This window comes from Haliotis rufescens, unplaced genomic scaffold (assembly GCF_023055435.1).
Source record: "Haliotis rufescens isolate VD_foot unplaced genomic scaffold, xgHalRufe1.0.p SCAF_9, whole genome shotgun sequence".
Lineage (NCBI taxonomy): Eukaryota > Metazoa > Mollusca > Gastropoda > Lepetellida > Haliotidae > Haliotis > Haliotis rufescens.
The window spans coordinates 30,308,854-30,369,801 of NW_025964383.1; the positions used below are offsets into that span (position 1 = coordinate 30,308,854).

The 60,948-nt window shown below is 41.6% G+C and overlaps 1 protein-coding gene across 1 annotated transcript; it reads right to left on the reverse strand.

Annotated features, from left to right (window-relative positions):
- Positions 1-20,246: 20,246 nt before the first annotated feature.
- Positions 20,247-60,284, reverse strand: LOC124118565 (myosin essential light chain, striated adductor muscle-like). Its single transcript, XM_046480745.2, has 5 exons — positions 60,099-60,284; positions 29,092-29,238; positions 26,107-26,274; positions 24,911-24,997; positions 20,247-22,588 (listed from the first exon to the last, which is right to left on the reverse strand). Exons 1-5 carry the CDS (start codon positions 60,133-60,135, stop codon positions 22,536-22,538), a joined length of 492 nt encoding a protein of 163 aa, XP_046336701.1. The 5' UTR covers positions 60,136-60,284; the 3' UTR covers positions 20,247-22,535.
- Between the last annotated feature and the right edge of the window lie 664 nt (positions 60,285-60,948).

The window sequence follows — 60,948 nt, forward strand, 5'->3', positions numbered from 1 at the left end:
ACAAGGCGAGTGGCAATGTCATGGCTTAATTGATCACAAGGGCCAGGAACGGCAATAAATTTAGTAACTGTAGCAGGGTCGCACTGGACGCCCAAAGACAGTTACGACATGGTGGAGTATGCGGGTTTTCTCTTGAACAAAATGTTTAAGACGATCCCATTCTTTGTTTTTCGTATTGTCGTTCCCATCCTTCAAATTCCGTCGTCCCACCCAGACTTACGTTTGAAGGTACGTTTTCATTTTGACGCATGGATAGGGTATTCTGGACTTACATGGTGTAGTTGGGCTGGTAATGTCTCATACACCAAATTCTGATCCATCTCCGTCAGGTGACCGTCTTGCCCCAGCTCGCCTCCTTACTGGTACGATTTTCTCGAATTCCCCCAGAGTTGTCATAACTCAACCGCCCTTCCAACCACCCCCACAGCCCCCTCCTCCCCAGGAACCCTCGCCCCCTATTTCTGAACAGAGTTTGGACTTATCACCCTCTACCGACGAGCTTTTACATCAGTACGCTTGTGTTCTCCCTGACGTTTCCTCATTAAGTTCGTCCTCAGGCCCCGACGCACAAAATCCACCCCCTGACTTCAATATGGGAGATTCCACCTTGATGCCAGAACATTTCACTGGCAGAGACACGACTCATGCTGCGGAATGGCTTGACCGTTTCCTTCATTTTGGAAACTTTAAAAAGGGACTGACGCACAGAAAGTAGAAGTTTTTCCACTATTTTTGAAGGACTCTGCGTACCTCTGGTACAAAGATCTTATACAATCGCTAGGGGAAGATATCATCATTTTCGATGAGGTAGAGAAATTATTCAGGGACAGGTACGTCCACCCAACTGACCGGTGGGCCCTTCTAGAATCTTTCGTGAGTCGTAGGTTATCCCCAACTGAACCTATAGACACGTATTTAGCGGATTTGACCCAAACAGCTAGCCTATTAGGTAAGACTGACATGGAGTTGATGGATGCATTTGTTCGGGGACTGTATGACGGTACAAGGCAACACGTGCTAATGAAACAGCCGACAGCTCTGAACGAAGCTGTTTCGTTTGCACGTTTGGCTCGATCCATAATCCCTCAAATTGCAGAAAATACAGGTGTCAAGTTGGCAATTGATACTCTGATAGACCAGATTGCTACACTCGCGGGAAAGCTCGCACCATCGTCGTACCCAGATTAATACCTTCCAATCACGACAGAATCGATATTCCCAACCCCCCAGACAGTCCTCTAGGTATACAACTCGGCCGTGGCAGCCTCCCCGACAGCAGTTCCAGCCACTCTCGTATCCGGACGGACCACACCAGCAGAGAAGCCAGCCCCCTCCTCAACGCACACAGTACAACACTGGACGGACCATGGCTCGGGCACGCCCCTGTTACAGATGCGGTGGTGAGTATGATTTCTCTCACCCTGATAGATGTCCCGCCCGTAATATAAGGTGTCATTATTGTCAGAGAGTGGGACATTTGCAACGTGTTTGTAATTCCCGGTTGCAGTCAGGAGCTCCTCAAAGCAGATAGCAATTAAATTCACGACCACGCAGGCCACCTTGCCACTGTGCTGAGCATGTTTTTGACCCCACTAACTTGCACTCGCGTGAGTCGCCGGTTACTATTTCACCAAGTTACAGTCGTCCTCAATCGCCTGTTTTGCAAGTCACTTCAAAAAATGACAACAAGCATAGGATTCATGTTATTTTGGGAGAACAATTAGTTTCTACAATTGTGGATTCAGGCGCTTCTATTAGTATTTTAAGTCGGGAAGTTTTTTATGACTCGGGTCTGTGGAAAGAAATCCCCATTCAAAAGTCTGATGTGACCTCTCTTCAGGGAATAGGTCAAAATATTGTACCAGTATTAGGACAAGTTTTACTTCCCATCACTATTGGTGATTTCCAAATGGAACAACGCTTTCAAGTAGTTGCAGAGTTAGCGTCACCAATGTTTTTAGGATTAGATTTTCTGATTCAGAAAAATGCTGTCTTAAATTTCCAATCTTGCACTTTAACGCTTCAAAATGGCTCAACAGTTGTTTCCATTTGAGCAAACAATGATATCCCACCCCTAGTATCGGACCCCTATCCACAGACGGTAGAGCAGGAAACCATCCCGGTTCGAGCACTGCAGGCATTCACAATTCCCTCTCAGTCTGAAATCATATTCCCAGTTTACATGGGTTGCTCCCCGTCTGATCAGGTAGGCATATGTGAACCTAACCCAGTCTTATCGGAAACACATCAGGTTTTTGGTGCTCGTTGTCTTGTTTCGGCAAGTTCAGGAAAAAGCGTGTACCAAGTCATTAACACTAACGATTTTGCTGTGGACATTCCAAAAGGTCATGAAGTTGCGCATTTCACTTTGGTACACTCCGATGAAATTACACCCCTACAGTCACATTACCCCTCCGAATCAGAACCCTCCCTCTCTCAGTCAGAAATAAACGCGAGATTAAGTGAGTTGAATATTGATTTTTCTTCATCCCACTTGTCACAGGAGCAACAAGCACAAATAGGTCAGTTGATAGCCAGGTATCGCGACTGTTTTGCAATTAATCTCTCAGAAATTGGGTTAAATGATTCAGTGCAACATGATATTGCTACAGGAGATGATGCCCCACCCGTTAGGCAACGATTTTACCGTACAGTTCCTGCTATGCGTGCAGAGATAGATCGTCAAGTTCAGGAGTTAGTAGATTTAGGCATATGTGAACCAGATCATGATAGCCCCTGGGCTTCTCCAGTTGTTATGGTGCCTAAGAAACAGGCTAAGGGTTCTACTCCATCATGGCGTCTAGCCATCGACTACAGAGTTGTGAATTCGTGCTCATTGCCGATAGTATTCCCAATGCCGAGATTAGAAGATGTTCTTGATGTTTTGGGCACAGCACATGCAAAATATTACACAACTATAGATCTGGCAGCGGGATATTGGCAAATAGCGCTGAATGAAGAAAGTAAACCTAAAAGTGCATTTGTGACAGCTAGTGGTACCTATCACTTCAATCGTATGACCTTTGGTCTGGCCTCTGCCCCAGCAACATTTCAAAGACTGATCAATGACGTTTTCCGCAATCTCAATTGGCGTAAAACAATGTGCTATTTAGATGATGTTTTGTGCTTCTCCTCGGATTTTGAAACACATTTAGCAGATTTAGAAGAAGTAGTTTTGTGCCTACGCAACGCAAATTTGAAAGCGAAGCCATCAAAATGCCAATTTGCTAAACTGACAGTTGCTTACTTGGGACATATTTTTTCAAATAGTGGAGTACAAGAAGACCCTGAAAAAACTAGCGTGATAGCTTCGTTTCCGACGCCAACAACGCCTAAAGACGTTAAAAGTTTCCTCGGAATGGTAGGATTTATCGTCGCTTCATTCAAGTTTCTCCAAAGTAGCAGCTCCTTTACATTCATTGTTGCAAAAGGATTCAAAATTTGTTTGGACGGAAGCACAAGAACAGGCATTTCAAACCCTCAAATCTGCTTTGCTAAAACCACCCATTTTAGCATTCCCAGATTTTGAAAAACCATTTATCCTACAAACAGATGCTAGTGATGACGCTCTAGGGTATTTGCTCGGTCAAAAAGATGCCAGTAACAGAGACGTGGTAATAGCCTACAGTGGTCGTGCTCTGTCAAAAACAGAGAAAAACTATGGAATTACAGAAAAAGAATGTTTAGCAGTAGTTTCAGGTATCAAACATTTCAAGGTATATTTGACACATGCCCCATTTACTGTAGTGACAGATCACAGAGCTTTACAGTATTTGAAAGACAATAAGGACCGCTCAACCAGACTGAGCCGCTGGTCACTCTTATTTAGTGATTACACTTTCACAGTTCAGTATCGGCCAGGCAAAAACTTGGGTAACGCAGATTTCTTGTCCAGATTGCCTTACCCAGAATGCCAACCAGGGTTAGATGACCCACTTTCAGATATCCCCTATTTGTTTGCTACTGATACGAACAGTACAGACAATGTTCTCGCCAAGTCCGATGACCACGGCGACCAAATATCGATTGTGACTGCAACAGATGTAACATCAGAGATGTATGATACCTCCACAATTAACGACCCTCTCAGTGTAACGTCCGACCCCCTAGGAGATTACTCCATAGAACAGAGGCAATATGACGACCATAAACTACGGGCGCTGATTGATTGCATTAAGTCTCAAACCTTTTCTACTGATGACAAGGCCACACGTACATTATTGTTACAAAGCCAGGATTTTATCCTTGACAATGACATATTGTACCACTTGTATGCGCCGCCCGGCCGGGGCCACAGGAAAGACAGAATCATTCGTCAACTGGTGATACCTCAGTCGTTGGTAAAACATGTTTTACAAGCATACCATGACAGCTTGTTGGCTGGACATGTTGGTATTGACAGAACATTCAATGCTATTAGACAGAAGTACTATTGGCATCATATGCTGGAGGACATTTTGTCATGTACTGCCTGTCAAACAAATATACGTGACTTTCACAAGAGACCTGCCCCATTACAACCATTACCAGTCCCTGGTAAATTGTTTGATCGTGTTGAAGCTGACTTCCTAGGGCCGTTACCACCCACAAAAGCAGGTCATAGGTATGTTTTTTTGTTAACTTGCGCATTTTCCCGATGGAGCGTGGTTATTCCGATTTCCTCGTTGGAGGCTGTGGAAGTAGCCAAGACATTCTACTCAAAATACATTTGTGTTTATGGGATCCCCCAGAGTGTTATTGACTGATAATGGCACTTCCTTTACCAGCAAACTCTTTACAGCGGTGTGTTCAATATTGGGGATCAAACCATTGAAAACTAGTAGTTATCACCAACAAACCAACGGAGCTTGTGAAAGACTAAATTCGTTTATCGTGCAAACGCTCCGCATGTTTATCAATGATAACCAGGACAATTCTCCCTAGTGTTATGTTTGCCTATAACACTAGCCCGGCAACGCAGAGTACTGGGTTTTCACCCTACTTTCTCCTGTTTGGTCAAGAATGCTCAGTACCCGTTGATGTTGAATTACAATCATTTGAACCCCTACCACAAACAATTAAGCAACGGCTTGATGTAATTTTACATCATATAGACGTTACTAGAAAATTGGCGCGTACCAATTTACAAGAGGCCCACAACAAAGCGAAATATTACTATGACAGGAAGACAAGGTTTTACATTTGACAACTTCCTTTGCTTGTCATGAAATTATGGTCTCACAGTTCTATCTTTGTCCCCGAGACCTCACGTTAACGGCTGGAAATCCTTTAACTAATTTTCGTATTCAGCGGGTATCCCTCACTTATTATTTACTGTTTGATTGTCACAATTTGCAAATTCAAACCCCGACACAATCTGTATATATTTCGGGAAAAAATTATGTAAGTTGGCTAATGGCGTTTCGTTTAAAACGATTCCTTCCTTCCACGACAGGTGTTTTTATGGTACTTCAACATTGTGGAGTCGCTTTTCCGTTACCTCTGACATGATTCACATCGAGGGCAGTATCCTCTGAGGTTTTTTAAAAAGCTATGTTGACCTCTCCATTTTTGCCAGCTGCCTTGAAATAATGATGATGGTTTTCTTTGCCCAAATAGGATATTTTGGCACGTATTACTTTATAATTTAATGTCTTTGTTTAAAAAAAACTTCTAACGACAGGCCACTTGTTACCCTCAGCATCATAGTCGGTAGGGTATACTACAGTAGGTATTTAAGGCCCCTACAACCCTACAATCGACCCCACTCTCGTCACTTCTTTCATTGGTATCGGTGAGACGTTGTTTTTTCACTTTTGTCTATCACATTGTACAGGGTGTCTTTGTGCTATTTGGCTCATACCCTTGTAAAGGATTTTATTGTTGAGACACAGTTAAGCTCCGTCGTTGAGATTTTTGCTATTTATCCTCTTGCTCCTTTCTCAGTCAGTTAAACTTTTGATCATGGATGCCCTCAACAACAATGCTTATTTCCAATGGTTAGCTTATGATAGGGTCCTGGTAGTTGACCCGACACTAGCGGACACCATACGAGGATATTCGGCTCGTATAGCTGAAGGTCCGCGCACCTGCACGACTATCAGCTGTCCGGTATTTTTCCGCGCGCTACCATTTTGGAGGGTGGTTTTGTACTTGGCAGGTTTATTACCCTGCCTAATTGAACTTAGTAAAAAGGACGATGCGGCGTTTGAACAGGTATTGGAACAGATATTGGCGGAGTATTTCCGATCACAATACCTGTTCCTTGCCTGTGCGCAGACTGCATTATCCAGAACAGCCCCCTTTCGCGCCATGGAATTATGGATAACGCGGGCCAGCCATATCTTGCCATTACATCTCACAGCGTCTGTCCTAGTCTGTCTTACAGACCCTGATACAAATATATATCAAATACAGCCCATGCAAGTCTATAATGTTTGGCAAGTCTAGATCACTGCAGTATCTGAAAATGAAGAGAGTCACTGGGCTCCTTTTTATTATATTTTTATTAAGATAACTGAACAACTGTTTTTTTTATGTACGATATGTTCATTTCAGAGACTAGATTTTAGTCTACGTCTGTCCAATTTTTGGACTTTCTGGAGATAGAGTATGGGCTGCCGTCGTGTCGAATTGTGCGCCATACGCCTATTTCATCCACTTTTAATGCCCCATTAGTGGCCACTGTGGTATCCCAGAAACGGAGCAGATACCAAAGGTGGTTACGGCAATGAGCCGCTGTGTGTCTACTGCAAGACTCCAGTTGCTTTTGAACTCGGGTTGGCTGTACGGATCGTCCTGTTGCCACGTTGCTTTGCAACAATCCATAGATCGTGCTCTCTCCGTTTTAGGTCGTTACCTAGATTCCCGCTAAACATCCCCGAGGTCTTTTGTCCGGCGTGCGGTGCCCCTTACCTGATAGCGACTTGCCCTTCAGGAGACCGATACGGCGTCGCTTCCTCTGCTGGAAGACTGTCTTCGACGCCATCAAATTTCACGACGGTCTTCTAGTGCTCCGTTACTTACCTTACAGCGTTCACCAGAAGAGAGGCGTTTCTCTCCTCCGCTAGTTTCCCCACGGCCCCTATCACCAAGCCGCATCGACTCGCCCAGCAGTGGGTCGTCATCTTTCGATCCCGACATGCCTCGGTTAGAAATAGCGTGGTCGGATGTCGATTAAGGTTAATTTAACCGCTACTTCGACTTCACTACTTTTCAACTATACGTTTCTCTTCTTCTGTCCGTCTCACCTTCATCTATTTTTACCTCCCTCTTATAAGTGTACGACGAGAGTGTTTATAGGAACCATATGGCGACATTGTTTTATTGTTACCAAGTAGGATTGTTAGTGATTAATGAAACTTAGTTAAGGTTGGTAACGGATAAGCATCCTAACGACATATAGTCGCCGATTATCTTGCTAGTGCAAGGATATATTTATACGCATACGTGTTCATGGTTATCTAATAATTGCTTCATGTAAACGTAATTCTAGGTCTTTGATCGTCCATTATCTGTGTATCAATGTGTACTCTCAGTCCATCCCTTGATAATTTTATATGTTGTTCCTTTTGTTATTGATAACTACAAAGCATTTGCTGAATGTTGTTGATTAGAATTTTATGATAGTTAGTCCGTTCAAGCAGTCCATGGGTTTTGCGATTTGATCGTGCTTATTAATGTCTTTTATGATAATATTTGGCTACGCAATTGGACCTGTAACAATTAATCCAAAAATTCGATTCCTGCCGTTATCATCCTTATATGCAGATATGCATATGCCAGAAGACTATTATTGTTTATATAGTCTTATTTTTAAAGGCAGAAGTCTGAGCTGTTGCTGTCACATCTTTATATGTATTAAGATTTCTATAGTTGGTATGGTAGTATTCACTTGTTCTTCGTGAATTACCAGTATTTTTAAGTGTTGTAGATGATGGCCTTACACCATTCTATAGGGCGGAGAGTCAAGCACTTCCCCCGCTGTCGTCTGGTCCACGCCAAATAATTAATCTGGCTTCTGGCTACACGCTTTCTGTCGAGGATGAACGCTGTCCTATCACCTCTGCCGCTAAACACTGACCGCAAGCCACAGAGGGTTATCCATATCTGTCAGCACCCCCGCCGTCTACATCTACAGGTGCTCGCGACTCCCTAGACTAAAATCTAGTCTCTGAAATGAACATATCGTACATAAAAAAAACAGTTGTTCAGTTATCTTAATAAAAATATAATAAAAAGGAGCCCAGTGACTCTCTTCATTTTCAGATACTGCAGTGATCTAGACTTGCCAAACATTATAGACTTGCATGGGCTGTATTTGATATATATTTGTATCAGGGTCTGTAAGACAGACTAGCGACTCCCGCATACACGCTGTGACTCTATCGGCATACAACATCTTTAGACAGCGACTGGTCAACACTCAAGCAGTGTCAAGAAAAATCTACCTCTCGCTTTGCCACCCCAGCCGAGGACCTGACTGTGTGCATAGGCCGTGTGTTTTCAAGGATTCAAGAACGTTGGACAGCGTTCCGCCAGTTGACTTTTCGAAACAAGAAAGGAGCCAGTGAATTCGATTGGGACCAGCGACAAATGAACTTTCGTGAATGGTGGTGCCATATTGTGGCCATGTGCAGTGACATTTGACTTTTATACATCGCTATTAATTAATTCTACATTGTATGTGAATAATATTTCGTGGTGATTATGCTTTGTGGTTATACGAAGTAACATAGGATCATTTCTCTTATTCTTTACCAGGTAAATACATTTTGACTGTAAAAGTATTCGCTGCTTTCCGGATCTTTCTAAAAAAAATTGAAATTGATTACAATTTAATATATGGAATGATCGATCCTGTTTTACTTCTATTGTGTTTATTTTGATTGTATTTTACATCTCAGACCGGAACTCATGCTTAGAATTTCCGAGCTGTGGGCAGCTCTTGTCCACAGGCGGAGGATGTTATAAGGTTAAAAATGCATCTCAGAAATATTAGAAAATGATAACAAATAAAACCATTATAGCTGCAATGAGGAGTTGCATTAGATATAGTTTGTGACAGAACTTTTAGTTTGAAAGGAATCAATAGATAAAAGACATTTCACATTTATCACAAGTGTATTCTGAACATTTCATAATTATCATTGGATTGGTTCCTGGCTATCGTCCATTAGTTAATGAAACAAATAGAGAGTTTCAACGTATATTTCATTTGGAGCTTCCGAATGCGTGTCACAAAATCAATAGAGAGATGAGCAATAGGACACGTCGGCTTCTGTATTTTTCCGATTACGACACTCATGAGTTCATGGTCAGATCTAACTTTTAACGAATTAAAATGAGGTATTGTGACATGTGACAAGGACAGGCCAGGCTCGAACACTATAAAATGATACCTTCAACATTAGGAGAGGAGAGCGCGGTTTGCAATCGATCGAGTCAAATCCCGATCGTTCTAAGTTTCCCCAAGCTAGTGACGAGCCTGGCCAGTCTGATCCTGTCCTGTATTGATAGATTGGCTGAGAGTAAGTAAAACTATGTGAGTATAAACTGGTGTTGCGTTTCTTTATTATGCGTGTTCGAATGCTGATAGAGACAACTTGGAGTAAGGGTCGTTAGACCAATCACACCTTGACGGAGCCGAGCCGCGGTGGCGAGTGGCAATGTCCTGGCTTAATTGACCACAAGGACCAGGAACGGCAATACATTTAGTAACTGTAGCAGGGTGGCACTGGACGCCCAAAGGCAGTTACGACAGAAGAAAGAATCCAAGGTTAAGACCGCGTTCACAACCAGGTATGGACTATATGAGTTTAACAGATTACCTTTTGGCATATATACAGCGCCGTCTATATTTCAAAATTTGATGGACAAAATCATGGCTGGAGCCTTGAACAAATATGTGAAGGTCTTCATTGACGACATTTTGATATATTCAAGGACGTTTGAGGAGCATCTGAAACACCTAGAAGACGTGTTTGCTAGACTGAAAGAAGCAGGGTTAAAATTGAAAACCTCAAAATGTGAGTTACTTAAGAAAGAAATTAAATATCTGGAACACCACATTTCCACGGATGGTATAAAACCAGATCCTGTGGGGTAGAAGGTAGAAGTGATACAAAGGTTGGAACGGCCACAGACGGTGAAACAAATCAGGTCATTCATAGGATGCTTCTCATTTTACCGAAAATTCCTACCAAACTTTTCGGAGTTAGCTCAACCACTGACGGCCATGACAAGAAAACACGCTAAATTTGATTGGACAGAACAAGCGGATACAGCGTTTGAGGAGTTAAAACATAAACTAACGGTAGCTCCGATATTAGCCTACGCGGACCCCACCAGACCATACAAACTGTACAGTGATGAGACTGATAGGCCTATGGTAAAGGTCCCAGATGGCAAACTCACGACTTAATTCAGTAAGTTGAATTGTCGGAGTAGGTACCTGATGAACTTGAACGCAAGTAATCACGGTTCAAGGCGACGTCAGGAATGTACTGTCACGCCAAGATACAGACCCTGATACAAATATATATCAAATACAGCCCATGCAAGTCTATAATGTTTGGCAAGTCTAGATCACTTCAGTATCTGAAAATGAAGAGAGTCACTGGGCTCCTTTTTATTATATTTTTATTAAGATAACTGAACAACTGTTTTTTTTATGTACGATATGTTCATTTCAGAGACTAGATTTTAGTCTACGCCAAGATAAGTAAAACTACTGGTATAGGGATAATTGTATTGATGCAGTCTGTGCAACCAGGGAAAGCTTTAGCGGGAGTAAAATTTGTACACTTGAACGATGTGTACGCTTCCTATAGTACCTGGCTAATATCTTTCACAGTGGATCTTAGACCTTATGACCGACAATTAAATAAGATTAAAGACAATATTCATATTTTTCGGAATACGGTGAACGAATTAGAAATACCGACGAGTAAATACGAGGACGTGACTCAATATATGCATAACAACATTCAGGCTTTGCTACAAAAGGAGAGCCAACAGATATTGGACAAATATAAGAAGTTTAGAGTTTTGTATGGAAAAATACAAACTGTTACACGGACGCAGGGCAAACGAAAAAGACAGAAGAGAGCGCTACTGAATGTAGGCGGATTCCTGTCCCAACTATTCGGTACAGCAAGTCAGGACGAGATGGATAGAGTTAGGCAGAACATAAATTATTTAAGAAATAGTCAGGAAAAGGTTATTCCTGTACCAGAACGTAGCCTTACTATATTAAACGTTACGAATACAGACATTCAGGTAAACCGAGCAAGTATAAATAGGCTGGGAAATCTCACGGTTACTATGGCTACCAAAATTTATGATTTATACGACACAATGAAGCCAGTAATATCCTATACGGAAACAGTAGGTCAAATTCACGCTATGTTTCATTTGTTAAACAATGCAATTGACTCTCTGGGTGCGACTTTACAAGATATGTTTAATCAAGTGATAAGATGTATACAAGGACAGATCTCTAGGACATTAATTCCTGAACATGTGCTACGTAAGGCCTTGTATACCCTGAAACGGAGGTTACCACCTACACTAAGACTACCTTACGTAGTAAGCAAGGATACCTTAAAATTGTACTATCAAAACTTCCATACTACACTTTTACCTGATCGAAATTCCTTCCATGTAATAATGGCGATACCGCTACTACAAATTTCAGCGTACTTTGAGTTATACAAAATGGTAATGGTACCTACTCCGAATGTAGTCGGAAATACAACCTATACCTTCCAAACCGAGACCGACTTTTTGGCGATATCACCTGATAAAGGAAAATACACACTATTAGGTGAGGTGAAATTGGGTTTAACGTCGCGTCCAAGATTATTGCACTTATATAGCGACGTGCATGCACGTGTATGTGTGTGTGTGGCTGCTTGTACTAGTCCGGACTGATGCCGATTTATAGTGCTAGCTCACTGAGATACCATGCCGCAGTTCAACATGAATACCCCACTCAGACACAGTATACTGACTCCGAGCCGACCAGTCCTTGTTTTAGCCCCTTAATGCCGAGCGCCAGACAGGGTAACAACAAGTACAATCTTTTAACGTCTTTTTGTATGACGCGGCCCGGGATCGAACCCTGGACCTTCCGCTCTCCGGGCGGACGCTCTACCACTAGACCACGGAGGCGGTCCACACTATTAGACAAAACTGAAGTTTCATCTTGTGCGAGACGGGATATATCGTATTGTCCCCTGATTGCGGCTACTTATGTTACCACGATGGTACCAGACTGTATAACCTCGCTGTTTTTACAAAAAAAATCAGATTAGATAAAGGAAAATTGTGAAATCAAAAATTAAACCTCCGTCAGACATTCCTATTATTAAATCATTAGCGAGAGGCAAATAGTTAGTGTATACTATGGAAAGATTAGATATTGAGTTAGCTTGTCTTCCTCCAGACTCCGATTTACCCACTACTATTTCAGTAGAGGCGGGGGCAAGTGTGATATCTATACCCATCTGATGCTCCGCACACTCGACTCACTTTTGCTTGCCAGTTTATTTGAGGCCTGAGTCGCAATATAAAATTAGACCTAGTTTCCATAAGGAACTAAGTCTGGAAATGTATACGACGCCATCGTCCAAACCCACGGCTAAATTGGGAACGTCCACTGAGGGAACTACCCAGTTTAAAATTCCACCGATAGAACCAGTCGATAACATTGATGAATTACTGGATGATCTAGATGTTGCAGATGAAGATATCAATTTTAATAATGGTATTCAGTCTAATCCATCAAGTACCTTAGCCATTTCTTATGCTATTATTGGAGTATGTGGAGTCGTTATAGTTATATTTATACTTAGTATTGCATATTTAAGGAGTAAGTGTAGAAGTAGGGATATTGCTAGCAGACAAAATGATCATGACCGGGTAGGACTGAGAGAGAGAAACCCTAGAACCCACCGATCAGCCCAGGCAGAGTTGATCTCTATGACCGAAAAAACCACCAACACACGATCCAAAGAAGCTTTTCCTAGACCAGCTCCACGACTAGCGGGTCAGAAGAGAAAACATTCACCGGTTTATCTGGAGAAGATAAGCGAAGGACGAACATCCCACGATGAGAACTCTGATGAAGAGAACATGCCTCTTACATCGGCACCCCTTGACGTACTTTAGGGATCATGATTATTTATGTGTGTGTGGGGGGGGGGGGGGGGGGGGGGGGGGATTTTATTGTAGTGAAGACTGAGAACACAATTTCATTAATAAAGTGTACATGATCCCTAACTATTTTTGTTCAGTATATGTGAAAGCAACCACTCATTACAATGACATTTAAATATCATTAGTGTGATGAAAAGGTACTTGTAATACTAGAACAGCCGTGTCACCTTACTATTGGAGGGGAGCCAATTGTAACGCGATACAGAAACCAAGCGTTTTAGCTCCTGTCACCGTATTGAGTCAATTCCCGCGCAAATCTATATCTCCGACTGGTTACAACTAACAAAATAGTGTAAAAACCTACCAATCCCCATTCTCTATATGAGGCGGTCGGGTAGCCTAGTGGTTAAAGCGTTCGCTCGTCACGCCGAAGACCCGGGTTCGATTCCCAACGTGGGTTCAATGTGTGAAGCCCATTTCTGGTGTCCCCCGCCGTGATATTGCTGGAATATTGCTAAAAGCGGCGTAAAACCATACTCACTCACTCACTCATTCTCTATATTTCCAGGGCTCGCATTTCGATAAACCTGCACTTACCCCTTGATCCATTCCCGTGGTTTTTGGGATCCCTTGATTTTCATAATCATTTTACGGACAAATCAAACGTCGAAATATGGAAAAGTGAAATGGGTAAGGGACTTGCCACCACAAGTTTTAATGGACATGAAGACATAATGGAAACATCAAAAAGATTTTTGAAGGCAGTCAGGCATTTTTGAGTCAGTCAGTTTTCAAAGTTGAATTTCTCGTGAACGCCATGTTGTTGATAACGCCAACCCCACATCGAGGCTGGTTTGTAAAGGGGCTCTCACACTTTGCCGTTGCGTATCGAGTATGGATCCGAGCTGGACCCGAGCAGACTCGGGGGTACTCGTATGGAGCTCGTAGCGAGGTCGTACTAAACTCGGGGTAACTCGGGATACCTCGTACTGATCTACGAGAGTTTTGGAACTGCTCAAAACAGTTAGGCCGCCAGCCAACTCCTAAGAAACTCGTAACACACTCGTAACACACTCGTCCTACTCGTAGTACCCTCGTGGAGACCTCGTTGTGCTCGTACAGAACTCGTATGAGGATCGTCTGCAAAATTTATTGCCGACTTCACCGAGTCTAATATGAGCTAATTCCCGCCGAATTATTTAGCAGCTCGTAGCCACCTCGTACCAAAGTCGTACCAAACTCGTACAGCTCGTATCGAGATCGTTGTGTTCGTATGCAACCCTTAATAGACTCCCATGAGACTCCTATTGGACTCGTAACACACTCGTAGCGTACTCGTATGATACTCGTATATATGTAGCCTCTTCCCGAGTCCTAACCGAGTTAGGCTAGGGAGAGCTCGGCAACCACCTCGGCAAAGTGTGAGAGCTGCTTAAGTCGCATTCTGATTGGTCCGTTAGACTGAGTGGAGTAGCAAATCAAAATTGCTTATATAAACCAAGGTCGGGTAATCTGAGATCGTCATCACCAGGGGGATGGATCCAGGTGTTCGTGTAGGTGTCCCGAGATGCGAGCCCTGGAAATAGAGGCTGGCAATTCTCTTCCTTAATCATTTCCCTCGAAATACGTATGCTTTCGTTCATCGAAAGTAAAATGGGATTCCAGATCGAGTGGCAGCTGTTGGGTGGGGCTCACGTAGCGACATGCAGAACGTTTCCGAAGCTAACAGAAACACCTGACGTTGAACATTGAACTGATGAGAACATACGGTAAGCTGGTCGGTGCTGAAAGGTCAATAATAGTTTATGGCGGAATGATGGGTCCGAATCCAGGTCTTGCTGATCATGGTTGAGAACGGACGCATCTGGTGACGTCTTAGACCACTGCACAGCCAAGATCCGCTCCGATCGAGTCTTATTACACTCCATGAATCTATGAATCTAAACCATTTTCACCATCCAATCCCCGATTTGGTTGAATATAATGAATGTGAGTTATCTCCCCTTACCGGGATGACGTCCTTCAGGAAAGGGGAGATAACTGCATGTAACTAAGAATAAATAACACTAATCGCCGTACAAGTAGGTTACCCGCAACACAATGTTTTCCTACAGACGTCTATAGTAACCATATGTGTTATGGGTTGAGTCATTAATGTGAGTTAATACTTGGACATTGATGTGATTTGTTTGTTTGTCTGTTTCGTGTTTAACCCCGCACAATATTCCAGCTATAATGACGGCGGTCTGTAAAATAATCCAGTCTGGACCAGAAAATCCAGTGATTGATATCATGAGTATCGATCCACGCAATTTGGACATGCATCAACCAAGTCAGCGAGCCTGACCACCCGATCCCGTTGGTCACTTTTTACGACACAATAGTCACCTTTTACGGCAAGCATGGGAATGCGGAATCTTCACGGTGAGCTGATGTTTATTATAGTTTTCACAAGTGATGAAAGTTTCCTACTTGTTACTATGAACGCATTATGCTATCAGTTTGAAACCAAAATCCCTTGTACACAAGACTCATTAATAGTTGTTTTATAATATTCATTAATGAGTTTATACTTGTTAAATATTCTCACAAGCCTCTTTAATGTGGAGTGATATTTAATGTGAGTTGATATTTGTAAAACAGATTCACAAGACTCACTAATTAGAATTGATGTTTCACAATAAGCATTAATACATATTGATGGTTGATACATATTATAAATGTTACAAGACTCATTAATGTGAAGATACATTTATTATAACTCTCACAGAAGTTATTAATGTAGGTTGATGTTTATCATGAATTTCAATATACTCATTTATACGGGTTGATGTTTATTATAAATTTCACAAGACTCATTTATGTGGGTTTATATTTATTTTAAATTTCATATGACTCATTTATGTGGGTTGATGTTTATTATTTAATTTCCCAAGACTTATTTATGTGGGTTGATGTTTATTATAAATTTCACAAGACTCATGAATGTGGGTTGATCTTTATTATAAATTTCACAAGACTCGTGAATGTGGGTTGATGTTTTGTTATATGATATATATCTCTCAAGTGATGAAAGTTTCCCACATGCTTCTTCGTGCTGAAATTGCAAACGACCCAGATACATTTCATAAAGTTAGTGACTTGCAATAGTGTGTCAGCCTCAGTGACACATTCAGTTGCTGGTGAACGAATGTACAATAACTCACTGTGGTAGTCTGTCAAGGTGGTGGAATCTAACGACCTGAAGCTGACATTTCTTCTCAATGAAATAGACAAAAGACAATAACAACAGCCTGAGACGCTTTTGATTTAAATATGTGTACAGTACCATTATAACTGGCGATTTTAATTTAGACAATCTTCATTATAGCAAAGTTAAAATAGATTTTCTAAAATCAATGTATGGTTTGACCAAGATCATGCTAGAATTAGACCTATTTCCTGCACTTTGATTGATTTATTGTTCGTGACAAATGTTGTTAATAACGTAAGGATGTTTTAGATCCGATTTTCAGTGACCACTGTCCACTATGCGTAGGTATTGTCCATAGACGTCAACATTATAAAAGGCAGATTTACAATTATGCCCTTGCTGATGTTGATCGTCTTAAAAACGCGTTTGCTAACAAAACAGTGGACTCTTTGTCGTCCTCGGAAACCGTACACTAATAGAAGAAGCTTTGACCTCTCTGGTTAAATATAAATGTGTGGTGAAATGGGGTTTAACGTCAGGTCCAAGATTATTACATAGCGACGTGCATGCAATTGTGTGTGTGTGTGTGTGTGTGTGTGTGTGTGTGTGTGTGTGTGTGTGTGTGTGTGTGTGTGTGTGTGTGTGTGTGTGTGTGTGTGTGTGTGTGTTCTAGTTCGGACTGATGCCAATTTTATAGTACTAGCTCACTGCGCTCACAGTTTAACATGAATACCCCACTCAGACACAGTCCTAGTTTTAGCCCCTTAATGCCGGCGCCAGGCAGGGTAACAACAAGTACCATATTTTAACGTGTTTTGGTATCGAACCCCGGACCTTCCGCTCTCCGGGCGGATGCTCTACAACTAGACCACGGAGTTGGTTAAAAACACGTGTACCAAACATATACCAAGTAAAGAAGTAACAATAAGACCTAGGGATCCGCCTTGGATGAAAAACGAGGTACACAGATTGATCAGAAAACGTAATCGTCAGCACCAGATTGTTGAAAGGCGAAACTTGCCAACCGACTGAACAAAACTTAGTTCATTAAGACATAAACGTTACTAAGGATGGTATGTTTTAACTATTGACAGAAAATGATAAATGATACACATGGAACACAACTGTGGTGGTTTGTAGTGAAACGAATTCCGAGGAGGTACGCTTTCCTCCATTGATTCCACCTATATGGACCCGACAATCCAGTGATTGACATCATAAGCATCGATCCACGCAATTGGGATACGATGACCATTTTTTGTAATTCGGGCAGTGGTTGATTATCAAAATAAACACCTTGTTGATATTGATAAAAATATAGATATTCCCTTATGTGACATTACACTTAGTTGTAAAGAGGTTGAGGGTATCTTTCTTCAGAAGACACGAACTAAAGCATCAGGGCCCGATGGGAGAGGAAACAGATTACTTAAATTAACTGCCACCAAATTAGCACCAATATTAGTAAAACTGTTTAATATGTCCCTCCAGAATTCAACCTCTCCGGTTATTTGGAAAGCAGCATCAGGTATGCCTGTCTATAAGAAAGGAATTGAATATCACTTTTCTAATTATAGACCTATAGCACTCTCAAGCTGCATAGCCAAGGTATTTGAAAAATGTATGTTTAAGTTTGTATTCAGTTACTTCAGAGATAACAATATGTTGACAAATTTACAATCTGGCTTTATGCCTGGTGATTCCACTTCATATCAATGAAGGTATGTTTAGGACTTAAGAGCACATGCTGTAGATACGGAAGGAAATTGGAGCTGTTTTGTGTGATATCAGTAAAGCTTTGATATAGTTTGGCACAAAGTAATCATACACAAATATAACTCGTGTGGCACCAAGGGGAATAATTTCAGTTGTTGAAGAGTTATTTAGAAAACAGAACGCAGAAGGTAACTATTTATGGTTACAGTTCTAATGTAAAGCCAGTGATGGTCGGTGTACCACAAGGATCAGTACTGGGGCCTTTATTATTCTTTATTTATATAAATGATATTGTGGAAGGTAGTGACAGTATTTGCAGATGACACGTCAATATATGTCATGTGGAAGACCCGACCATTGCTACAAACTACCTGAATAATGACTTAATTATAAGTAGAAGGCGGTCGGGTAGCCTAGTGGTTCAAGCATTTGCACGTCACCCCGAAGACCCGGGTTCGATTCCCGACATGGGTACAATGTGTGAAGCCCATATCTGGTGTCCCCCGCCGTGATATTGCTGGAATATTGCTAAGTGCGGCGTAAAACCACACTCACTCACTTAAGTAGAATTTCTACCCAGTCCACCCGTAAAGTAACTCCTAATCCTAAACCAGAACTAACATGAGTGACAATATCATCAAGGAAGTTCAATCCCACAAACATTTATGAATTATTCTCCAACACGACTGCTCTTGTAGTGAGCATAGTTAAAAAAGTTAGTCCTATTATAAACTGTCTGAGATGTTTTAAATATCGTTTAAATAGGAAAATATTGTAAACTATGTACACTTCTTTTATACTGCACAATGCCGAGTATTGCTGTCACATCTGTGATGCCTGTTCAAAGGAGCAGTCTCTGCTGCTTGAAAAGAAGCTTAACCTAGATGCGCTTAGGGCAATATGTAGGGCGGTTCGTGGTACTAGTCACTGCAACAATATACCGAAACAAATTGTTTACCTCTTAGTGAAAGAAGACATCAAACCAAACTTAAATACTTTTTACAAAGTGTTCAATAACCTTGCACCTAGTTATCTCTGTGATCTCGTCCCACCTAAAGTATCAGATACTAATGACTACAACCTAAGGAATAGCTCTAAATTAGAGACACTAAATTGCAGAACAGCAAGCTATGCACAATCTTGTCTTCCTACTCCAGTCAAACTCTGGAATTCCTTGCCTGCTGCATATACTGAAGCTAGTACATTGAATGCTTTTAAAAGAATGATGAAAGGTGATGAAATGCAATGCAACAAATTTGATTTAAATTATGGTTCTAGGTTCAACCAAAGTGTGCACTGTCACCTGAGACCTGGGTGTAGTGACTTCTGTGCTAATGTTTATATGAGCTTATCCAAATTGTTCTTGTGGCTACCACCATGAAGATGCACTTCACAATTTCTACACCGGCATAAGTAGAAACTTGTATCTTTACTCTAAAGGTAATAATGTTAACTCTATTCTTTATGGATAAGCAAATGTTACAGTAAAGATTAATTTAGAAAATTTAATACTAATACCTGTTCATAATTTCATATCAGCCTTTGGCAGATATCCCATTTTGTTCCCAGTGCAAACTATTGATTAATCTCAAATGTATCTGATTTTTGCTTACAGCGTTTGACTTCAGCATGTTCAGAGTCGACAACTGTGTTTTTATACAATATAATTACCTTATTATTAACCTTGACTGTACAGTATAATTTATTTCATTTGTATGACAACTGGAATGGTATTGGCATACGTCTTTACTTGTTTACCAATCCAGCTTCACAAATTATAAATACGTTTAAAACATATGTTTTACAAACATATTTAGGCAGCACATCCATGTACTTGTGTCCATAGCGGGTACAGGAAACTAAACACCAACAGCAGTTCTGCACTAAATGGTACTTACTTGAAAATATCTGTGGACAAATTCATTTATAAGTAATGATGTTAAACAAACAGAACTATATATTGCAAAAGAACGTGGTCAATTTTAACTACTTGGTGGATCTACATTAAAAAAAACATGAAAATCTTACACAATATTATCCAATGACAGCTGCAAGCTTCTTCACTGCGAGCTTCATCTATACGAAGGCTGCTGGCCACACAACTGATTCGGATTTAGCTCAGTGGAGCCTGAAAGCGACACTCCTGCCCATTGTGACCATCAGATCCCCATTTTGAATAAACAACATAAGCATCAAACACATTTGCAGGAATGTTTTACTGAGCGCCAACATGTTATATAGTATGCTTAGACATAAGTTGAAGTGCATAAATACATGTGTAAAATGAAGCTAAGCTTTATGATACAACATGAGACATTAGTAATAAAATAGAGATTTACCCTTCAACCACAAGCAGACAAAACAATAATAATATATCAATACGTAAAACATAAACAAATAAACAAATGAAGAAGAAAAAAAATGCACGTGAAACAGAAACAAAATTAAATCCAGTTGTGAAAGCTAGATTTAGATGTCAAATTGATTTGTTAATATTTCTTAAAAAAATGTATTCTATTTTATTAGGCAAGTCATAATTCTGACTCTTGTAAATGTTACACTAAAACTCCTTAAAGGTATGGAAATAGAAATCACATGCATATTTATTCATGTATTTGTCATGACATTTATATATGGAATTGTGTTACTTAAATGTCTATAATCTCCTCTAAAGTCAACAACACTCTTCCGGTGGATGTCTGATGTATTTAGTTAAAGTCGGTTGCCTAGTAACAGAATATACTTGAACTGCCTGATATGGCTTGATTTAATAAATGGTCTGTTCTGTTACAATTGAATGGATTTGTTTTCCGAAATAAAATCATCATCCTATTGATTACAAAGCAATACGACTGTTATTTTATTCTAAAAGATGTATTGTCAAAAAACAGTCTTCACATTAAATATACATTACAGGTTTGTCTGCAGTGTTACGGGGCATCCGAATGGTACAACAAAACACATTTTGAGCATATGTAGTAAAATATCAATAAATAGAACATGTAATGAGCACTTTTTATGAAGACAAGAAAGATGAGCTGACAGCAGTAATACTGATACGCTTAGATAAAATTACATTTTTTGTGTTTTGAAAAATATAAGGAATCTCAAGACAATATTATCTACAAAAGATGGTTTAGGCTTGAAAGGGTTGTCTCCCTTTGATCCGAAATTACTTTTCGTCTAGAATTTTTTTACTTCTAATTATTCGTGAGCGGTCTGTGTCTTGTTTTGTATAAATGCAAAACATGAGCAAAATAACTTGAGAAAAGTAAAACGAAACAGATATAAAAAGTATCCAAAAGGAGCTCAAAACCGGACCATCATTTCAACATGAACTTGTAAAATAATTGCGTCCCAAGTTTACAATATTTGTAAATTTATGAACAGATACAGCTGAAATAGAACCAAGTGCAAAATGTACAAAATAATACCCAAGACAAAAGATATTTTCTCAGCTGAATGTCAACACTCAAATGAAGAAAGTCGTGACGGACTCCATCCTCGTAACTCAGGGCTATATGTTCCACATACAGGTTCGATCATTTTGTGAACTGTGACGTCACTTTCACTATCTGTAAAACTAAACCGACGTGGCTCTATTTATACCCGACATTTCAAAACAATATTACTAATTGGGATACCAACAATTGACCTCGCATTCATTTGGGGAATAGAACCTTGGTCTTTTGAACGACGAGCGAACGCTTTGCAACATGGCTTCACCACCATCCTTTACCTACTTAAACGGGATCATCTCATTACAAGCAACATTTATAATTCTAATTTTATGTAGGTTGTTGCATTTTAAATATCGGGGAAATTGTAAAAAATGTACAAAATCAATACTCCACTATATACGATTCTGATTTGCTTGAACAAGTCGTTCGGTAAACGGAAATCGTCTGAAGGTTAACTATGGCTGCCTCTCAAGTTCGTGTTTGGAGCTCAATTCAAAATAATACCCCTGTGTTACGAGGATGATCCAAAACGTGAAGTAGTCTGGTTAACTTAAAGGCTGTTTAATAAGGACGAACACGATATAGGCTTAACCCGCCAACCGGTGAAACAAATAGTGTATCTCAGCCAAAATCTAAAGTACTTAAATGCAATATTTGAATCTAGACATACTATGTCTTTGCTTCGCGGAAAACGACAAAGGACCTATGTTGTATTTTTTCATATTACACTGAAATCAAGAGAACACTTGTATGCATTCACACACATAAATACGCGTAAGTGCCCTCTGGTTAAAGATACACACATATTTGTCTCATCAGATTGTAGTCAACAGCCCTAATTGTACCACTATACAACTAAATATGAACAATAATTATTTAACATGCTAAATATGAATTGTACGTAATTAGACAATATACTATATATATGCTAGCCTAGCATGACTATATTTATTAACCGTATGTTATTTGTCAAATAATAAATAAACAGCTTAAATGTTTGACATTTGGATGCGCGCGCACATTGATCAGATGACGTCCTCTTTTCCGTCGGGGCCCTTCATGACTTTCTTGATGAACTCTGCCAAGACAAAAACATGGCTGAAAGATACCGAAGTCGTTGTTGTTTCCAATTGTTACATTTGTGTTGCATGTTCGTGACTCGTCGGGGGTTTCCGTGAGAAACACTTCGAAAAGACACGTTAACACTTCCGGAAAACCCCGAATAATTCCGACTATAAACGTGGTCAATAATCAGATCATTCTTCACCACTCTCATCTTTGGGTACCATTCGTGACCAACTCGTCCAATTCCGGGACAAGCTTTGTAGGTTACGGAAACATACGAGTGGTGACAAATGCTTTCGGTACCCGGCCTCGCTTGACTCGGAATTACACGAGTTGGTCACGAATGCAATCAGTTCAAGGCACCCTTTCCGAAAGTCTAGTTAGCTCATTAATGTTGATGGTAAAGGTATGACTGTCGAAACCCATCGTTTGTGGATCGGCCACCAAGTTGGGAAGCTTCACGTCAATAACCTCAAAAACATTCAGTTGCTAAATGTACTTATTAAACATGGAATTTACGATGACATGAATTATTGTATGTAAAAGTTTGACGAGTGGCATTATATATCATCTGGATGTAAATGCACTGCTGTCGAAAACAAGGAGAAGTAAACGTATTTTGCTTTCGTAAGGCAGTGGCTTTGCGTCCCAAAAAATACTCTAAAAGACGTCTCCATCTCAGACTACGTGCGTGAGCTTTGTTTAACGCCGCTGATAACAGTATTCGAGTAATCTCACGGCGTGGCAGCTAAATGTGGGAGGAAAGCCCGAAGTGATGCAGGTACCGGGCGTTTTACCACTAGTGAAACCCACGAGCAATGGTATGACGATAACAAACCTAAAAACAGAACCCTAGATCATAAGTTGCTGGCACGCCTAAGGGACGCAACTCTTCACAGCCCTTCGCCGCGCATTCGACGACAGGGTCACCCATACCCCTACTTAAAGTAAGCATAACCATGTTAGGAAACACCCCATCTTGTATTGAATGTACGCTCAGCGGACAATTCCAGTCTGTGCCTGCTGTATTGTTTGTGAAACCTGCAACATGTTGGTCTAAGATCAATAACACTGAGTATTCATTGCAATATGAGCGAGTGTTAGCTCCGCCGATTCAGCAATCGCAAATTTAATACTAGTGCCAAAATATAAGCAGATAAAACTTATTTTGAGTGATGTTGATGCGAGGATCTGTTCAAGAAAGATTTATGTAAAACTATATTTACGGAATTATATATTTGAAGAGAGAAAGTTATGAAATTTGGACTCAAAGTAAAAACTTGATTGTATATATCTTCACGTTATTAGCTCGGACATGTTCAGAATGGTTCTAGTGTATGCTTATCTGTCATAGACGTAATACTGCTCCACGGTGACAAACATTTTATGCCCAAAACGCTGTTAATGAACGGATATAACAACCCAACATCATCTACGACTCCGCCGATACGTTGCATCCGCTGAAGCATTTACAGGTTGATGGGTGTGAATTCTATCAAATGTGTCTCTGTGTAGTTAAACGGGACTCAATGATCTGGTGCTCATTGGCAGTTTTTGCCTCGGTGAAACGTCAACATCGTTACGTCAATGTAATCATTAATTGCTTGATTGACTTACATAATAATTGGAACATATACGAACAATTCCGTGTAAATAAGATGCAAGGTCTGTCCATTGACCAGAGGCTATACACCCTTTAAATAGACACACCGCGTGATCGAATAACGATTTGTTCATTGGGCATTATGTGTTCCTTAATGACCAATCACAGATCATGTTGCAATCCATGTTTAATAGGGGCTAGGTGGCCCAATCGTCGAAGGCACCGTAAATCGGTGTGTAGAGTTGCGTCCTGTGAATTGCCGGTTCGAATCCCGGTTCGTCCCGATTATGTTTCTAGGTTTGTCAGCACCATACCCTGCTCGTAGGTATTCCTCACAGTGGTAAACGTCTGAGACCTGCATCACTTCGGGTTTTCCTCCCACATTAAGCTGACAAGGAATGATACAACTGGAATACTGTTAAAAGCGGTGTTAAACCCTCACTCACTCATTTTGAATAAATATGGAGAAGTCGGAAACCTTCGAGTTAAACGAACATGATACAGCAATTAGTAGTACGAACATCGTTATTCCGTAACCCCGTTAATCCGGGCCAGTTTCCATTTTATTTTGGATTAACGAGTTTGTTTAAACATGATATGTTTATAAAAGTTATAGAAACTGTGGTAAATGAAAAAAATGCCAAAATAACGAACAGTTTTAAGTATTAATGTAAATAAAAATATAATATTGTTCATCTTATTGCCACCAAATATCCTTCATGCAACACTGACCTTCGTATTTCAGATTCCCCTCAATGTCTTCTCGAGTATCCGTAAGTTTGAGGATTTCACTGACAGATTCATCGGGTAATCGCTCACCTGTAACAGAATGCCTAAGGCGTCATAAAAAAATAACTGTTTCTCGGGCACACACAGAGGAGAGAGTTAGGACCTTTCATCATATTTTATTTCTTAAAAAAAGTAATGAGGGAGGAACACTTTTTATGTTTTTATGAGTTTTGTCTCACCACGAACACCAAACACAAAAATGAGCACACACTGAATTCGGCTATTTAATATCATGACTACCCGTGAAGATCCGGCTTAGAATATGGTTCAGCAACCCAAGCTTGCCGTGAAAGGCGACCGTAAAAGGCGACTATGCCTGTCGTAAGAGGAGACCGGGTGGTCAGGCTCACTGACTTGGCTGATCATGCATGCATGTCTCTGTCTCTGTCCCTCTGTCCCCCCCCCCCCCCCCCCCCCCCCCTCTCTCTCTCTCTCTCTCTCTCTCTCTCTCTCTCTCTCTCGCTCTCTCTGTCTCTCTCTCTGTCTGTCTCTCTCTCTGTCTGTCTGTCTCTCTCTCTGTGTCTGTCTCTCTCTCTGTCTGTCTCTCTCTCTCTCTGTCTCTCTCTGTGTCTGTCTCTGTCTCTGTCTCTCTCTCTGTCTCTCTCTCTTTCTCTCTCTGTCTGTCTCTCTCTCTCTGTCTCTCTCTCTCTGTCTGTCTCTCTCTCTCTGTCTGTCTCTCTCTCTGTCTGTCTCTCTCTCTCTGTCTGTCTCTCTCTCTGTCTGTCTCTCTCTCTCTGTGTGTGTCTCTGTGTGTCTCTCTCTCTGTGTCTCTGTGTGTCTCTCTCTGTCTCTGTCTCTCTGTCTCTGTCGCTCTCTCTGTCTGTCTCTCTGTCTCTGTCTCTCTGTGTCTCTGTGTGTCTCTCTCTCTCCCTCTCTCTCTCTGTCTCTGTGTCTCTCTCTCTCCCTCTCTCTCTCTGTGTCTCTGTGTGTCTCTCTCTGTCTCTGTCTCTCTGTCTCTGTCGCTCTCTCTGTCTGTCTCTCTGTCTCTGTCTCTCTGTGTGTCTCTGTCTCTATCTCTGTCTCTCTGTCTCTGTCTCTCTCTCTCCCTCTCTCTCTCTCTCCCTCTCTCTCTCTCTCTCTCTCTCTCCTACACACGCATTCACTCACTCACTCACTCACTCACCCACCCACTCACTCACCCATAGCTGTGAGCATGTTGTTCATTTCAGCGAGGGATATATAGCCTTGACCCTCCCTGTCGAAAGACTTGAACGCCTCCACGTAAGCGCGATACGTCCCCTTCTCTTTCTCGTTTTTGGCCTGCTTAAAGATGGAGAGCACCTCCTCGAAAGCATACTGTTTCTCTCCTGGAAGAAAAAGTAATTGGTGAATATTGCATCCTCGCTTATCCCGTGTATTATATTCCAGAATGATGCTCACCCTGGACCCATACGCTAACACAGAATCAGGTGGAGCTCCAATAGAATGACACGTCAGAATTTAAAACTATGATCGACTCTGTATGTGTCTCTCCTGGGACAGATAAACAAAGGTATATGCGTTAAATAAATGTGTGGAAAATTTTCATCCATCTAAATTAACTGCTTAAAACACACAGCATGCATCGAATATATCTTCATTCACATACATAACATTGGTTTATTGATTACTAGAGGAAAGGCCTTTCCTTGACTTGGTGAAAAACTAAAATGAAAAGACAGTTTGTTAAGTGTATTCCAAAAGGTCTTATACGTTAGCATGGTTGCATCTTCGTTAACCAAGTCTCGTCGGTTTTGCAGTGTAGCTTATCGTATGAAGCGAACGTATAATCATTACCGTCGCTCACATATTATAACCCCTCCAACGCCTGCAAAAAGTGAGATTTGGTGAAATAGGGTTTAAATAGCGGCTTGCATGTATGACAGTGTTCGAAATACCTGCCTGCCCGACCGTCCGAGACGGGTTGATTTCAACTCGGGCTGCCAGATTTTCAAATCCCCCTGCCCGACGGTCGGGTTATATTTCATATGTGAAAATATTCAAAATATTTCCCGATGATAAGCATTAATTCACATGTAAAGATGAATGATAAAATGTAACCAAAAAGAAACCCCGTTAGCTTATCCTGAGAAACATATGATTATAGTGGGCAGGCAGGTTTTGGTCAGGGCTGGCAAGTATTTCAGCTAGCCAGTCCTGTGGTCTGGCTGAAATTTTTGGGAGTTTCATACCCTGATGTATGCGCAGGTACGTGTTTGCGTGTGTTTTTGTTTGTGCTTGTTTGTCCGGAGTAATGCTAATTTTATAAGTACTACCCAACAGAGATACCATGCTGCAGTTTAGCATGGGTACCCCACTCAGACACAGTATACTGACACCGAGCGACAATGTAAGGTATGTCATTAGATGTGTCATTTTGTTAAGTCAGCAATTACTGTGTATTCATGATCGTAGACAGTGTTTATCACGCTCTCCTCCTGTTGCTCTGATTCAGAGATTTTACTTCCTTGTTTAATCCCCTTTATGCCGAGCGCAAGGTAACAACAAGTGCCATCTTTTAACTTCAGGGGATCGAACCACCGATTTTCCGTTCTCTGGGCAGAGGCTATATCCACTACACCAAGGGACGGTCTGAATATGGAATAGAGTAGGTCCATAGTAAACCATGCTTGTCGCACCGCCCATGACCACAAAGGATTCCTTGTGTGTGTTTTTCACTTTTGGCAACAGACCCGTGAAGATCCGGAGTAGAATATATAGGTCTTCAGCAACCTATGCTTGCTGTAAAAGGCGACTATGATTGTGGTAAGAGGCGACTAACGGGATCGGGTGGTCAGGCTCGCTGACTTTGAGGCATGTCATCGTATCCCAATTGCATGGGTCGATGCTCATGACGTCAATCACTGGATTGTCTGTCATAAAGCTGGATTGCTGAGTGCGGCGTTAAACAAAAACATAAACAACAAACAAAACTTCTGACTACAAAGGGAGATAAACTCCCTCGTTTCTTGGAATACATACTGGGTAGCGTATCCTGGCAGAGTATATCGATTCTCACACCAACAGTGGTTTGTTTGTTCCAAGCTCGATTATATTTCACAGACCATCGCGATCACATGTCTATCGTGATATTCCTGAATATGGCATGCGTAACTATAGGTTACGCTTTCGTTGATATTCAATCATAGTAGCGTTCGCTCGTAACGCAAAGACTAGGGTTCGATTCCCGACATGGGTACAATGTGTGAAGCCCATTTGTGGTGTCCCCCGCCGTGATATTGCTGGAATATTGCTAAAAGCGGCGTAAAGCCATACTCACTCACTCACTCAATCATAGTAACAAATGTTCTGAATATTTATTTACAACAAATGATAACATAGAACAGTTCTGTCTAAAGCAAACATTAATTTTCCATCTTTTCACAATATAAGGTATTCAATTAGATGTGAGCGTCACTTTGTAAGGGGCGGTCGGGTAGCATAGTGGTTAAAGCGTTCGCTCGTCACGTCGAAGACCCAGGTTCGATTCCCGACATGGGTACAATGTGTGAAGCCCATTTCTGGAGTCCCCCGCCGTGATATTGCTGGAATATTGCTAAAGGCGGCGTAAAACAATACTCAGTCAGTCAGCCAGTCATTTTGTTAAGTCAGCAATTACTGTGAATTCATGATCGTAAACAGTGTTAATCACGCCACCCTCCTGTTGTCTCGATACACAGATTTTACGAACGCCTCTCTCATTTACGAGCGAGTGCGGTTTCACTTCATATTCGGTTCTTTACGTTACTTCAATACGTTTCCACTCATCGAATTTTTTGACAGGCCGTCAACGTTTTGGTGGGAATTGTTTTGCCAAGATTGATGCTGCTGAGGTAGAATCTTTTGTTCTTGTAAAATGTATTTTGTGTTGTAATTTTGAGAAGGTGGCGTCCGTAGCCAAAATATTTCGCTCATTTTGTTGTTATGTCTCCATGCACTTCCGGTTGGTAAGGAGTAAATGTTTTTTTGTATTCTGATTGACTAAATTACGCCAAAGTCCATCAAAGTTTGATGAGAAATATGATCAGTTTATATTCGATCAAGGTCCGTCAAAAATATTTTTAAGTTATTTGTCAAAAAAGACATTGGCCAAGTTTGTTGTTTTTTTATCAAAGTTTTTGATAATGTAACATGAGTTATCTCACCTGTTGCCTTGGTGCCTCCAAGCTTCTCCGACTGTGCTAACGTAGGGTTGAGGCCCATGCACCGGAGAAGATCCCCAACCTTGATCGCATCGATCAGACCATCACGGCCGTCCCAGAAATCGAACAGATCGAATACCTCTCTAACATCTGAAAATAGAACCAGTGAATGAGTAAAGGGAGGCAAAACACGCATGATTTAGGCGTGCTGGTGTAGGCTGAATGTTATACAAAAGAGCTCGGGAAATACAAGTGTTCTGACACTCGTTTCGTAAAACCAGTATGACACACATGCTCGTACAATCTCTATTATTTTGGTCCATGTTCATTTTAGCGATCTCAATGCTGATTCGTCAGTTAAAGACCAATGACGTCATTTTATTGTTGACAAATTGATTAAATTTGTTATAATCAGCTGCCTTTAGAGAAGTTCCTCTGTGGGGCTGACATTTCATGACGTCTTTTTCATTTTCTCTCTTAAAATGTCTGTGAGTAAGATATAGAATATCTACTCGAAACTCGGGATTACGGATTAGCAGTCCCTCGTGAATGGATGCTGTACCTCGACAAGTGCTCGGGATTAACATCATTCGTTCACTCGGGACAGATAATCCGTCTTTCCTCGCATTTTGTTGGTTGTTCTCTAATTACTTTCTAATCGGTTGTCTGAGGTACAGTGTTCCAGCCATAGCACTGCGTGTCAAGTGGTGTCATCACGAGTATTATGCCAACTGTGTGTTTGTTTGTTTGTTTGTTGACATGCATCAACCCTTTCAGCGAGTCTGACCACCCGATCCCGTTAGTCGACTCTTACGACAAGCATGGGTTTCTGTAGACCAATGCTAACCCGGATCTTCACGGACGGCTGCCAACTAACCAAGGATACTAACTTGAGCGAATCTGGATTGGAACCCACGTCAAGGGGATCCTGACAACTAAGGCACACAACCAAGAGTCTCCCACCACAAGACCACCCATGATCTAAGTGTGTTACTGAACCTACAGCGGGAAAGCGCATGATTTATTCATTGAGCAAATGTGAAATATCCTTCAAGAGACTCTAAGTGTTCTTCAAACAAAGACACTATCAAAGAAAGGTTGGCTAATGTGGTCGTTAATTGCTACAAAAAAAAACAAATCAATCAAGTATTTTTTATAGGAAATCTCTTGTTCTTTTCAAGTACACGTATAAGGCTGTTTGCCAGCGAGATTGCGCTTATCCTAAATCAAGCACGACAAAGTACAGAAATATATTATCCGCGAAGTATAGGGCATTGCAGTCGTTTTTCTGAATACTCAAAGGATCCAATTGGATTCCAGGGCAGAACGGGTCAGCAGTATGATATGCTGTGTGTTCGAGAGAAAAAGGAATAGAGCTGAATTATTGTGTGATCTGTTGTGTTGCAGACGACGACTTTGAAATGTTGACGATGGTAACCAACCGTTTTGCTTCGTCCAGGATTGATTTCTTAGGGACCGACCATTGGTGTGAGGGGGGATTTAACAGCTATAAAAAACAGATATTGTTTTTAGGAAAACCATTTTGCAACAATGTAAATATTGTGGCAGGTATATTCTGAAGCATAATTATTTTAAGTTTCGGGAACAAATTATTGTTTACATCATTTCAGCATTATGTGGGGGGAAATTTCAATGGTTCAAATCTTAGACGTTTACCATGTTGTAAAACCAACCAACTTGGCTTTGATGCTTTGATGCGCACGAAAGTGGCCCAGTCGTTTAAGGCGCCGCGATTCGCTGTGCAGAGTTGCGTCCCTTGGGTACGCCAGAAACCTATGATTGTGGGTTCGAATCCCGGTTCGTCCCGATTATGTTTCTAGGTTGTCAGCTCCATACCCGTGCTCGTGGGTTTCACCGAAGTGGTAAACGTCTGAGACCTGCATCACTTCGGGCTTTCCTCCCACATTAAGCTGGCACGCCGTGATATGACTGGAATACTGTTAAAAGCGGCGTTAAACAAGACTCACTCACTCACTCACTGCACAGTATATTGCAGTGTTTCCATACCCTCAATTATTTTTTCTGAGTTTGTTATGTATTTATCCCCTGAAACATTCCTGCAATACCACGGGGGGATACGGACAAAATGTACCAATTTTATGGCTTGAAAGCAGGTTATCGGCGAGACGAGCAAACGCTTTAACCACAACACGACTACACACTCTTCTACACAGACGTTCTAGGTGGGCTGATGAGTATCAAATATATGTTACACAGTTCAATCAAATGTTCAAAATCGTGTTTTTTTCACGATGAAGAGCGGTTATCGTGTCCGGGGTGTTCGACGCAGCTTTCAAAGAGATCCCGGAATTTGGTCGCGATGTGATTTGGCATCGCTAATATTCGGTACGGTGATAAGAAAATATTTTAAATGAAAAACGTCTCAAGCAGCCGGTTGGCAACTAACCAAATGTGCTGCCTTTTTACAGGGAAGCTCAAATTTGTGTAGCTGTTTACAACGGAGGAACCTTGAGATGAAGTTTATGGCCTGCCGGCTGACTTTGTATAGCATATACCATACTGTTTTGTAATACGTTTATACACACACACAGATGACCTAGGCTCTGCTGTGACCTCGCTTGTTTAAGGTAGCAATGCTCAATCAAAACGTCCATATGTTTCCTATTCTCTATCCGTCCAGACCTTGACCAACATTATTTTCCGAGGTAACTATAAATTATGTGGGTGTTTCCTGAAAGACTGGAATCTATGTAATAATGGACACGTTTTCATAACGTATCGTTATCAATTAATTAATTAATGTGCACAGGTGGTCCAGTCGTCTAAGGCGCCACAATTCGCTGTGCAAAGTTGCGTCCCTTGGGCACGCCAGAAACCTATGATTGTGGGTTCGAATCCCGGTTCGCCCCGATTATGTTTCTAGGTTTGTCAGCACCATCCCCGTGCTCGTGGGTTTCACCGAAGTGGTAAACGTCTAAGACCTGCATCACTTCGGGCTTTCCTCCCACATTAAGCTGACACGCCGTGATATAACTGGAATAATGTTAAAAACGGCGTTAAACACAACTCACTCAAGGGATAAACGTTTACATTATTACGGTGTTTCCTCCCACATCAAGCTGAAATAAATGAAGGTTGGGTGATGTGAGGTGAGGTGTAATGGGCTTAACGTCGCGTTCGAGATTATTGCACTTATATAGCGACGTGCATGCACGTATGTGTGTGTATGGCTGCTTGTACTAGTCCGGACTGATGTCCATTTCATAGTGCTAGCCCACTGAGATATCATGCCCCAGTTTAACTTGAATACCCCGTTCAGACACACTTATACTGACTCCGAGCCGACCAGTACTTGTTATAGCCCCTGATGCCGAGCGCCAGGCAAGGTAACAACAAGTACCATCTTTTAACGGGTTTTTTGGTATGACGCGGCCGGGGATCGAACCCCCGACCTTCCGCTCTCCGGGCAGACACTCTACCACTAGACCACGGAAGCGGACCTGGAATAACTCTCTCAACTACTCATATTTGAGGCCGTTCACTGTATTTGCTACAAAATAGCATTTTAACATGAGGACGGAACCAAGCCAGTATTGTTCACGAATCACCTACGTTTAACTGTCTGTATCAGGTGACAATAGTTTGATAGTTATTCCATTAAGGGTCCTGCCACTCTTCCAACACAGCAATGGCGCATGTGGTATAAGTTGACTACATTTTTCGCTATGCTCCTTTGCGCTGAGACGGAACCCGGTTGAAATGGGCCTGAGGTGTCAGACACACCAAATGAGAATCAGTCGTATGAAGATTGAGAAATCTTGCAGCTGTGATTGGATGGTTTTGCGGAATGTTTTGAAATTCTTTAAATGTACATATACCCAGTAATTAAAAAGAATCATGTTTTTCTATATTTAGTGCTGTCTTTTTTAACATGACTAATGCTAAATGTGACCACAGATATTTTCAAGCTGGTGACATTCGGTGCGGAACTGGGCTTGGTTCATTTAGCTTCCTGTAGTCGGAAAACGAACGGGCCAAGCAGCCATTTTAAATTTGTATTGTTACTTTTTAGGCTAGACTATGCACTGATGTACATGTAACAACTGTTGAATGCCTAGTTATTTAAAGAAGAAATTATAACATCACTATAAAAAGTATATGGGACGGAACGGAGTCACCATTTCTTGTCCTGGAATACCACTAAAAATAATCGGCTTGTCCCGGAATAACCCGAGTTGGTCACGAATGATGACACCATGTCAAAGTATGGTATGGTCCAACTCTTGGAATGACATAATAACGAACAGAAGAACACAAGAATCGGTTCGGAGTTAAATATATGTCTACCAAGACGATATAAGCACTGTTTAACCAGTTGCATAAATCATGCAGAATTAGTAGTGTGAGAGGGTGCGTGAGTATGGGTTTATGCCTCCCTTTGCAATATTCCAACAATATCACTGCGGGGGGACACCAGAAATGGACTTCACACATTTTAACCATGTGGGGAATGGAACTGGGGCCTTCGACGTGACGAACGAACGCCTTAACCACTAGGCTATCCTACCGCCCCTTACAGAATCAGTAACAAAATTCTTAACATCTACGCTGGATAAATATACCAAGTATAAAAACAACCAAAAAACACTCTAAGAAAATCTGAAGATACGAAAATAATTTGCAAAATTGAATTCATATAATTATCATCATCATCTCGCTTTTATTCTCACTTGACAAAATATTTAAGAAAACTGCTGAATCTTCAAAATATGCAGAAGCACATAACACCGAAATAACCTACAGCTTGCAATGAACACGTCAGTCTCATTGAATTAATTCATAAACAATGCGCACGTGACGCGACGCACGTGTTGTAGATTGTATAGCAGAACACGCGGCTACCTGTCTCGCAGATCTACGGAAGATGTAAACAGTTAGGAAACGGGAATCACGGACGTTGCTAGTTTCAGACATGCAAATAAACAAACAAGCATCGGGTGTTGTTCGCACGATCCTTTGACTGCTATCTTAATTGAATATAACTGAAATTACGTGTCAAGTGTCAGAATTCTTTGTTGGAAGGAATCTGCGAGTAAAACGTCTCGTGCCAATTTTTTTCATTATCAAAAATTTCTTTGTTGTTCTGGCGAGAGCATTTAGCGAAATGTTTAAGTGGTTGGCTTGGATTAATTTCTTCAATCGTTTTCCAAACTGATGGATACTAATTTGAGTGAGTGAATACGATTTTACGCCGCTTTTAGCATGATTCTAGCAATAACAGGACGGGGGCAATAATATAAGCCTCTTTAAACATGTAATTAGTTGATGAAATATACACTGGTGATGAGTGGGAGAATGAATGTTGTGTAACGCCGCAGTCGGCAATTATATTCCAGATTTGTCATAACAGCATGTAAATGATCGAGTCTGGACCAGGCAAACCAGTGACTGAAAGCGTGAGCAACGATCCTGACCAGCGATCCTCATATTCTGTCCCGGGATTTGCACGGAAACAAGACCCGTGAAGATCCGGGGTAGAACAGATCTTCAAAACCCATGTTTGCCGTAAAAAGGCGACTATGCTTGTCGTAAGAGGCGACTAAAGGGATCGGGTGGTCAGGCTCGCTGACCTGGTTGATGTATGTCACCGATCCCAAATGCGTGGATCGATGCTCATGATGTCAATCACTGGATTGTCTGGTCCATACTCGATTATTTACAGGCCGCTAACATATAGCTGGACTATTGCTGAGTGTGGCGTTAAACAACAAACAAATAAACAAACAGAGAAAAACCTTATGAAACTTATAGCAAAATATGTCCAGCTTAATTGCACGTTCAACTTAATCAAACATATGAAATTGTTTGAGAAGAAAAGAACAAATGGACTACCTTAACAATATTAATTAAGTTTGAGATAAGTTTATATAGTTCATCAAGTGACATATACCACACGACACCCCTCCATCAAGGTTGTTTGGACTCGTCCAACCCAGTACATAGGCGTTAACGGATATATGAAAGGTTGCTATGACGACAAAATGTGCGCAAGATGAACGGATGCCATTTTTTAATGAAATTCAAACACCTGGCAAGTAACATTGTGATTATTTTATACTTAAGATATCATTAGCGCAACTGTTTAGACATATGGTATACTTAACGAGCAAGCATTCCGGCTTATGATGAACAAATGTATTCTTCCGCTGAGCTTGTATAAGTGGACAAAACCGGAAATGGTGTAGTGGGGTTCAATGATATAGCAGCTGGCTATGGCGCTACATTTTCTGTATATGACGCGAACTTCAATCACATAACTAGGTCAACTTGTAATTAAATTTTTCAAACCTCTACACTATACAACCCATTTTCTTTCGTTTCAGGCCAAGTGATATGTGTTTGCATTTCCGAAATGACGGGCAACTAATTTTCTGATTGGTCAAAAATTGAATTCGCGAATTCGAAGCTTGTTCATCATATTCTAAATGCTAAAACAGCTGTGTTTTTGGGATGATCTGATTTACAAACCAATGTGTTTAGGGTAGAGTGGGTGAGTTGAAATGAAAGCCGCTTTGAAAAACATTTCTGATTTTCAGCCATATTACGATGTGTCAGACTATTATGGGATTAAATAGATGGAGAGACGTTTAACACGTTGGTGAAAGCTCGAACTCCGTAGTTGCTGACAGAGGCTTATAATTGGAGCAAGTCTTGGATCATAACCAAACGCTATTCTTCGTTGAAACATTTGTGTCCGGATGAAACATTATTGGGGTCTTTTTTTTCCCCAGGCCATATTTTAACTTTCATTTAACTATACTTCATAAAAATTCTTCGGAAATCCCTAACGTAACTAATGTCATTCCGGGATGCGCCGAATGTGTTCTTGAAGTTGACAAGGGAGATAACTGCTGTGGGAGTGAATGTTTTCTGTGGCAGCTGTGGGCCATCTTCGCGGTCTGCTCCGCGGGGGATTATGATACCTGTCGCAGACATCAACAAGACGCTCAACGAAACACACCTGTGAGCCCCTTGACTCACAAATCCCGTCTATACGAATTTCAGTTCAACAAAGACACACAGCTACAGTAATCTACGAAGTCATATTGAAGTACCGCTTTCCTACAGAAACGCCGATAATGTAATGGCCATGACAGCTTCTTTGGCACTTTTGACTCGCGTAATAAGTTACGCGACAGCTTGCATTCTGAACTAATTAACAGCAATGCTAAGACGTGGAGCATAAATATCTATTTTGGTCTCATAATCTGAAGTATTTCGGACGGTACCGTCTCTAAGGCAGACGTGCCTAGCAGTAATCGACCACTAAGAATGGTTTCCGGACTAACGGGGTTCAGACTAACGGGATTCCGGTCTAACAGGGCCCAGACTAACAGAGTTTAATATAAACTGACGGGGTTAAGACTAGCCGGTTTCAGGTTAACACGGTTCAGAAGGTGTGTCGGGGCTAACGGGATCCAGACAAACGGGTTCAAAGACCCCTATCAAAAACCATTGACGCCATGAAAGGAATTGACCTTGAATCTTATGGATGGTTTCACGGATGAGCCACGACTGGTTTTTATCCAAGTATTGATGTATCCGAGTCGTTTGAGTGTTTAATTTATCCGAGTCTGTTGACATATCCGAGTCTACTGATGTATCCGTTGATGTATACGAGTCTGTTGATGTATTCGAGTCTGATGACATATCCGATTCTGATGATGTATACGAGTTTGGTGATGTATCCGATTCTGTTGACATACCCGAGTGTGTTGATGTATCCGAGTCTGTTGATATATACGAGTCTGGTGACAATTCCGAGTCTGATGATGTATATGAGTCTGTTGATGTATCCGAGCCTGATGATGTATCCGAGTCTGTTGATGTATCCGAGTCTGATGATGTATCCAAGTCTGATGATGTATCCGAGTCTGATGATGTATCCGTTGATGTATCAGAGTCTGTTGATGTATCAGAGTCTGTTGATGTATCCGAGTCTGATGATGTATCCGAGTCTGATGATGTATCCGTTGATGTATCCAAGTCTGATGATGTATCCGAGTCTGATGATGTATACGAGTTTGTAGATGTATCCGTTGATGTATCAGAGTCTGTTGATGTATCCAAGTCTGATGATGTATCCGAGTCTGATGATGTATCCGTTGATGTATCAGAGTCTGTTAATGTATCCAAGTCTGATGATGTATACGAGTTTGTAGATGTATCCGTTGATGTATCAGAGTCTGTTGATGTATCCAAGTCTGATGATGTATCCGAGTCTGATGATGTATACGAGTTTGTTGATGTATCCGTTGATGTATCAGAGTCTGTTAATGTATCCAAGTCTGATGATGTATCCGAGTCTGATGATGTATACGAGTTTGTTGATGTATCCGTTGATGTATCCGAGTCTGTTGATGTATCCGAGTCTGATGATGTATACGAGTTTGTTGATGTATCCGAGTCTGTTGATGTTTCCGTTCAGCAACCCATGGGTGCCGTAAAAGGCGACTATGCTTGTCGTAAGAGGCGACTAACGGGATCGGGTGGTCAGGTTCGCTGACTTGGTTGATGCATGTCATCGTATCCCAATTGCGTGGATATCAATCACTGGATTGTCTGGTCCAGACTCGATTATTTACAGACCGCCGTCATATTGCAGGAATATTGCTTAGTGTGGGTTGATGAAGACCTATCCTCTCGCCGGATCTTCACGGGTAGGTGACCCAACCTCAGGGCTATTCTCGGATTCGAACCAACGATTGTCGTATCTGAACCAAGGGACGACACTCTACACAGTGACATATTCCACAGGGCCATCCTATTCTAGAGCTGTTCTGCCGTACGTGCTGTTATGTTTAAACTTTCTATTTTGAGGAAACTTTTAGCGTGTAATACGTTATTGCGAGGGAGAGGAGACATGGAGCCAATGTAAGCCGGTAAATAAGACGTACATTATATTTATGAGCGGGAATCAACTAACAGTTAAAGTCAGACGAACTGTTAACAATCGCGAGCTGCAGGGGACATGGACTCCTGGAGCGTGTAAGATAAATGATGTATGTCTTCTCGGATAATAATGTCTTTTTCTGCACATTGTCGTTCCGCGGAATATGCTTCGTGAAGAGGTGGCGGGATGGATTCTGTGGCCCCCATTACGCAGCGATCTTAACGGTACAACTGTCGTGACCTTCATACATTAAGGTACATGTTCATACATGTTTCGAAGTTCCTGGAGTGTCTGTGGAACACGTGGCTGACGTCGAAGGCGCCGATCCATCTCATCCCACATGTGCTCGATTGGTGAGAGATCAGGAGATCGAGCCGACCAGGGGATGACATTCATATTGTTTTGTTGAAGGGAATCCTGAACAAGTCGAGCAATATTAGGCCGGGCGTTGTCATCTTGAAAGGTAATGCCTGGGCCATGACGACGTAAAAACGGTTGAACGACAGGGCCGATGATCTCGTCGCGGGAGCGCTGTCCATTTCCCTCTACCACTATCAAACGGGTCCTCTGTCTTGCTGTAATCCCACCCCTTACCATAACGCTGCCGCCCGCGAACCGATCTTCTTCCATGACACAATGATTGACGTAACGTTCACCTCGACGTCGGTACACTCGAATCCGTCCATCGCAGTGGCTGAGGTGAAAACGATACTCGTCAGTGAATAGACTTTCACAGTGAATAGTCCACACTGCGTGGCCGTCCAGCGTAGACGCTTTCTGCACCACTGTAGACGTGCATGACGGTGCTTTCCTGTCAAAATGGGACGTCTGGCGGGTCTTCTGGCGACAATCCCTGCACATCTGAGGCGACGACGTACGGTTTGTGAAGATATTCGTCGAAGGCCAGGGATGCTTCTTGCAGTCACTGTTGCTGGCTGGAATCGATTTCGTAGGTGTGTTGTTCGAATCCAATTGTCTTGTCGATTATTGGTCACGCGTGGCCTGCCACTCCGAGGATGGTCTCTGACTGAATTCGTCTGTTGCCAACGTTGCCATAAACACCAAATGGTACCATATAGAGACGATGGTGGTGAAAGCATATTCATTGTAATAGAATGGAGATAGGATATATTGAGGTGAGGTGAAATTGGGTTTAACGTCGCGTCCAAGATTATTGCACTAATATAGCGACCTGCATGCGCGTGTGTGTGTCTGCTTGTACTAGTCCGGGCTGATGCCAATTTATAGTGCTAGCACTCTGAGACACCATGCCGCAGTTTAACATGAATACCCCACTCAGACACAATATACTGACTCCGACCCGACCAGTCCTTGTTTTTGCCCCTTAATTCCGAGCGCCAGACAGGGTAACAGCAAGTACTATCTTTTAACGTCTTTTGGTATGACGCGGCCGGGGATCGAACCCCGGACCTTCAGCCTTCCGGGCGGACGCTCTACCACTAGACAACGGAAGCGGTATATGATGCATTGGATAATAGAGCATAATTACTGATATTATCAGTTTTATAACAGGGATCTATTTTGACTCACTTGGGGTCCTTGGTTGCAACGTTGATATAAAAAGCAATCGATAAGGTACTAAGATGATGAAATACTTAAAAGGATGATAATAGTTTAGTAAATTGTAGCGAACTCGGCTACTTTTTGGTGTTCAATTTCTGTCTTGTAGACAGACTGTCGCTACCCGTGACCTTTATCTAGGGGAGATAACTGATGTATCATTCCTGCTGACAATACTGGGTCCCACCACAAATTGGATATTCCAGATAAAGTATGTATATGGACCACCGATCGCCACGAAGCCATAGATATTCTAATATACTGATAATACAAACTCCAACAGGTTGCGTGTTGAAACTTAACACAGCTGTATTTAATCTGCTGCCAACTTCAAACAAATATCGCGGCGGGATAGGAAAATAATCTTTATGTATATACTCTGGAGAACCTAATGAAGACCTATATCTTTTTCAGTTACAAAAGATGGGGACCTCTCAAATACATCAACTGGCAGAGGACTTGAACCCAACAGACGGTGTTTTTACACAAACGTCGGTTACATACCATCCGTGCAAATTTATAGACGACGAAAACGGCAATGATGGAGATAAATGAGGACGTCAAAGATGGCGATGGTAATAGAGATTTATCAATGAGTAGTGAGTGAGTATGGTTTTACGCCGCTTTTAGCAATATTCCAGCAATATCACGGCGGGGGACACCAGAAAGGGGCTTCACACTTTGTACCCATGTCGGGAATCGAACCCGGGTCTTCGGCGTGACGAGCGAACGCTTTAACCACTTGGCTACCCGACCGCCCCTTATCAATGAGGACTTCGGTAAGGATAATGAGATGTGAGGAACGCTGATATTGTCAAACAACGACAGTGACAAGAGTGAGTGAGTATGGTTTTCCGCCGCTTTTAGCAATATTCCAGCAATATCACGGCGGGGGACACCAGGAATGGGCTTCACACATTGTACCCATGTCGGGAATCGAACTCGGTTCTTCGGCGTGACGAGCGAACGCTTTAACCACTATGCTTCCCGACCACCCCTCGTGACAAGAAATGTGATGATATTGATGATAACGACCGTTATGATAAGACAACGACAATGACGTCGATCACAACGACAACGACACTAAAGTGTACTTTGCAAAAAGCTAACAACTATTTGCAAGGGGTCTATTTATAATCCAGAGATACAGTAATCTTCAGTGTCGGAAAAAGTAACATAACTGTGCTATTTCCAACTCCGCTGAGCTGCTTTTGGTATTTTATCACACTGCAGTCATCTCAAACTTACATGGTTTTGCCTTGATTCCAACTATTTCAAATTGCATATTGACTTTCGAGTAACGAGACTGGTAATAGCTACGCATTATCCCCAACAACGCCGACGCCCCCACATATCGCAATTACATCCCACCTACACCAATACTTACCTTCACCCCAACACTCACGCTCACACAAATTCTCACCTACAATCCATACCCTCACTTACATCCTCCTTTGTCCCAACCCCACCAAGGTTTACCTTCACCTCAGACAAATCTCACCATCGCGTACCTTCACCTCATCCAAATCTCACCATCGCTTACCTTCATCCAAGACAAATCTCACCATCGCGTACCTTCACCTCATCCAAATCTCACCATTGCGTACCTTTACCTCATCCAAATCTCACCATCGCTTACCTTCATCCAAGACAAATCTCACCATCGCTTACCTTCACCTCAGACAAATCTCACCATTGCGTACCTTTACCTCATCCAAATCTCACCATCGCTTACCTTCATCCAAGACAAATCTCACCATTGCGTACCTTCACCTCATCCAAATCTCACCAACACTCATCTTCACCTCATCCAAATCTCACCAACGCCCATCTTCATCCCAGACAAATCTCACCATCGCGTACCTTCACCTCATCCAAATCTCACCAACGCCCATCTTCGTCTCATCCAAATCTCACCATCGCTTACCTTCACATCATCAAAATCTCACCAACACTCATCTTCACCTCATCCAAATCTCACCAACGCTCATCTTCGTCTCATCCAAATCTCACCAACGCTTGCCTTCACCTCATCCAAATCTCACCAACGCTCATCTTCGTCTCATCCAAATCTCACCAAAGCTTACCTTCGTCTCATCAAAATCTCAACAACGCTTACATTCACCTCATCCAAATCTCACCAACGCTTACCTTAGCCTCATCCAAATCTCACCATCGCTCCCCTACACCTCAGTTCAATCTCACCAACGCTCATCACTCCAATCAAGGCCTACTTCCTATCTGTCTAAACATACGACTGTTGATAAATCCTGTTTGATGCGCACGGCGATACTTCCCATGCTTGCCATGCGGCTCTCGACGTGGAGTAGTGACTCGAGATGTGACGAATATGTACGGAAAATACGTCTTCTGCGTTCAAGGCACCTCAAATGCCAAGGACGGGTAGAGAAGTACATCATTTATGATATTATTAAACCTGTTTGTTTCTTAATTCCGTCGTAAAACATGAAAACTGAATTTGGATAAATATTAATATTAATTGTATGTTGAAGTATGTATAGCTATTCAATCTCTTTAAATAAGATCTTAGTTCTCGCTACCGCTAAACAAAGACCGACCTTGCGCGAACTTTGACTGACCAATGGAATGACCAATCAGAAGGCAGCTTTCTCGTGCTTTACGGCACTGATTTCAAATTGGCGACTACGCTTCGAAACCTATTTCGACAAATTCTCGATTATAAAAGAACATTCTGGAATGGCTAATAGATGGGCTAGATTGTATGGATTCAGACGTTAAACCGTAACTATCATTCGGAATAAAGTTTTCGAGGTTGCATGATTAGAAATCACATTCCGACTGTCACTTTCATAATCTGGTAAGCGACGCTCTGATTAGTCGGATGAAAGGTCGTTCTGGCGTGACCCGTAATGGGATGTCTTCAGATCTTTGTTTAGCGGTAGCGAGAACTGAGGTCTGATTTTATTGAGACTGTATGGCTTTTGCATGTCTTCGTACACAAACCCAAGAAAGTCTCATTCTTCTTCAGCAGATTCGAAAACATAATTGACATATTTCATGCTGAGGGGGTATCCTTTCTGCATACACTGCCAGATTTTGACAAACGCAATCCAAATGTTACAAGTGGTATCCTTTTTTTTACCGTTAGCTAAGTGTTATGTATTAAGTACCTCTCCGGGTCGAGACAGGCGTTAAAAGGATGCTTATTATCAGAGCTATTATTCCATTTGGATATATCAATTCCTGACAAACATATTTAAACAAGTTTGTTGGAAATGTATTTTTTTAAACTACCCTTGTTTAAATACATCGGGGTAATCAAAAATACTTGGGGTATCTTGTGTTTTGTCAAACATGACGTATATGTTTCTGCAGGTTGTTTGTTTGTTGTTTAACGCCGCACTCAGCAATAATCAGCTAAATGACGGCGGTCTGTACATAATCGAGTCTTCACTAGACAATCTTTTGATTGACATTACAAGCTTCGATCGAATCACGACAAAAAATGTTGTAATCATTTTGCTTAATATATCATCCCGATTCAGCTTCACGAGACCAGGCAATGTCTAATAACCACACTACATGCCTTATATGAAATTAACCTTAATCTCAAAACCTGATTCTCCAATACCTGCAGTGAAGGCTGAATGATGGACCAAATTGACATTTTCAATATGGCTGCCGTAACGGCCATTGGTCTGAATGTAGGAGCTTCAATGACATTATTTCGGGGACCATATAAGAAATGGGTATTATAATTTTCTTAATGTTCCACTTCATTTGAAAATATGTACGGAAACGAAAAAAATAAAAAGGCATTTAGAAACTGTAGTATCAATGAATAAAGCGTTGACATGGATTTGTTTTCAACTTCTTTTTCTTTCAATGAGACGTTTCGGTACAGACGCTAGTTCCTTTGGGCGGTGGTTTGGTTACAAAGAGTAATGAGATGGTTTGACTACAATGAGTAAGGCGGTGGTTTGGTTACTAAGAGTAATGAGATGGTTTGATTACAATGAGTAAGGCGGTGGTTTAGTAATAAGAGTAATGAGATGGTTTGATTACAATGAGTAAGGCGGTGGTTTGGTTACTAAGAGTAATGAGATGGTTTGATTACAATGAGTAAGGCGGTGGTTTGGTTACTAAGAGTAATGAGATGGTTTGATTACAATGAGTAAGGCGGTGGTTTGGTTACTAAGAGTAATGAGATGGTTTGATTACAATGAGTAAGGCTGGACTCTCTATCGACTTGGTGGACTCTATATCCACTGGCTGGACTCTCTATCGACTTAGTGGACTCTATATCCACTGGCTGGACTATATATCCACTGGCTGAACTCTATATCCACTGGCTGGACTCTCTATCGACTTAGTGGACTCTGTATCGACTTGATTTGGGGATCATTTTGGTCATGACATGGATTTGGCTCAGAATAGTATGTTGTACACCAGACCGCATTGCTTTTTTCAAAATAATGGCCAAAGATGTTATTTAATTTAAACACCGGGCTTATTGGCATATAGAGGACTGTTTGCGAGATTGTCATATTCTCATAATGCAAGGCCTTCTGTGAAGGCGTCCCGCGTGGATTGTTATAATTCTTGCTTAAAATCAGGACTATTTGAACCAGATGTTAGTGAGTGAGTGAGTGAGTGAGTGTTGTTTACAATCAGCAATAATCCAACTACATAACGACGGCCTTGAAATTGTCATGACCTGACACACTACTGGTTTAGAGCGGGAATTACGTTCCACGTTATCGCGGCACGGCCATTCAAGCAGAAGAGGTCATTAAGCCCATTAAAACATTCTTTGTCAATTACAGGTCGTAAAACTCCGTTGTAAAATGTATGTATAATCTGCAAATTTTTTCGCCGAGCCCGCTAAGTGCTTCCCCCTGAGACAACATTGAACTGAACAGTTCAGACAGGCAGCACTATTCATCAACCTACACTTGACCAAAATAATTTAAAATCCTTTCGGCAAAATTATCTTGCTTCTGAGAAAAAATATCACAAGCAAATAAATTTCCCTTCTCTCGCCGCCTACTCTCGGTATCTATTTTAACTCATCCTGCGCGACGCTTGTATACAAACACGGCGATATGAAGCCTGATCTACACTCACATAGCTACATTCAGCTCGGAAAGTCTTATCACTTTGCTCATCACCCAAACTTTGCGCACCTGCTAAAATTTCCCAATTTCCCCAAGCCGTGTACGATACGACCCGCCTACCATGCAGTCCCTTGAAGATAAAACGAGTGCTTGACCCTCTCAAACACACACTCCCCCCCTCCTCCCCCCCTCCCCGGAACCTCCTCCGTGGCTACTGTAAACGATGCCGAACAGATTCTTAACTAGAGATCTCTACAAGGGGTTCCTGTTTTCACGGTAAATTAATGATTGCGGTAATGGCTTGAATTGGTAGATCCTAGCTGTTTTGGGGTTAATCACTCAAGGAACATTCAACACTGCATAGAATATGTCAGCGCAATGCAAATCTGTGTTGAGGCGAAAGTAGGGCGTTGATAATCGGGACACGGACAATCTAAAGGTTTTGTATTTTGTGAGTGAGTGTAGTAAAGAAGATTTCATGTCTGTTTGAGTGATTTTTGTTAAACGCTGAAGCTTGCATTATTCGAACCAAAGATTAACTCATTTTGGACCAGGCCAAACCGAAAACTGAAACAAAAAAAGCACGGAGGCAGGATGACACCATCACAGAGCCTGACCGGTCCCGTTTAGTTGCCTCTTAGTGTTACAACAGATTATACAATAAAGTCTCGCCAGGAGTCCGGGAGTTCAGTTCTCAGAGATTAGTATTTCAACAGTACTTCAACATTACTGTAACTGTTCTTCAACATTACATCAACAGTACTTCAACAGTACTTCACAACAGTACTTAAACAATATTTCAACAGTATTTCAACAGTAGTTCAACGGTATTTCGACAGTGCTTCAACAGTATTTCAACAGTACTTAAACAATATTTCAACAGTATTTCAACAGTACTTCAACAGTACTTCAACAGTGCTTCAACAGTATTTCAACAGTACTTCAACAGTACTTCAACAGTGCTTCAACAGTATTTCAACAGTGCTTCAACAATATTTCAACAGTATTTCAACAATATTTCAACAGTAGTTCAACATTACGTCAACAGTATTTCAACAGTTGTTCAACAATATTGCAACATTACTTCAACAATATTTCAAAGTACTTCAACATAATTTCAACAGTTGTTCAACAGTTGTTCAACATTACTTCAACAGTTCTTCAACAGTATTTCAACAGTACTTAAACAGTATTTCAACAGTTGTTCAACAGTAGTTCAAATGTACTTTAACAGTATTTCAAAAGTGCTGATGAGTGATGTCACCGCACGAGCGCCGTCAAAGGTGGCGCGTTCGGGTGAGGTGTTTTTTGGTACCTGTATCTGAGCAGTCATATTCCCAATACCCACTTTCCACTAGTTATCGCTGTTTTTAGAAAAATTACAAACTGCCAACCTATACTTTCTTTTGCCGCTTAGTTTAGTTACTCATATCAATACGACCCGTGAAGATCCGGGGTAGAATAGGTCTTCAGCAAACCATTCTTGCCGCAAGAGGCGACTCTGCTTGTCGGAAGAGGCGACTAACGGGATTGGCTAGTCAGGCTCGTTGACTTGGTTGATGCATGTCATCGTATCCCAGTTGTGTAGATCGATGCTCATGATGTCAATCACTGGCTTGTCTCGATTATTTACAGACCGCCGTAACATAGCTGGACAACTGCTGAGTGCGGCGTTAAACAACAAACATATGAACACACCGACAGTCAATGCACTAGTGGCTAAACTCGTTATCATAAGGTATCTGCAAGCAAGTGTTTAATCCAACAAATCTGTTTTGATAAACATCTGTTTTACGATTTTACATAACTCAAACAAAAAATGTCAAAACGTATATGACGAAGTATGACCCAAATTCATTGTTATCAAACAATTAATTCACAGATACACTGAATAACATTATTCACAAATCTTCCAATTGCATATGACAAAGTCTATCATAATGGGGTGATGTAAACACAACAGCGTCTAAACGAACGCATATTCATGACTGCGCTGTTCAACGTCACTGAACAATAAGGTTGGGGTATTGGGACATAAATCGTATTGCAATATACGCAATACGGAGAGCTGTATTGCAATACATTTGCAATACGTATAAGTGCCCAAATTATGTGTATTTGCACTGTTCAATGTTATTTATTCATTCAAAAATCCAGACTTCAGATTGCGAAATGGGTAGTATGGATGAATGAGACTACCTATTACGTCATCAATATGGAGTGAGTGAGTGAGTTGGGTTTAACGCCGCTTTTAACAGTATTACAGTTATATCACGGCGTGTCAGCTTAATGTGGGAGGAAAGCTTGAAGTGATGCAGGTCACAGACGTTTACCACTTCGGTGAAATCCACGAGCACTGGTATGGTGCTCACAAACCTAGAAACATAATCGGGGCGAACCGAGATTCGCACCCACAATCAGAGGTTTTTGGCGTGCCCAAGGGACGAAACTCTGCACAGCGAATCGCGGCGCCTTAGACGACTGGACCACCCGTGCCTCCTCATCAATATGGAATGTTCATGTAAACAGTGTGAAGCATGCACTCTAAATCTGTGTGTTCTAATACTGAACACGAGACGCATTGTTCAGATGGGAACCCTTTTCTTCTAAATGCCTCAAGATAGTAGATATAATTTATGATTATATCTCTATTCTTCTGTGACGGTATTGGGAAATATCAAGGGTTGTATTGCGATACGTCTATTGCTGAAGACCGTATTGCAATATATTGGAATACCAGTTATAGTGCACACCCCTACTGAACAATGATCCATGTATCGTCATGGGCTGAGATTTCCGCGGCCATCTTCGTATCAGGGAGGGCACGGGTGGCCCAGTCGTCTGAGGCGCCGAAGTTCGTTGTGCAGAGTTGCGTCCCCTGGGCACGCCAGAAACCTATGATGGTGGGTTCAAATCCCTGTTCGCCCTGCTTATTTCAAGGTTTGTCGGCACCATTCCCGTGCTCATGGGTTTCACTAAAGTGGTTATCTCGAAGTAAAAACTTGGTCGCTGCGTATTCCTTCTTTATTCTTAATGTTTCGGTTGTATCGAACCTCGAATAACTCTAAGTATTTACGGAGGTCCCTTCAACTTCGACACAACGGTGTTTGCCTGTAATAAGGGTTTGATTTGACGATCTGCATCTACACTTATTAATTCCGTATTCCTCGGGGCATATTGTAAATACTTATCCTCTTTTGTGGTTTGAAGCATGATGTGCCGATCGGGCCGGGTCGAAAGTTGGTTGGTTGGTTGGTTTGTTGATCAACGCCGCACTCAGCAATATTACAGCTATATGACGGCGGTCTGTAAATATTCGAGTCTGGATCAGACAATCCAGTGATTAATATCATGAGCATCGATCCACGCAATTTGGGATCGATGACATGCATCAACCAAGTCAGCGAGTCTGACCACCCGATCCCGTTAGTCGCCTTTTACGACAAGCATAGTCACCTTTTACGGCAAGCATGGGTTGCTGAAGACCTATTCTACCCCGGAATCTTCACGGGTCGGGTCGAAAGTAGCAACCTTTTTCATTGGGTCTAAGACGCTACAGAGTGATGTCCCTTTGTCATGCCAGGATCTACTGTTCGAGGGTTCGATCCTTGATCTGTCAGAAGCAAACACGTGCTCGCGTTGACATATGTGACATTCGTCACTTTGACTTTCTCTTACATTCAGCGATACTCACTCCCTCAAACAGGAAGACATTGTAACACTGATAATATTATGCATACGTATAATGTTTCAAATCTACACCCAAAAGCTTGCTCAAAGCGCTACACTATAAACAACCCCGGTCAATGGATCAGTGTGCACTCGTTTTTCATTCTCAGCTCCCTCTGAGGCGCTTAAATCATCTCATCCTACCGGGTACCCCTTCACTGCTTAGTGAACAGGGATATATTTCAAACAAAATCGCTTGTCTGAGGAGACACCACATGCGCGTTACATTATACCCCGGTGAATGGATCAGTGTGCATTCGACTTTCGTTCTCAGCTCCCTCTGAGGCGCTAGAAGCATAACAGTCACATTACCATCTCAACCTACCGGGTACCCCTTCACTGCTTAGGGAACAGGGATATATTTCAAACAAAATCGCTTGTCTAAGGAGACACCACATGCGCGTTACATGCGCGCGCTCCATGCAAAGGACCACGAGCTATCGCTTTATCCATAGCACGGAATTTGAAGCGAGCAGATCACAACATATGTTTTACAGAAACCACCTCATGGTCATGTCATGTGATGTTAACTAACTTTCTGACACTGACGTTTTAAAAAATTATTCGTGTTTTCAACATTTCAGGTTTACTCCCCCCCACCCCCCAAGGCACAAATTCGAAAGATCTTGCAAGAGTTAACCAACTTCACTTTGAGTTAATCATGACAGCATTCGAGAACATGCACTCCCAAAGACAAAAACGTTTGGCAGATAAGAACAAATGTTCGGGGGTGATTAATTAAACATGCACCGGAACAACTGATGTACACTAACAGATAGCGCTTTGCAGCAGAAAAAATGGCGAATTCCACAAACGACTTCACTATTTTCGGCCAAGATTTGAAGTTGTGTTCATCAGATTGTTTGACATAAATTGACAGAAAAATATTTGAACGAGTGGCTTGAAGCAATTTGAGTCAATTAAAACCTGTTGACGTAAAATGGACGGACATTTGTAGCGGTAGAATTATGAGGTCTTTGATAGAACGGTAGAATTATGCTTTTAAGCTTATGCTGACCGGTGTTTTACTAGAATCCCTGTGAAAAGACATCCAGGGAGGCATGAACGGACAGGAGTGAGTGAGTGAGTGAGTTGGGTTAAACGCCGCTTTTAACAGTATTACAGTTATATCACGGCGTGTCAGCTTAATGTGGGAGGAAAGCCCGAAGTGATGCAGGTCTCAGACGTTTACCACTTCGGTGAAACCCACGAGCACTGGTATGGTGCTGACAAACCTAGAAACATAATCGGGGCGAACCGGGATTCGAACCCACAATCATAGGTTTCTTGCGTTCCCAAGGGACGCAACTCTGCACAGCGAATCGCGGCGCCTTAGACGAGTGGGCCACCCGTGCCCCCTTGAACGGACAGGAAGTGAATTCCGTGCTACATTTTCGAATATCCATTGCATTGTATCTCAATTTGATTGTGGTAAATATCCGGGGCCTATCACTGCCATCGGCTTGAGATAAGATTCAAGTGACACGATGTTAAAAGAAACCGTCAAACCGATATTTCATGAGCGAGAGAAGGACTTTTGTCCGAGAGAGGATATTTTATCGGTCACAGCATTCAAGCCTTTTACAATTTGTCATTGTAAAAACCTGAGTCAAACCTATTTCCAAGACTTGCACAAGTCTCTAATAAAAGAATTTTTACTTTAAATCATAATTCCTAGATTCTGTTTAAAAAAATAACAATTACAATAAAAACTACTGGTGACCTAATCTAAACTTACCGCTTATAAGGATAGAATTACTACACATCCATGGACATATCTGACACGCACGCACGCACGCACGCACGCACGCACGCACACACACACACAACATAACGGTCCCTTACGTACAATGATGGGATGTGCATGCGATGAGGACAGATGAGTAAGTGAGTGAAATGGGTTTTACGCCGCTTTTAGCAACATTCCAGCAATATCACGGCGGGGAACACCAGAAATGGGCTTCACACATGTGGGGAATCGAACCCGGGTCTTCGGCGTTGACGAGAGAACGTTTTAACTACTGGGCTATAATCCCACCCCGGTCAGATAAAGAACTTATTTTGAAGTGATATCTTTACCAGAATATCAAGAGTGCATGACTAAATATGTTCATGCGATCTCTGAAAACTAAAACATGATAGACGCAGTAAAATGTTAAATACCAAACCGTGTGTCTTCCGTGAAAGCTTTTCTGACGTCATATTATACCCTATGAAGCAAACAATAACGTATAGACTGTATCAACATCTTCTGACATGTATGCATGAAATTAATCAACATGTCTAAGCTACAATGACAAATATGCGTAGTGAGAAATTAGGGAAATTCTACGACCTTACCTAAGCTGACAAGGTGGATTAACCGTAAAGTCTGTTTACAACAATTTGTTTGTTTGTTGTTTAACGCCGCACTCAGCAATATTCGAGCTATATGACGGCGGTCTGTAAATAATCGAGTCTGGACCAGACAATCCAGTGATTGACATAATGAGCATCGATTTACGCATACGGGATACGATGACATACAATCGACCAAGTCAGCGAGACTGACCACCCGATCCATTTAGTCGCCTCGTACGACAAGCATAGGTTACAATAGGTTCCATGACACCTTTACAATCCCGTTATATATTTGGTAAATTATTAATTATATATTTAGATAAACATTAAACAATTAGCAATAATATTTAGGTTTATTTGTAAACAATATTCCCAAGATAAGGAATCCTAATGCTCGGAAAATCCATCCCCAGCTGTAAAAGATAACATTATAGGTCTATAGCATCTTCCCGAGGCAAGAGAGTTAGCTCACCATAAAAGTCCAGTTTCCACGGTAGCTGGACTTTTAAAGTCAGTTAACTCTCTTGCCTCGGGAAGATGGTCTATGGGGGCGTGTCCATAATCTCAAAGGCTCATGTCAATGTTGATATCTACAGGCTCTGCATGACGAATCGGTGATGGGCTATTTCTCACCACCTGATGTGTGTGTGTGTGTGTGTGTGTGTGTGTGTGTGTGTGTGTGTGTGTGTGTGTGTGTGTGTGTGTGTGTGTGTGTGTGTGTGTGTGTGTGTGTGTGTTGGTTTGGAGGGGGGAGAGGGTTATGTCCTAGGATTACGTCTGGAGATTAGAAATGTGTGTCAGCTTCAGCTGCACAACGAGATATTTCTGTAATGAAACCTATGACCTTGAACAACACTTCTTGCAACAAATTATGTTTTTCTTCTTATAAACAATCTGATGTATACTTATATTTTTCAAGAATTACCAGGGACTGTATATTTGTTTCGATTAAATCATCACCATCATCATCATTGTTATATGAGATACTAGTATTGTTCAGGGATTTCCGAGTTCGATGTCTTGTTCCTTGGGGCACAGAGCTATTGTACCTTAAACTATATTACAAAGTATTACAATACTCATCACCACTGTTTTGCAAGCTTTAGACTAACATTTAGTCTCTGAAATCTTATATTACACAATATCCTTCTTGACTCTAAAAATAAAATAAAATTTCCTATGTGGAATAGAGCTAGCTTGAACTGGCTAGACTTGCTTTTGTATGCATTTCTAGATTATTATTTTTTCATAAAATAAATATACCCCACGGTCATGGTGCAGGAAGAAGCAAGCTTATATGATTGGTTTTAAAAACCAATCAGTATACTGAGGTGTTGTGTTGTTTGCTGTCAGAATCTCACTGTGACATGAAGACCGAGGTGAGACCGGGGATCGCCTCAGTAGTGAGTGAGTGAGTATGGTTTTATGCCGCTTTTACGATATTCCAGAAATATCATGGCGGGGACACCAGAAATGGGCTTCAAACTTTGTACCAATGTCGGGAATTGAACCCGGGTCTTCGGCGCGACGAGCGAACGCCTTAAGCACTAGGCTAACCGACCGCTTCAGTAAGATGGGCTGTACTGACTACATGGCGTGTCTGATTCATTAACCCCTGTGTGTGTTCCCGGTTAAAACAGATCCCCAGAAACCTGCTTGTCGTAAGAGGCGACTAAATGGATCGGGTTGATAGCGTGTCATCGTGCCCCGATTGCGTGGGACGTTGCTAATACTATCAATCACTGGTTTGTCTGGTCCATACTCGATTATTACAAGCTGCAGTTTTAATATAGCTGGAACATTGCTGAATACGAAGCTGAACAAAAACAAAAAACGATTAAATTCTACCACGTGGATAAGATATGCATGATAACAGCAGAGTGACGTCACATCAAGTTTATAATGATCGGCAATGCCATGTTCGTTCCACGCTTGAGTAGCGAGCTTATTCTTCCAGAGGATATGCAGGTAATTTTGCCCGATGCTAATACACTATTTCTGTATTTCCGTTCACGCAAATGAAGCATGCAGAAGGGTGTTTACGTTTCATGCTAAGCTATAGTATCCGGTGATTTCTCTAGGGGAAATTTACTATCACCCGTGGCTTGTTTGTTATGTATTTGTTTGTGTGTTGTTTAACGCCACACTCAGCGATATTCCAGCTATATGGCGGCGTCCAAGGAATGGTTACCAAACAATCAGTGACTGATTTTATGAGCACCCGCCAAAGTACGAATCAAGCCTCACAGTCCGAAGTCTTTGGTCCCCACTTCCGACCAGTATTGGCTGCTAGGACCAGTTAACCTGGAAACCCCACGAGTTGGCCCCCTATTTTATTTTTTTTACAGAAACAACCAACTACATCTAAATTAAAAAAGAAGTCCCAGTGAGATGGGAGTTTCAGTAACCGAATCTGTGGATTATCTAGATTTGCTTTATTTGTACTTTAGCATTACAGCAACAAATGGCTGGGCGAAACGGAAAGTATTACATTCTTCAGTGTGAAAATTTATAATTTCATTTCAGTGAACACAACTGATATTTCACTGCTGTGAACATAGCGGAACTACTGCCATACAAGAGTGACCTCCCCTCAAATTGTCTCCCTTTATCGTAAGTGTAATCCCGTACACAAACTGTTGACGAGCTTTTCACGTTAGTTCAACATGGAAAAATAATGACAGATGGTCATTAATGGAGGTAATATCGTTTCTTGCCGTTTGTCACTCTCTTGAATATGTTTCGATTATAAATTGTAAATATCCCATTTAACTCTTCAATCGAGACTTCGATTCGCAAAGCGCCCCATTTTTGTTACTTGACCAGCGTGTATTCATTCGCTTCCAACAGCGGTCTCGTAGTTTTCATTTTCTATTAAAGATGATTTTGTATATAATCATATCTATGTGTATGATACAGAATTTTCGTGACCCTTTTATGTTACTTTACTAGATTTTGTAAACACGAAACCACTTTTTTACTCGCAAATACAAGGGGTGGTGAACAGTCCCTGTGTGTTAGGTAGGGAGAATTTACGTTTCAAGGTTATACATTTGTAATGAAATAATTTAATTTTCCGGGAGAAAACTACACAAAAAGTATGTAATAAAACAGGATATTTCATGTGTCGAGTGAAATATCAAGTTTCTTCTTATCTCATCTCTCATGTCATGGCTACGCCACATGTGAAAATATCTCCTTGTCCCCCGTCACGAGATAAGGGAAACATGATATTTCACTCGACACATGGAATATCCTCTATATATGCTGTGGCTGAATAGCGTATTTCTTGACAGTTTATTCAGTGAGCGAAGGAGTGATTAGGTTTAACGCTCCTGTGAACAGTATCGGATGGATGAGCGATATAGTCTTAGACCTTTACAACTATGTTAAACCCACGAACCAGGTATGGTGCGGACAAACCCAGAAACATAATCAATGAGAATTTGAGATTCGAACCCACGACCATAGTTTCTGGCACACCTAACGGACCCATCTTGCACAGCGAATTGCGTCGCCTGAGACGACTATGCGACCGGTGCCTTCTTGATGTAATCAGTGGGATTGGCTACGTCTGGATATCATAGGGAATATAGAGCATGTATATCCTTACCTATATTGTAAAGTGTTCGTTGGTTAACACCCCACTCGGTAATATTCCAGCCATATAACGGCGTCCAGTTAATAATCGAGTCTAGACCAGACAAACCATTGATTCATATAATGAGCCATGTTCCACTCCGTCGGGGCGGAAGCAACCAATTCATCGACCCTGAACCAGGAAGTTGCCTCTTACCTAAAGCATAGGCTGCCGGAGACATTATTCTAACCCGGAATCCCCTAAAGGGCGCTGTATATAATGATATTGTCAAGACTATAGTCAAATAAACTAGACCCGTGAAGATACGGGGTAGAATAGGTCTTCAGCAACCTATGCTTGCCTTAAAAGGCGACTAACGGTATCGGATGGTCAGGCTCGCGGACTTGGTTCATGCATGTCATCGTATCTCAATTGCTTGGATCGATGCTCATGTTGTCAATCACTGGATTGTCTTGTCCAGACTCGATTATCTACAGACCTCGGTCATATAGCTGGAATTGTTGAGTGCGATGTTAAATAACAAACACAAAAAAAAAATAAGATCAGTGTTTATGTGCACATGAACTAACCGCTACCCTCAATATTACGTATCTGGATCTATGCAGGTTCGCGTAAGCATTCAAAAGATCTTGACACTAATTCAACAATGTGCTTTTATTCGAATGCCAGGATTGTGCGTTTATGTACGTTTGCCATGTCCATTATCCACCGGTGCCAGCGTTCCATGCATCTCAGGGTGTATTTCAACTACCCGAAGGAACAAAAGTTAATGACAACCCAAAATAGTAACACACTTCTTAGACTTGCAATCAATATAGTAAGACATTCAGAAAAAAGTGAAAAATCCGACTCCTTGTATATGATAATGTACAAGAATGCACTTCAATACGTGTAAAACTTAGTACACGGCGCTTAACGAAACACAGTATACAATGTCTCAGTATATTAGCCGCTTGGCTACAACAAACGAATAAGTATGTTTGTCTGTGTCTGAAACCACATTGGAATTTATCCAACGCATTAGCTCAACCTCCATCTGGTTTCAGATGGGTATAACTATATAGGAATCGGTGAGATCGGGCTCTTTTTCATCGGGATTTGTATCACGCAGTAGCAGTTTTCACGGCATTTCCTTAAACCTTACATTTTGTTTCAAGTCACGACACGTTGGTATATACACACTATTATCCAGTAATTAGTATTTATATGTTTGTGTATCCTAGGAAACTTATCCTGCCAATTTCTTCAGAGCTTATCTCCTTATAACCTGTCTTTCTCGTTTCTAGAAGCATCTCCCCCACCCCCATCTCTCCCTCCCCAACACGTCCCTCGCCCCCATAAACGAAAGTACTAGATTCACCGCTGTCGTCACGTGAACCGAATTCCACTAACAAGTTTTTCAACACTGAAATCTAAGTTGGCGATTTAAGTATTTAGTGATTCAAAACTTAAACCAATCCTGCTAATTAAGAAGCGGAAAAATGTTTCACACATGTTGCACGACATCTACCACTCGCGCTAGCCCGGCTGAAGAAAAGCCTGAATATGGTAGTGTATCCTCTCTATCACTGGGAAGAGCTGTAGCCTATCCCGTTAATATGTAAACACATACCTTCGTTTCCAATAACGTTTTTGGTGAAAGGGCTAGAAAGTGTGAATTTTTAAGTTAAATTCAGGGACAGTTTTTTAAAGAACCTGCGTGGGCAGTCAAATCTTTGGGGAACCCTGGGGGATTCTGCGTTACAGGGGGATTCTTGTTTGTCTTAAGAGATGAGTGAGTGAGTTAAAATTTAACGTCGCAACGGCAATATTTCCGCCATACAGCGACGAGACCAAGTTATATTCACAACTGGTTCATATATATATACAAAGTTATATTTAAAAACATTTTTCTTAAAGAGATGAAGAAATGGATATCGCGTTACGTTTGATCACTTGGTTGATTGCGTTTTGTCGTATCTTTCGTGTGTCCTTTCTCATGCTTTCAGTCAGTTTCTGATCTTGTAGCTTAAGTTGATGCGGACTTAAACAACATTCATTCACTCACAGAATGCATACGTTAAATATCGGACATATGTTGTTTTCAGTGCATAAAATCAAGTACGTCATAAGTACTGTATGAATTTTTAAGTTGTTTTTTGGGGGGTTTTACGCTGCACTCAACAATATTCATGATGTATGACGGCGGCCTGCAAATAATCCTATCTGGACCAGACAATCCAGTGATTGTGAATGTGAGCAACCATCCACGCACTCGGGGAACGATGAAACGCAAAAAACAATTCACCGAGCCTGACAACCAGATCTTGACATCGGGCCGCCTCTTTCGACCAGCTTGGTAGATTTGGACCAAATCTAATCCAGGATCCCCACGAGACGTGTGAAGTGAATGATGTAAGTTTGAAGGTGATTCAGTTATGTCAAGACATTTCACGAAAGTAACAAAGTTGGTGTATATTTTCCTCTTTGGTGAACCGTGTTTGGTTATTGATTGATTGAGGCAGTAGGGATTTACGCCGTTTTAAGCAATATTCCAGCAATATCACGGCAGGTGACACCGGGAATTGGCTTCACACATTGTACCCATGTAAGAAATCGAACTCGGTCTTTGGTGTGACCAGTCAACGCTTTAACCACTAGGCTATCACAGTACCCCCATAAATATTAAAGAGACATTGCTGTCATTACAAGTGAGCGAACGCGTTGAGGTGTTGACGCAGTATCACAGTCGAGGGAAAGTGACGCAATTCTCAGGGCTTTAGGATGAAATCCAAAAACACATGTGTGGTGCCGACAAATCATGGAATGTGGGATTTGAACTCACGACCCAGCGGCCGTCACGAAAACACGGTTCAAATGATAACAGCAAATCTGAATGGGTTAAATGGAAGAACATCATGCTTGGTGTTAACAAGACTTCCTGCTAGGGGTCAGGCGATTATGTACGCCAGTTTGGGCACCCAGCCAGCGTTGTGTTATGCATGTTCATGTGTGCAACGCAACATACTGCGGCTAGCAGAATCCGACTTCCGGTGTAAAGACACCGGGTTTTACGAAAAGTCGAAACTTACGAAAAGACGAATGCCGGAATACGAATTGTTCAACCTTAAATTATAGTATTCGTCCTTAAAGAATGCCATAAAAGTGGAATCTTTTTCTCCGATAGGATATCTCTATCGTATCGGAGTAAACGATCTGAGATTACATTATTAACAGCGCGAGTGCCAAAATTCGAACTTAAAATAATTAATGAGATCCCGTTTACTCTCAAGATACACACCTGGGCCCACTTGCACAAAGCGAACTTAGCGATAAGGCTAGTGTAAGCCTATGTTAGAGTGCGGGAGTTACGATCATCATAGCGCTAAGATCGCTTTGTGCAAGTGGGTCCTGGTCTCAGACTTGACCTGATAACGTTTCCAGGTCGTAATTTGTCTGAGACTGCTCTGTGATCTAGTGGTAGAGCGTCCGCCCGGAGAGCGGAAGGTCCGGGGTTCGATACCCGGCCGCGTCATACCAAAAGACGTTAAAAGATGGTACTTGTTGTTACCCTGTCTGGCGTTCGGCATTTAGGGGCTAAAACAAGGAGTGGTCGGCTCGGAGTCAGTATACTGTGTCTGAGTGGGGTATTCATGTTAAACTGCGGCATGGTATCTCAGTGGGCTAGCACTATAAATCGGCATCAGTCCGGACTAGTACAAGCAGCCATACACACACACACACACACACACACACACACACACACACACACGTGCGTGCACGTCGCTATATAAGTGCAATAATCTTGGACGCGACGTTAAACCCAATTTCACCTCACCTCACCGTAATTTGTTTGGATTATCATTGAAATATCTGTTTATCGACGGGTGGCTTCGTGACCAATAAGAAGCCAAAACGGTTGTGTCGAGTTATACTATCCTGATGTTGTTTCGAGAAAAACAATTAAAACCGAATACACTTCTTGGCCTTCGAACCCGTGTTGGTATCAAATCAGCGTTCACTGGTGTCAACACGGTTATAATCGATTACAATCTGCGTCACACAGAGCTCTCGTCACACATTAAATTGATATACTAAAATGTTAAACAAAGCGAAGTTTACCTATTCCCTCACCCTCTGCTGTCGACCTACGCATGTTGAGAAACTGTTACGTCGCAATTAATTATATTCCACAAGATGGGGGCACCGAGAATTAGCTTTACTCATTGTATCTATGTGGGGATCGAACCTGTGTCTTCGGCGTAACAGATGAACACTGTAATATGCTACCCAAAGCTGATATGAACTGAAATTGAATCTTGGTACAGGATAATGATCTTAACACTGCAATGTATTTTTGGCAAATCGCAAAGCCGCCAGTTAATCGGACACATTTGAGTGAGTGAGTTGTGTTTAACGCCGCTTTTAACAGTATTATAGTTATATCACGGCGTGTCTGCTTAATGTGGGAGGAAGACCCGAAGAGATGCAGGTCTCAGACGTTTACCACTTCGGTGAAACCCACGAGCACGGGTATGGTGCTGACAAACCTAGAAACATAATCGGGGCGAACCGGGATTCGACCCCACAATCATAGGTTTCTTGCGTACCCAAGGGAAGCAACTCTGCACAGCAAATTGCGGCGCCTTAGACGACTGGGCCACCCGTGCCTCTCCCAGGCACATGTAACAGATAAGGAGACCCCGCCTTCAAATACCAATAGTGACATGTCGACGTGTTCCAAACATATCGCCATTATATGTGGGGGTGCAGCCTTATTAGGAGTGAGCCTCGTGTCTCAAATTATATGGTAGACTTGCACAAGTCTCTAAAGCAATGATTATTACTTTAAACCATAATTTCTAGATTATAAAATAAGAACATTTTTTCCCCCAAAAGACTGGCGTACTGTCCGCTTATCTACACTTGCCTATTACACTGAAAGAATTACTATACATCAATGGATTTATCACTCAGTACAGACTTGGAGCAAGGCTAGTTATATGGTGATAATCGCTTGATGTGCGGGGGAAAAAAGCAATTTAAAAAACCATGTGAATCATGATTTGAATGTATCTTTGTTGAATTTGAGTCAAACAGCCCCGTGTCTGTATTAAAACTTTGTTCAGCACTGATAAGGTCCCGTTATCTGGCTTAATTACGTCACTGCATCATTTCGCTATATGGTGACACTTTCTTAGATGCTCTCTACATGATAGTAACCTGACAGTATTTATTTATATATATAATATTACCATTATGATAATTAAAGAAGAATAATATTTTAATATATTTTTATCCAGGCCTCTGTAATCATTTGTCTGGATACACCAGGTTCAAATTTAACATGTCATTGATAAAACGCGCTTAGGCACATTCAGACGTCCACGATCTTTAAAAACTGTCCTCTTTAATGTCACGGTAGATATATCGATAGTCTATGAAGAATTATATTACAAAATACATTTCTTTCTTCAAAACAAATTGGTTTCCTAATGTGAAATGAGAAATTGCCAGGATATGGCCTGCAAGATATTTCTTTTAATAACCTACATTGGTTATAATTTTAAAAAACAGATACCCAATAATTATACAGACCCCCGAAACATCACTAATTAAGCGCACCCCCGGCCCATTTCACAAGTACATGTATTCAACACGTTGCTTTAAACCCCTGTAACGCATTTCAAAAACACGTCATCGTTAAAATATTTGAAAGAAAAAAGTTATCTCTCCCAAATCTTACCTTCCAGTTCTTCCCTCTCTTCCCGGGACATGGACATAACGACTGAGGGAAGCTACAGTGTGGAGACAAACGGAAATGGGGTCTAAATTTCCTCAAACTAGGACCGAAAAGCGTCTACACTCTGGGCATATTCCACAAAGTCTCCCTTGCTAGATACTAAATCTCACTCCTCGCTAAACACCAGGCGCATGTCACGGACTTTTTAGTTGGATGGACGAGTCCAAGTTTCCGGGAGGATCAAGGGAGATAAAATTTATTAAAATCAAAATTTACAGATACCATTTCAATTAGAGGCTGATACATCGATAAGAGTAAGTGGTTGGTGATATTTGTAGATATATTATCAGCAATCTCGGGTAAATATATCCATTCATTCCAAACTGGACACACGATTATAGATTTTCCATTCAGAGAACTGACCTCTCACCCCTAGATGAAATGGACCGGTCTAACAACGAGGTCTCTAGATAAACCACGTTAGATGAGTAGAGGACGGGAGGGTGATATAGAAGCGGGGAGTGAAGGTAGGGGTGGGGAGATGAGTTTGACAGGTCTGGGGATCAAGAATGCCACTACCACTCCAGATTTGAGGAACGCCAGGTCTATGCAACTACTGCACTCGATCGCGGAATTTTACAGGATTACATGGAGTGATAAACCCAAGGAGTATGAACTTGAGTAGGTTTTAATCATCTTTAAATTTAATAGTATACAGACTTTGAAACGTTAATGACCATCTTATGCTTAGCATCCCCTAAAATCATTTTCGTTTGGGGTAATTAAAAATGGAAAAGATGTTAAATTGAAAACTAAACGTGAAATATGGACTTTTAATGGAAAGCAGAATAAA

Bases quoted from the DNA above. Each gene is read 5' to 3' on its own strand.
- LOC124118565 (XM_046480745.2), bottom strand. From the start codon at position 60,135: ATGTCCATGTCCCGGGAAGAGAGGGAAGAACTGGAAG. The intron at 26,275-29,091 runs GTGAGATAACTC...TTTTTCTTCCAG, and splicing joins TGGAGGCACCAAGGCAACAG to GAGAGAAACAGTATGCTTTC. The intron at 24,998-26,106 runs GTGAGTGAGTGG...ATTCTGTTACAG, and splicing joins CAACATGCTCACAGCTATGG to GTGAGCGATTACCCGATGAA.